The sequence below is a fragment of the Lethenteron reissneri genome, chromosome 22 (genome assembly GCF_015708825.2).
Source record: "Lethenteron reissneri isolate LAM-NWPU_2019-01 chromosome 22, ASM1570882v1, whole genome shotgun sequence".
Classification (NCBI taxonomy): domain Eukaryota; kingdom Metazoa; phylum Chordata; class Hyperoartia; order Petromyzontiformes; family Petromyzontidae; genus Lethenteron; species Lethenteron reissneri.
Window position 1 is genome coordinate 14,443,868 of NC_083800.1, and position 58,699 is coordinate 14,502,566.

Consider the following 58,699-nt stretch of genomic DNA (forward strand, 5'->3'; position numbering starts at 1 on the left):
TTGTATTCACTTTATTATTTTTCTATCTGCGTGACTTTACCGAAAGAACCAAAGAATACAGCCATGGGGATACCCAAAGAATTGTTCCCACACTTAAATGTACAATGGCAGGTGCTTAAATGCGACATGGCTGCCGACCAAAACCTCAATGTTATCGCGGCAATTTCATTTTGCAATATTGCCACAATTCATGTTTCCATGCAGTAGCTTTGAATTTACATCAGAAGACACAAGTCTGCTGCTCTTCTCGTGTGGAACGATGCCACCATATATTTGTTTAAAATCGTAAGGCATCAAACGAAAACCTACAACATGTTTTACTTACATAGCACCGACACTGGATAAATAGAAGCATCTTTACTCACTCACTAAAACACCCTCATCAGTTTGTTTTTATAATTGACTTGAATTGCGAGGCATGCGTGCACCCCATTGTGCAGGGGCGAGCAGCAGTGTGCAGGCTCTGCGTTCTGGAGGTGCCAAAGTGTAAGCAGCGATACGATCCGGTGGGCAGACAGCCTGGTGAATTCCAGCTCATGGTCCCAGTACATGTCAGGGTGACATGTCCTGCTGACTTGACATCCGTTTACCTAATTTAAAAAGCCCTACATTAGTTATTGTGATCACCACACATCCAGCGAGACGCCTCTCTCCTTTTGTAATTTAATATCGCAAGAAACCAAACTGTGCTGCCGGCATCTGGACACATCACAGACACCAAACAGCACCATCATGCACAGCAGAGCAAGCCTGGTACAACTCACGTCGTGTCGAGAGGTGCCCGGGCACAGTCGTTACTCAAAACCATACATGTCACCGCATCTTAATATCTGTCTCTTCGCATTATACTGAAAAACCAAATTGTATAATACATCATAATACACCTTTAATAAGCTACATAAAACAAAATTATACTGTTGTCTGTGCAAACATCATTATAAGCTGATGTCACAGAACTTGCACTGGATTAGCCTCTATAGTGATGGAATTCAGCCTCCCATCAGGTGCTCCCTCAACGCACGCACAGGGCGCTGGAGGGGAACGCGCCATGGTGTGCAGGCCGCCCTCCATCCTCACATAAAACCCCCAATGGTGGTGGCGCAGCACCAGCTGCAGTGCCCTTACACGCGGTGGTGGCAGCCTCGTGCTTAAAAGTTGCAACGCAAGAGATGAAATTCAAATTAAGGTTAGAAAGGTTCATGCAACCAGTATGCATTCCTAAAATCTATTAACAAAAAAATGAAGGTGCCCGTATGGGGTTTATAAATAACGACCCAAGGGGGGTGCTATACCCATACGAGGTAATGTGGTTAAGCTGAAGTGACGAACAGTTGGTGGAATTTAAAAAAACAATTGAATACTGAATATTATTCTACTCCAGTGGGGCTCTTCACTCCCAGCTCAGCATATCTGATGCAGCGTGTGGTGCAGCTAGTGGGCAGTGCCTTCAAGTCATACGCTCAGCTGTGCCCACTCCTGTGCAGAGCCGAGGGCAGAACCACAATCCCCTCCCTCGAGGTCTTGCAAGCCTTACTCCGGCTCTCCACTTGGCCCATTGTGGGGGGCTCCCATCTGGGCATGCACATTCCATTCTTCTGCTGTGAACCATATTACTCACTGAAATAATCATCATGGCCTGCAGGGTGGCACAATGATAGTGGCCAATGGCTGAACTTTCTTACGTGCATTGGTCTTCATGTGTGATGAAGACCAATGCCTCGGTGTGAGCATAGTTGGCGGCACAACTTGCTTATACTGCAATCCAGTATCGGTAGGAGCATCTGCCTCTCACGAGAGCCTGTCCGCCCCTCCAGCGCAGCGAGTGCTCCACAACTGGAGTGACCACAGTCGCGGCATAACGGCTCTCAGAAATCGGACAGGAGGCACAATGAACCTGCCTCGACTGCACCCTACAGAAATAGGGTTTCTTCCCAGAGTTCAGCTCAAGGTGAGCGTTTGTCTGGCGAGGGTCCACAGATACTCATGCGTCACCGCAGCTGCAATTCCATCGCGCTGGGAGAGGGAATGCACCCAGGATAACTGCTGTGACCCGCAGCTGTCTTTCCCACTTATGCACGGTGCTGAAAACCCGAGAACATGAAACAACGCAGTTTTACAGGAGCTCATCACTAACACTGATTGATGTGTCTGGAACGCTTTGAGGGATAGGAACTCAACGGCAGCCATTCTTGATTCGCCAAAAAACGCTGCCATGCCACCATCGCAGGGTACACGCACCCCAGGCACCCACGGGGAAAGCAGCAGCAGTGTTTGAAGGGAAACAGGCAAGCGTCGGGAGTGACAATGTACGTGAATACACGCCTGGCTGCTCTACACACGGACCACTCGTCCCCACAAAGCTGACCAAGAGTTTCTGCACGGTCGACTCCGAACAGGAAGCCAGGCCGTCCGGCTCTCCACACTCACCAGCTCAGGCAGTCTGTGCATGAGAGCCTGAGTGACATCAACAAAGTGCTTCACGTTGCATTCTGGAAGCGCTTTTAGTAAATGCGAAGTGGCTGGATCGAGAGGGAGTCGCAGGCCTGCTGTAGGAATAAGGCTCCGGAGAGCCAGGCTCCGTCGCACCTCGAAGAGACATCCGAGGTCATTTCTGTGTCTCGAGCAGCGACACGCGACGCAGGCGTCCCTCCATGTGCCGCACCTTGGGAAAAATCATCACTCGCAGGACACTCGCCAAACCCGCAACGATGGTGCCAAAACAATACAAGTGCCAGCCACTAGAAGTGGTTAAAGAGGTCCAACACCAGTCCGTGAAGTCGGTTACAATGCAAAATGACACCGGCTGGGTTCCAACACCATTTCCTCAATTTCTTTACGGTTGTAATCATCCCCCTCGCCCATTTTGTGTATTATCTTTACATGTAATACACATCTCTCACTGGCCCACACACAGCCACGAGCTCACAGCACACTCAACACCTTGCAGCTACAGCAACTTATGCTTAACTATAAAACACACTAGACCTCCATCGGAAGGCGTAAATATATATGTACGTTATAGACAGTACTTTTTTTATCGGCTACGTAAGTAATGGGGTGTGGTATATACAGCAGCATTGGGTTCACTTTGGTAAGGTCTTGGCGTGAACGTCTCGGATTAAGAGCTGCCCCTCATCGGTCCCGATCACCTGTTCGGGGATCCTGGAGCCAGGGTGGTCTCCGGGCTGGGTGCTCGGTGAGGGGAAGCCTGGGCGACCAGGGCACGCGAGCACAGGTCCCAACGTCAATACCCATCACCGCGCGAGTCCAAAACACAACCTGACGTTGGCAATCCCCGACGCCCACACGCAGCAGGTCCCTTCCGCACGCCCAGCACATCCCCCCCGACGCCCGTTCGGAACGAAGCGCGCACAGCGTGGACCCCACGAGCGTCCAGCGGCGACGTCGGCTGCCAAAGAGGCGTCCATAAGCCAGAATCCGTGAGCTCGCATGCACCTGCCCCTCCTGTTCAGGTAAGATGCACGCGGAGAGCTAGCGGTAATATGGCAGCGAGCTGGTGTGCGGCGCGTTGTGCTGGATGAGGCTGCTGAGGTGGGAGAAGCCGATGCCCGCGTACACCTCGCCCACCTGCTTGTCCACATGCTTGCGCTTGTGCTTCGAGAGGTGGCCCGACTGCGTGAATCCGCGGCCGCACACGTCGCACTTGAAGGGCTTTTCGCCCGTGTGCGTGCGGCGGTGGCGCGCCAGGTTGTAGGAGTGCGCGAACGTCTTGCCGCACTCCTCGCAGCCGTACGGCTTCTCGCCTGTGTGCGTTCTCTGGTGGATCAGCAGGTGCGACTTGTGTGCGAAGCCCTGGCCGCACTCCTGGCACTGCACAGGCCGGTACGGCTTCACCGAGGCCCCGGCCGCCGCCGCGCGCACCGACGCCAACAGGTGGGCACTGCCGCCCCCGCCGGGCGACGTGCCAAACTCCTTGTCGCAAGAGGATTGCGCGCCGGCCTGCGCACCGCCGGGCTGCCCGTACACGCCCCCCGACTCCACTCCGCCCTCCGCGGCTCCGTGGCCCTCACGTTTCTCCAGGTGCCGGTTCTCTGAGAAATGCGGCGCCACCCCCGGGGTCTCCGCCGAGAAGTGGTTCCCGTCCAGTGGAAGGGAATCGCGCCCAGACTCCTCCGTGCGAGCACCTACACACACACGATGGTGGTGGGGGGATACATACACGTGTATAAATGTATAACGCGGAACATTCACACGCAGGAATAAACGTGTACAATACATGAAAATCTGCTGAAAGAAGTAGTCCTCTCTACATCGTATTGGCCAAGAGACACATGGTAGCAGTAAACATTGACGACTGAACTGTACTGATACCAGGGTACAGCCGTGTCTGTTTCACTGCTGTCTGTTGAAATGGCCACCTTTTCTCAACTCTTTGAGTTGGTGGTCTCAATGAAAAAATGGCCATGCATTTAGTTCTTTCAGCTGGTGGTTCAAATATGGCTGAGGGCTTTTGTACATGCAATGCTGCACACCTTTGTGCTTTGTTAATTCTATAAACGTTTGTTTACCCAGGAAAGACTCACTGAGTCCCACAGAGTCTATTTTTCTCAGGAGAGTCCCTGCCAAGTGTGTAATCTCAAGACAGTCATTTGCAGGTTAGGATGCTTGTCCAATACCAGTTACACGATGTTTTTTTTAGCTATGGGAGGAAACTAGAGAACCTGGCACCAGTGCAGCACAGGGAGAGAGCATACCAACTCCGCACAGAAAGGTGCCCGAGTTAGGAACCGAGGTCCTTCCTGTTGTGAGGTGCAAGTGTTAGCACTGCACCATCCAGCCATCCTTTGTTTCCAGCCTGCAATAATATTTCTGTTGCCATAGGTGTTCTCGTCATATACAGATGTACACATTACAGGCAGTCTACTTGTAAAACATGAGGTCACAGGGCACATCACTGCCTACACACATCGCTACGGTCTCCAATTTGTTTGCTCCTTGTGTGAGCGAGATGCTCCACATGGACGCTCAAGTGGTAGAGCTGCACTGGATATTGCACGGGCACCGTGACGTGAGAAGCCAGCATTGTGTGAGTTGCTGGTGCTGTGCGAGATGTTACTTTGAGACGCTGGTGCTGTGTGGGCGAACGGTGTTGACGCTGTGCTCCCTGGCGCCGCGTTACCCGTGTCCGCGTGCTGATGCCGCTGACAGGGGCTGCTCTCTCCAGCGGGGCCGTCGGCCGAGGCTGCGGCAAGTGCGTTGGCATAGAGCGCGGGGTCGAGCGAGCAGAATCGCTGCGCCGACTGAAAGAGCTCCTGGCTGAGGCTGTTTAACACCACCACGATGGTCTCCAGGAGCGAGCGACTGGTGCCCTCGGCGCCGGCGTCGCCGCCCTTGGGGCGCTTGATGGAGACGCCCTCGATGACGCGGCGAAGCACGGCGTAGAACGCAAACGGGAGGCGCGCCTTGGCCACGGCGAACAGCTCAATGCGCACGTGGGGGTGCTCGGCGCAAGCCAGTAGCGTGTTGTAGTCGCTGATACCCAGCTCTTTGCTCATGGCGCGCGCAATTTTGGCGCTCATGCCGTGAGCTGTGAGCCACGCGCCAAAGTTCATGCGTGGGTCAATCGCCGATGCCGACGCCATCGTGACAACGCTGCCTCCTCGCTCAATCTGCAGTATGGAGAGAGGGGGGGGGGCATCGGTGAGAACAGCATAACAGAATCGCACCAACGCCACAGGCACGGGGCACAGTGCTGCCGAGCCGCGCAGCATTGTCGATACCAACCACACTCGCTCGGCTAAGTGAAATAATGCTTATTACTGATCACAGCAAATTCCACAAGGCAGTGCTGCCATTTTTAGAAGGCAAAATCAATGTGCACAAGCCTCTTGCTAACACACTCCATTTTTTTTACACAAAACCTGTCACAATGGGTGGCCCATTTGTAAGGCATACAATAGGTGATAGGATTTGTTTTACTCTACTTTTGCTCATACTACCTCCAGCCTCTTTTTATGCTCTGGTTCACTTTGGCCCGAACTTTACTGAATAGTTGGTTTGGTTAATGCAGAAAAATGTGATACGGTGCATCAATCACATGAAAACATGAACACGGAACGAGTACGTTTGTTTAAATAAACACTTATGTAGCCACCTGGGCTTGTGCTCCAACGCGCACGGCACAAAGCCTCTGGTGGCTCCTGAACGGCACCGAGCAGACACGAGCCTCGTCCGTGCCCAGGTCCCTGTATGCAAACTCCCAATGCAGGGATTCTCCCGTCCACTGCAGGCAGCACCGCCTCAACAACACAACCAGCGCAACCCCAGCCGCTGTTCCAACTTCACTGGACTGATGCGGAACAGTGCCAAACTACGTTTTGAAAACTCATGTCAGCACATTTTGCAAACCAAAATCTATACTACAAATGAAAAATTAGCCCATGTTAATTTTAAAAATAGCTATGCCTATTTCGTATAAACTTGCCATGAATATCTGTCAACAATGGCCAACGTTAGGACGGGATGAAGAATAAATGCTGAAAAAAATGAATTCGTGTTTATTTTACTGAATAACATAATTCAATTCAAGTGTAAACTCCCCTAGTCCCAGGCAGTGTTTAGGAGCCACATTGCGTTGACTCTCTGGGCAGGGTGGAAATGTCCCTCGTTCCACGCCGCCACAGACAATTGTACACTTACAGCGATCCGCTCATCTCAGTTCAGGTTCTCCGCGTGCGCGATCAGCCCCACCCTGCGACTAGGAAACCTCAGTTGTCAGCATGTCTGAAATAAAGATGCTAAAGTTTGGACTGCCTTGCCCCTGACTCTCCTGCGTACAGTGTGTGATGCCAGTATCAAGGTTTAGGACATTTTCTGACAATGCCACCTACGCACGGGTAGACCGCTGGACGTCTCCACAGCTCCCCTCATCACTCCACCAACGCAACAATCACACATCAACACAAAACTCAGAAAGCAACACTCACCAACACAACACTTTCCGGCATCCCAATGCAGGACCTTCCTAAAACGCCCTGGGATTCAGTAAAAAGTATTATTACTTCACACTCAAACCTGCCAGCAATCACATATGGCAACACTCCGCAGATTTATGCTGATCGCGGCAAATACCGGGTAGACTTAGCGATAAGCCACCGAGAGCAGCACCTCCCCCTGTACTGAGTGCAGCCACAGCCGCCCTGGTGGCACAGTGACCTGAGGTGGGATGGTTGTGCCACCGTGAAGGCCAAGAGGAGTTCGCGTCCAGCTCAAGTTCCTATAAGACAGGTCGGGAGACCGCAGCGGAACCTCCAGACACCATCCACCATCAGCTGCTGAAGAGCCACTTACTGTCACACCAGCCAAACCAGCCACAGGACTCAAACCAAACCTATTACTACACCAGCGATGCACAAACTAATGCAGACACTTCACGTACCCACGCCATCATACCTGCCAACAGCTCAGAAAGCCTGACGCCAAAGTATGTTAAACATGTAAAGACTCACAACACACCAGAGAGAATATTGGATTTGGGTGCGTTGCGTCAGTGAGGGGGGAATTAGCACGGGCAGCAGCATCACGAGAAGTGGTGTGAATGTACCGGGTGGTGGTAGCGAAGTGGTGGTTGTAGTGGGGGAGGGGGGGTGTATGTGGCGAGGTGATTGTAGAAGTGTGGCTGTAGCCGGGTGGTTGTAGAAGTGTGATTGTAGAAGTGTGATTGTAGAAGTGTGGTTGTAGAAGTGTGGTTGTAGAAGTGTGGCTGTAGAAGTGTGGCTGTAGAAGTGTGGTTGTAGAAGTGTGGCTGTAGAAGTGTGGCTGTAGAAGTGTGGCTGTAGAAGTGTGGCTGTAGAAGTGTGGCTGTAGAAGTGTGGCTGTAGAAGTGTGGCTGTAGAAGTGTGGCTGTAGAAGTGTGGCTGTAGAAGTGTGGCTGTAGAAGTGTGGCTGTAGAAGTGTGGCTGTAGAAGTGTGGCTGTAGAAGTGTGGCTGTAGAAGTGTGGCTGTAGAAGTGTGGCTGTAGAAGTGTGGCTGTAGAAGTGTGGCTGTAGAAGTGTGGCTGTAGAAGTGTGGCTGTAGAAGTGTGGCTGTAGAAGTGTGGCTGTAGAAGTGTGGCTGTAGAAGTGTGGCTGTAGAAGTGTGGCTGTAGAAGTGAAGTGTGGCTGTAGAAGTGTGGCTGTAGAAGTGTGGCTGTAGAAGTGTGGCTGTAGAAGTGTGGCTGTAGAAGTGTGGCTGTAGAAGTGTGGCTGTAGAAGTGTGGCTGTAGAAGTGTGGCTGTAGAAGTGTGGCTGTAGAAGTGTGGCTGTACAAGTGTGGCTGTACAAGTGTGGCTGTACAAGTGTGGCTGTACAAGTGTGGCTGTAGAAGTGTGGTTGTAGAAGTGTGGTTGTAGCCGGGTGGTTGTAGCCGGGTGGTTGTAGAAGTGTGGCTGTAGAAGTGTGGCTGTAGAAGTGTGGTTGTAGAAGTGTGGTTGTAGCTGGGTGGTGGTCGTGCGGTCGCGGGGTATTCGGATTGTGACTGTCATAGCGGGCTGGTTGTAGCGGTGGCGGTGGCGCGGATGTCGCGGGGTTGGCGGCAGTGGGGTGTCTGTCGCGATGTGCTCACAGCGGGATGATTGCCGTCGTGTGGCGCAGCAGTCGTCGGCTGCGTGTGGAGGAGGCGGCGTTGAGGCGTTGGGGTGGCCGGCCCGGAGCTGCGTGTGGAGGAGGCGGCGTTGAGGCGTTGGGGTGGCCGGCCCGGAGCTGCGAGTGGAGCTGGCGCCGCGTCGGGTCGCCGCGCAATGGCGCCTCTGCTGGAGACAAAGACCCGGGGCCCTGCGGCCTGCGGCGGCACCTGCGAGGCGCGTCCAGAGCCCGCGCGGTGCTCGAGGCGCGCGGCGCGACGCGAGCAGCGGACGGGCGACGCGGTGCGGGGAGACGTCGCGAGGAGGAGGAGGAGGAGGAGGCGGCGGGAGACGGGGCGAGCGACGGGAGACGGAGCGCGGAACGAGACGGGAGCGACCGCGTCCGGGTTAGCGTGACGTCACCACGCGGCTTCCGGGTCGCCGCGAGAGCCCCGCGGATGATGTCACGGCGCAACATCCGGGTTACTTGTGACGGCGACAGGGTCCGTGTTGTCGCCGACGTCTCTTGCCTGCTATGTAAATGACGTCATGTACCACCAAATGTAGGTGACGTGACGTCACGCTCTGCCAGGTGCAGAGCGGCACACGTTGACAAAACTAAATCTTCTTGGTTCTTTCGGTAAAGTCACCACGTAGAAGGGAAGTAATAAAATAATAAAATAAAACATAATAAAATAATTCTCGCGACGTTTCGGCTACAACGCAAGCAGCCGTCTTCACCTTGTAGCCGAAATGTCGTGAGAATAATTTTGTTTTATTATTTTATTATTTCCCTTCTACGTGACTTTACCGAAAGAACCAAGAAGATGAATCCCTGCAGTCACGAAAGCTTTAAATTCAAAAATAAAACTAAAAGCTATTTTATTTTACCAGCACGAGACCCACTGAACTATATATGTGTATATGACACGTAAAGAAATCTTTAAAAAGTGCAATCAAATGTATTTATGTTCTGAGATGCATATACAGTAAACTATGTTTTATTTAACCAGGTGAGGCAAACTGTTTGGCATTCCTCGACTTACGAACACAATTGATTCGTAGGTCGGAACAAAATTGTACTTATTTAAATGCTCATAGATCAGTGATATGAACTGTTACGGTTCAACAAAAAAGGGAACATTGATAAACTCATGAATAAGAAGAAATATTGGACGTGAGCATTTATAACTGTAAACAACTCAGGAGTTGTATAGTAAATAAAATATTAAATAAAGTAACAATAGAAAAACATTTTCACTGACCTTCAGCCCTGAATCCCCTGATGCTGGCTTGCTTGTCGGAAGGGGCGCAATGAGTCACGACAACAACAACCACCACCATTCACCACGGAGTGGCGGTGACGTCACCACGACGCTTGTGCCAGGCCACGTGCACATTGAGGCCACGTGAAGTGTCAACGCCCGCTTGCAGATCACGGCGCAGACCCAGGTGCTACGGGTCGACTGACCGAGATGAGTGGCTGATGCGCCACTTGTGCCCCCTACTGTGCCAACTTGCTGTGCTTTAGCCACCCGGCGCTCCGCTCGTTGTTGTGAGCGTCGGTCCTCCGCCCTCCGTTGTTGTTGGAGGGCGACTGCCTCCAACTGCCCAGTAGCCTCACGGTGCACCTAGCCTGGCACTGCCCAGCAGCAGCGTCCTTCACGAGCCTCCTCTACAGAGTCCGATCTTGACACCGCTGGACAGACCAGGTAGCGCTGGCGAGATGTTATCTCTCTCGCCTGGTATGCAGGAGGTTGTGGATTCTATCCCGACCCCGACCCCTGTATATTTGGAGTTTGCATGTTCTCACCGTGGTCGCGTGGGTTTTTCTACGGGTCCTCTGGTTTTTCCCTCCACATTTAGAAACATGCGTTTAGAATATTTGGCTGCTATAGATTTTCACAAGATAAGCCACTCCTGCATGTCAGACGAAAGTTAGCACCTCGTCACCGTTGCGCCTCCACGTGTGGGGCCGTGAGCGGTTGCGACCCAACATCAACTTGGGGACGGCGTTCTCTTAAGTATTGGAGTCGTTTCCCATTCCGGATTTTGGAATTGGGGGGGGGGGGGGATGAAAAAAAGCACAGAAAACTATTAAGAGGCGACGTGCGGAGGGATTTATTATTTAATTTGCACCAAAACTTAAGCCAAGCCCGTAAATTCCCCACATTTCATCTTTCCCAATGATTGATGTGGTATTCTCCAGAGATTGTTGTGAACAGATGCAGCACAGTTAAGTGTTTTGTTCCAGATGTCTCAGGGACTAAACGGAAATTAGTCTCTCACTAAAGTTCTATTTTCTTTCGAAAGGCAGCGGACTTTTGCCTCGGCTTACAGGGGCATCCTTGCGGGTTAGAGGCAATGAATTGAAATTAGCCAAATAAACAAATTATGCATTTCTATAAGGAAACCAGAACTTAATTTGAAATTAAGGGCCTGGTTTGTGTTGGTGCAAACAGTTCCCATACCTCTCATTGACAGCTGTTGTTATTTTATCATAAAAAAAATCATCAGGAAATTATCTTTCGCCAACAGATTAATACGTCTAAGGTGACGTGTTTTATATTTGAATTTAGTGTACCGTCTCCATGCCAACTCGACTCATCGGATGACAGCGATGCACGAGAACAAGAAGAATAACAAGGACACGTGTATACAACTTAATATCACAACGTACAGGATATTAAAACACAGAGTACAATGTTTTATTTGTCACTCTCAGTGTGGTCAGACTTCTCACAACGGGGGGCTAATGCAGGCTGAGCTAAACTGGGAACAAATGGCTGTAAACAAATGAACATTAACATTTGCAGCAAAGCCAGCGGACGGCACGGTGTACAGCAAGCGTTCACCCCTGCTTGTTGCAGACCCATGTAACGCTAAACAGAGGTGCTCTCACAATTCTCAAAATAAAGCAGAGATCTGGTAAACATTGATTCTTGATAAAGGTCGGTCACACGCAAACACTAAAGCACACGGCACCTATTCAAGCATGCATACAATTCACTGCTCATGAAGCATTGCGGCACAGTCATTCCAACACGTTTTTATCTGCAATGTAATTTTTTTCTTTTAACATTTTTTTTACAAACGGTACTACATCTCTCCTGTCACTACATGCAACAAGACTGGGATCTCCGAAACGGTACTGAGACTACAGTAGGTAGGTGGTAATGTGGCTTGGGTTGCTGCAGCTGACAGGACACCGTGCCCCGAGCCCTGGCAGACAGACGCTGCTGGAACAGCCACATGCTGCCACCACGTGGGTTAATGCTGTGGGGTTTTAACTGCAATCGCTGCAAAGCCGCCCCGCTAGGCATGAAGCAAAGCCCACCTGCCGTACTTCAAACACAATACTCAGAGGCTCAAGTATTTCCACTAATAACTACACTAAATGGATAAATTACACATACAGGATCACTACAGTATATGAAATGTTCACTAGTGACTAAAATACACAGCTTTGTCTTAATAAACACCAAAACGCACCCCCCCCTCTCCCAGATCTAGAGAAATTCCCATATTCTACAAGAAGTGGCCCAAGGAACAACACAATCTAAATACATTGAATGGGATTGTGTAGTTGTATTAATAGGCGCTACGGACGTAGACGATGAGCACTGAGGTAGGATATGGGAAAGGCCCCATCGCGATCTGGGAGGACTGAATACAATTACCATCATTCAAGCTAACGCCAGCTAGGAGGGCTCCATCATCCCAACAGGATACCTGAAGCTGCGTAAGTGAGAAGGCCTTGCGCCCATTCATGTCTGGCGGATCCGTATTGTCTCGCGCTTTCGTGAAAACGTCCATCCGCGCCATCATCACTCGTCGAGCCTCGTGGAATATGGCACGCCGACGAGTCCGACGCAGTCACAGCTTGTCAAGTAACGAGCAATCGGAGACACCGCAGCAAGACGCAGTGCTGGTTTTTTCAGATACTGGTACAAGCCGCGCCCACAGACCTCGAGATACAGTGAAACACAGGAGCACCGCTTGCCATGGTTCCTTTCATCCAGTAGTTGTGCGTTGACAAGAGGTCGTTGACGGGAGAGTTGTATGATTTCAAGGGGCTGCTGCCTCTTGTTGCTGCGGCACGTCGGGCCGTCAAGGCCCCCACAGCGACTGCGTCTTCATGTTGACGTCGGACAGGCAGACGTCCTGGTCGCTCAATATCTCGCTCATGCTGAAGTCCGAGAGGCACACGGGCTCCTGGGCCGCCAGGTCCCTGAGCCCCACGTCCTGCAGACAGCCGTGCGGGCCCGGCCCGGGTAGCTCCCCCATCGAGAAGTCGGGCAAGCAGCGGCGACCCATCATGGCCGCCGGGAAGAAGCCTCCGTCGGGCCCCAACAGGTCGCTCATGTCGACGCGTTCGGTGCGCGCGATTCCCGCGCTCGTGACGCACACGCGCTCCACGCTGGCAATCTCGCCCAGACCGGCGCTGCCCACCGCGCCCGGCACGCGCACGCGCTCGACTCCCGTCACCTCCCCCACGTGCACGCGTTCGACTGCCGTCACCTCCCCTGCCTCCCCCACGCACACGCGCTCGATGCTAGCGATCTCGCTCAGCCCGTCTGCCAGGCAGAGCTCTGTACCGCCCCCGCGGCGCGTGCCGTGCAGCAGATCGGGGTAGAACGGCCCGCGGCGCGCGCTCACGATCTGCTGCAGGTGGTGGTTGTGGTGCTGCTCCAGTGTGAGCGGCTCCGGCAGGCACGCGCCCTCCTCCTCCTCTTCCTCCACGCCGCTGCCGCAGAGGTCCTGCGCCGTGCAGCCCGCACGCTTGGCGCTCGTGATCTCCACAATGCGCATGCCCGTGAGGGAGAGCGGGCCCCCACGTGACAGGCAGCCCCGGCCCTCCCCCAGCATCGCGTCCCGCAGGCAGTCCGCTCGAGCCCCCACGTCGCCCACGTCCGACAGGCACTCCGCTTCCTCGTCCGCCGCCGCCATGTCCTGCAGACACACGTCGCTCGAGATGTCCATGTCGGAGAAGCCTGCGGGAATGGAGACGTCCGGAAAGCCCAGGTAGGGCTGTGCCTCCTCAACAGGGGAGGGTCGTTTGGCCGCACGTGCCGCCCTCATCTCGCCCTTGCCCCGTGCCGCCTTAACCCCGGGAGGAAGGCGAGAGCCCGGGGAGTATTGCTTCTGACCGACACAATCTTTTTCCGCTGCCGTCGTGGTCTCGGCCGAGACGGAGTTCCGGTGGCGCCGTTTCTCCGGCGCGGCGCTGCGTGGCTCCTCCGTAGGAGGAGGAGGAGCGGCGGGGGCCGCCGTGACCTTGTCGTGTTCATGCTCGGCAAAGCAGCGGTGTTGTCCGTCGGAGCTGGGCCTCAGGGCCCCCAAACTATGCTGCTTGCAGAATGAACTGGGGCAGATCTGGCAGAACGCCACCGCCGTCTTCCCACACACATCGCACACGTGCCACGGGCACTCCCACTTGCCTGTACACAGACATATACACACACACAACACAAACATACACGGAGCATGCAGACCCACAGAGTTCAAACACACAAGGCACACACACACAAACAGTAATTCGCTTAGGGTTCATGGACTCCTTGTCTGAAAGTCTTAGTTTGGAATCAGTCCATTTCGGTGTCTGATTTGCAGACATGCAGGATTAGCACTTCCTTCCAAAATTGTAGCGATGATCCTTACTGTCCTAACATTTTTTATCAGACTTGGAACTTGAAACAGAGACACTTCACCTCCAAGACTGGTGGACCTTGTGGCTCGAAGACAAGTTTAATCTTTCTTAGTGTAACACGTTCTTGTTGCTCAAACATGCATGGTGTGATACTCATCTCCACGTTACAGCCCTCAGCGATTGTTGACAATTCTCCATTCTTATGGCTAGGACAAGTCTATTCAAAGGTTAACCACTGCTGACTTTGCACAAGGTAGTACTACTAATTTTATCGACCCTGGAGTGATGAGGGATGAATCGATCCTCGCCCGGGATTTAAACTTGTCAGTCGTGCTGAACGTAATGCCCGCAAGTGCAGTGGACGTGCAGTTGGTGCTGGATGACGCCACCTGCTGACGGCGAGGGAGGTCGTGCGGGTATTTAGAACCCAGCCAGCACTGGTCAAAGGACCCTAGGTTGATTGACGTTAATATGATTTCACTTTCTTGGTGGCAAAACATAAACAGCCCGAGACACTGAATTCGCACAAATGGCGTGCAGTAATTCTGTGTAGTGTGGAACGGTCTGCAAAGCATTAGTGGAGAGTTCCTGCCTATAAAATATCACAAAACCCAGCAGCGATCGTTTAGAGATCACTCACTGGTTGATCACACTCAAAACCGATGCTCACTGAAACAAATTCTGTGAAAAAAACATTGGCACACAAGGCCAACAGGCTGATGGACCTGAATGATTTATTTTATTCTTGGGAGGATGAAGCAGACTCTCGTTTGGCTGGATTGTTTACTGCTGCACTACCACCACTACCACCAGGAAGGTACACCGCGAGACCGCCAAGTGGGAATGCGGCGTCTCCTTCACCCGAGCACCAGCATCGGGTGGCGTGCGGCAGTGGCAGCATCCTGGGGGCCCACTTACCCTCGGGCAGCGTGCCGAGGTTGAGGCACGCCAGGTGGAAGGTTTTGGTGCAGTTGCGGTGGTCGCACATGACGAGCTCGCCTCCGTCCTTGCAGCGGAAGCATTCGCTGTCGTGCACCTTGTCCGCTCGCACTTTGCGCTTGCGATACTTTCGCTTGGGCTTCTTGTCCACAACCGCCGACTGTGCCCGCACACGAACACACACTGTCGCGCTCGTGCACAGACGCCGGTGTGTGTGCACATGTCACTCGGAGCAGACGTCCGTCGCCCCCAGACCACGAGGCAAAAGCGCGATCCACAGGCGAGGCCGGCGCGCTGCGCACAGCGCCGCCATTACCTTAGGCCGCACACCCAGGAAGCCGCTGCAGTTGGGGGCGCCGCACATGCACACAGTCTTCTCGTTGCCCAGGCAGTCCAGGTTGTAGTTGAACGTCAGCTCCGTGCCTGTACGTGCCCGCCAGCAGGGTGTATCATTGCATTAACGGCGCAGCCTTTGCGCACAACACAACTCCAAAATCCACACTCACATGGGACGCAAGGTACGGCAAACGAAGCAACGTGGAGGCAAGACGACATGAGTCATACTGGGTCACACAGGGCTGCTCATGCTATAATTCCACAAAGTTTCAATATTGTATTCGAATTTTAAATTACATGGGTGATCATAAACGTTCCCTTGCCTCAGTAATTTACTCCAGACTGAGACGCCCACAAGTGCAGCACACACCGCACACTCGCCGTGTACAATTATCAAGGCTATAAAGGTGATGAGGACCCTGGATGGGGGCTGTACATACATGCTCCCACACGTGTTCTTGTGTGTGCGAGTGTATGCAGAAGTGAGAAACAATGATGTAGTGGTTAGCTCACGGTGATACGAACCTAGATGCAATTCCCGGACACAGCTAACGTCTGTGGCAATTGATATCTGGTTGACTCGGCCTTAAATGAGTATTTGGTGCTGTGTGTAAACATCGCCACTGTGTAGACAAAGGCAGTCGGGCATGGTGTTGGCCATCCAACCCCTGGTGTGCCGTGCCAGCCTTCAAAAGTTCCTTGCTAACAACACTTGCCCCAACAGTGTGTTAAGTCTATACAGGGGCTCTTTGTCACTCAATATGCACATGAAAAGTGAAGTTTCAGTTTTCTGGTATCACAATTTGTTACTTTAGGTATAAAAGTCACCGGATGAGCATGTCATTCTAATCTCTTCAAGGTTACATGCCAATCAGGATCCCCTCTTCTTCTCTGCATCTACGGTTATACTATGACGAGACACAGCAAATGTAATTCATTTTTCAACTCTGTTGACCAACCAGTAAATATTTAGGAATTATCTTTAAACTCACAGTGACTTCAGTTTAACAGCAAACAAATAAAACCAAAAGGCTTGACCTTGAAAATAACAAACTTGAATATTGAGTGGTACCCTCGTGAGCATGCAGGGGCCTTACCGCATGGGATATCACTGACGGCGAAGAGACCCACGCGGGTATCCCCATTCACTGTCCACTTCTGCGTCTCGCAGTTGGGCTGGCAGCTGTGGTTCATGAAGCGGGAGAAGTTCCCCTTGGGCCCCGCGTCGATGATTCGGTCCTGAGCTCATGGCGCAATCCGGGAGCAGCAGCGGCAGCAGCGGCAGCAGCGGCAACATCACCACCCACACGCCCAGCGCTCAGTGAGCAAACTGATTCAAATGTGCCCAGCACCTAGCACTCACTCATTTAGCCAGGCAATCGGATACTTGTTACAAATCTAGTGTAAAGTCAAACGCATTTGATAAAAAAAAAAGTTTTTGATTAAAAAAATCAAAACATGTTAACATCGTAATGTAAAAATTTCAGTTTGTATTTCATTAACAGGTGTTGCTATTGAAATCAGACTAAGTTTTGGCTGGGTCTTAAATCGGGCCAAACAGGCCGGTTACTGATATTTGACCGATGGCCACCCAAAACCCCAGAAACCAAGGGATGCCCAGCGGCTCCCTCCTCGTGAGTTGGTGGCACCATACCGGTGCTACGGTGCCAGAAGACCCACACATGCTCTGCCCTCATCGACTGCTCCTACTTGACATCCGCAGCCTCATGACGCACATTTACTTTTGATGCACAAACTAATTGTGCATTCACGCACGTGGCCTGCGAGCATGGGGGCAGCTGCTCGCCGCTCACCTTGTCAATGGTGAGCATGTAGAAGTTGGTGAGGTGGTGTTCGTGCGCATGCTTGATGCGAGCGCGGCACTCCTCCTCGTCAATCAGCTCCCCCACGTACTCGTTCACAAACTCCCCCTGCCGTCGGCATCACGCAGAGCACAGCAGGGGCACGCCGGTTAGCCGGAGCCATGCCACATCAATACGGCTGCACTCACCTCCTCACGACCCCGCCCACCTCGCTCACTATCCTGTCCACTTCCTCGTGGCCTCCATCATTACCTTACTCACCTACCTCCTCTCAGCCACACACACTTCCTCACCCACGGACACGCTCATTTCATCCCGCGCTTCCTCACCCACGGCCACGTGAACTTCGCATTGACACCCGTCCTTCCCCCTCTGCGATCTCTGCCCGGCCCCCATGCCCACACGCACGCTGCGTGGCTCCACATGCCTTTTTGATGTTGGCCTTGGCGCGCAGGCCCCAGCCCTTATTTTCGCTGCGGAAGATCTCAGCGTCGGGGTAGATGCGCTTGTTGAAGCACTGGTTGTGGCAGCGGTGGCCCGCGGGGCACACCGTCGGGTGGCACTCGTACAGAAGCATGCGGTTGAGGCACTCCGAGTCGAGGCCGCAGGGTGACTCGTCCGCGGGCTTGCAGTTGCAGCGCGGGATCTCGGACAGGTCGGCTGTATAGATCTGGACGCGGCCTACCGGTTTGTTCACCTATGGCACACGGAGCAGCACACGCTAGCATACATGGGGTACACGCTCCCTACACACGTGCACATCACGCTTGTATACGCAATTTTCTAGGGTGTATTTGTGTGGTAGGGTGTGTGCATGTGCGGTACATGTTGTTTGCGGTGTGTATATGGGTGAGTGTAGGGTACGGTGTGGATATGCGTGTGTGTGTAGGGTGTACTGTGTATATCCGTGTGTATGTAGGGTGTGGTCTGTATGTGTAGGGTGTAGTGTGTATATGCGTGTATGTGTAGGGTGCAATGTGTGTTTGTAGGGTGCGGTCTGTATATGGGTGTGTGTGTGGAGGTGGCAGTTTGTATATGGGTGTGTGTAGGGTGTGGTGTGCGAGTGGTGTTCGTGGGGTGGTATGTGTGTAGGGTGCGGTGTGTGGCATCTGCGCACCTTAACATGCTTGTAGGGTGGAGGCTTGCGCTGGCTGCGCTCATTCTCCTGTGCCTCCTTTTGCGCCTTCACCATCTTCAAGTCCTGGAAGCGGCTGGCTGCCTCCTGAAGGGCTGCACACCACGGCATCACCAACATCACCATCGCCACCACCAAACCACAACACACCAACATCAGCACCAGACAACATCGTCACAATATAACACTACACGAGACCACATGACCTATTATCATACCATCACCGCTCCACACTGCTGCCATAAGGGCACAGCAATGGGGTCATCAAAGCAGCCATATAAATCCTGCAGTTGCTGCCAAGTCAATCCCCAACTCCAAGTTCTGCTCCGAGTCTCCAGCTGTCTGGCTTTCGGGCCCCCCAATTGGTCACCGACCTCTGGGTGCCATGCCAATGGCCATCCCTGTATCCCACCCTCCTCCACGCTGCACTCGTGCTCAACCCATCACGACCCCCTCTTCCCGCCCACATATTTGCTCTCCTGCGACATTATATTCCAACACTCTAAGTTATTTTACTTATTCTTGGTTGAAGCCCCAAGGCATCTTAGATCACGCTACCGTGAGCACCGCGGTAGATGTTAACTACCTTGCCTGGTAAACGGGAGGTTGTGGGTTCGATCCCGACCTTGACGCCTGTGTATTTGGAGTTTGCATGCTCTCTCTGTGGTCAAGTACATTTTTCTCCAGGTCCTCCAGTTTTTCCTTCCACATTTATAAATCAACATGCGTTTAGAGAATTTGGCCGTCATAAATTTCCCCGTGATAAGCCACTTCGTTGACGTATCATTTGAGGCCAGGTCACTTCTGAAAAAGAGTTGCATAGCTCGGTGGGCCTTGCCGAGTGAAATCAAAAGTTAGTTAAATATTCAACTGCATTAATAGGCCAAAAGCTTATTTTCTAGTCCGTGTCATGGTATTGTGGAGCCAGACTTACCAAAAAGACGGTTAAGTGTCAGAGACGGCAAACATCCTTACTCCACCTCCATGAAAGAAATACGCAGAGGCACTCCCAGGGAGCCAAAGCACACAAGTAATGACCTGATCTCCCCAGCGCAGGCACTCGGCCCTCACAGGCACCCGTGTCAGGCGAGCTTGGGCCTAGGGTGGCCCACACCGAGCTAGGAAAGTGGTGCCCAAGAACAGCAGCAGAGCCCAACCCGTCCCACAGATCACATCTCCACGAACCCTGCTTGAAGATTCGGTTGATGCCCTTGGTCCTGTTGGCCGTGCTGCCCTTGTCTCCCTCCAGGTAGGGGAAAACGCGCGCCTGGTACGTCCAGAAGAAGTCATGCGAGCCGAAGAAGCGCACGGGGAACTCGCCCAGGGAGTGCCGCAGGGTCAGAATGTTGGTGGGCAGAGAGCGCGGGTTGCACACCTCCGCTGGCCACCACCTGCATTACACAGTGGCATTGATCCTTTCTTAGTTTGGCACAAGACCGCCACCAACGGCAAGGTGCGATTGGCATTACGCGCCCGGCACGACGCAACCGGCGCAGCGCGGCACAGCACGGCACAATAAGCATAACACACAATAAGCATAACACACAATACGCATAACACACAATAAGCAATGTACAAAAGCCTCAAGAGCACAACGAGCACAGCACCTGAAGAGAAATGCAATTATATGTGGTGTAAGGTAATGTATATGATAGCACACGACAACACGGCTTATAGCACACTTACTGGCCTCTATGGTAGAGTTTATAAACAACATAATTGGGACGAGAGTAGAATCTAAAATCTGAATAATCGAAGCCTCTGTCCCTAGCAACCTCAAAAATGCCTCTCACAATCGGCGACTAAGAAAGAGCACGAGACGGCCATCCCCTCCCACAGTCCGCATGCCGAGGGCAGCGAGGCCACGCACAGAGCCAGGGCACCACAGGGCACACGCATGCACTCGTAAAGCAGTTTAAAGGATCTTGACATTGCTTCACAGCATATTCTGGAGCCTCATTCTCATGTTGTGGTTGTACATGTGGAGACAGGAAAGTGACGCAGGAATGTGACCACAACCACACATCACTTTTTAGCCCTCGTGTGAGCAGGCCTGGTGTCTCTCTTCCAGCTACCAACACCATTCTCATCTCCAATTTACATAAACCTCCACAATACCACACACACACACCTCTTCACATGTCACAAAAAGTCCCCTGAATACATCCACAAAAACAAAAATTATTTAAAACTATAAACTTATTTTACCGGATAAAGCCCACTGAGCTATATAGCTCTATTTCAGAAGCAACCTTGCCACAAATGATAGCTAAACAAAGTGGCTTATAATGTGGACATTTATAGCAGCTAAATACTCTACATGCATGTTTCTAAATTATGGAGGAAAAAACCAGCGTTCCGGGTGAAAAATCCACGTGACCACGGGGAAAACACGCAAATTCCAAATAGACAGGTGTCGGAATTGAACCCGCGACCTCCTGTATACCAGGCGAGGTCGTTAACATCTCGCCACCAGAGACCCTCACGCTGAACACGTGGCACTAAACCACACATCTCCTCACACGCTCACAGACCTGTAGCTGCCCACTTTGACCCAGACGACATCGCGGTAGTGAGGCCGTCGCCCGGCCTTGCAGTCGTTGCAGTACCAGCTGCCCTCCGGCATGTCCATGCAGAGGCACTCGGGGTGGAAGGCGGCAGGACACGCCTCACAGCACAGCAGCTTCCCTCCTGCGGCAGCGCACGGGAGCATCAGACACGGTACATCCTCCTATGCACCCGGCCTCATCACCAACAATCACTCCCAGGGTTCGTGCTGACACTACTTCTCAATCAAGGCCTGTCAAACCTTTATCAGTACCTCCGTTTACTACAGCTAAAACACATACTCTTTGGTTATTTTGGTAAAGTCACGTAGGTGAATTTTTTTTTTAATCACGACGTTTCGATTGCAACACAAGCAATCATCATCATGTGTGACAACCACAGCAGGAACATTTTTACTGAAGTGGGAGAGATGCCCTCTCTGACTTCCATAAACTCCTTAACTCCGGTATCTCTCCCACTTCAGTAAAAATTTTCCTGCTGTGGTTGTCACACATGATGATTGCTTGTGTTGCAATCGAAACGTCGTGATTACATTTTAATTTTTTCACCTACGTGACTTTACCGAAAGAACCAGAGTATGGATCCTTGCAGTCACGAAAACTTCAAATCTAGAATAAAACACATACGTTGAGCATCTTTATCAATAAACATCAGTTTCATTTTCTTGGTTCTTTCGGTAAAGTCACGTAGAAAGGAAGTAATAAAATAATAAAAATAAAACATAATAAAACAATTCTCACGACGTTTCGGCCACAACGCAAGCAGCCGTCCTCAGGTGAAAACCAGGTCCGTCGAGGCGACAGAGTCTGAATGAAACAGCACACGAGCTTGGAGCATATATATAAGCTGGGCGCATTGACACAGGAATTTGCATATCAAAAGGAATTTAGCATATTTATGGGAAATGCAGGAATGTGATTAGTACTGCATATGCATGTGCATTATGCAGGATTAACAGCATCAAAGGGAGCTGCAGTTACTGCTGCTGCAGCAGTTGCTGCTGCTGCTGCAGTTTCTGCTGCTGCTGCAGTTGCTGCTGCTGCTGCACTTGCTGCTGCTGCTGCAGTTGCTGCTGCTGCTGCACTTGCTGCTGCTGCTGCAGTTGCTGCCTTATCCATTTTAATATAACACTATGTATTATTCTACCCACCCTAATGTGTATCATACTGCTATATGTTTACTGTACAATTACGACACCATACATTACTCTGCACACTGCACCATGCCAGTGAGTGGAACGTGGTCTGAAAGTCACCGTAAACGTGAACACAATCAGTTAAGATCCGAAATGGTTTATTACGTCCTTCCAATGATTGCTAAGCCAGAATCCATCTTCTCGGTTGAAATTGAGAAGATGGATTCTGGCTTAGCAATCATTGGAAGGACGTAATAAACCATTTCGGATCTTAACTGATTGTGTTCACGTTTACGGTGACTTTCAGACCACGTTCCACTCACTGGCATGGTGCAGTGTGCAGAGTAATGTATGGTGTCGTAATTGTACAGTAAACATATAGCAGTATGATACACATTAGGGTGGGTAGAATAATACATAGTGTTATATTAAAATGGATAAGGCAGCAACTGCAGCAGCAGCAGCAAGTGCAGCAGCAGCAGCAAGTGCAGCAGCAGCAGCAAGTGCAGCAGCAGCAGCAACTGCAGCAGCAGCAGAAACTGCAGCAGCAGCAACTGCTGCAGCAGCAGTAACTGCAGCTCCCTTTGATGCTGTTAATCCTGCATAATGCACATGCATATGCAGTACTAATCACATTCCTGCATTTCCCATAAATATGCTAAATTCCTTTTGATATGCAAATTCCTTTGTCAATGCACCCAGCTTATATATATGCTCCAAGCTCGTGTGCTGTTTCATTCAGACTCTGTCGCCTCGACGGACCTGGTTTTCACCTGAGGACGGCTGCTTGCGTTGTGGCCGAAACGTCGTGAGAATTGTTTTATTATGTTTTATTTTTATTATTTTATTACTTCCCTTCTACGTGACTTTACCGAAAGAACCAAGAAGATGAATCCCTGCAGTCACGAAAGCTTTAAATCGAAATCAGTTTCATTGTTTATTTTAAAAGTGGAACTTGCACACCGTGTCATTTTCTAATCTCGTTCCGTCTCACACCATGCATTTTTATCCAGGTCTCCCCGGGCATAAAAAACTGCATCAAAATGGGCCCACACGATCATACAAAATAGATTCCTCCACTTAATTTTGAAATATGACGAGTAAATCCAGAATCCACTCCCGCTGCATTCAATTGCCCATCACTCCCTGCCTACATGTGTAAATCGGCCGCAAGACAACTTGTTGACTGCCCACTGTCACCGTGCTTCCAAGACAGTTTTTTTTATTATTTGAAAAGCATCATTATGCCAAGTTATTTGGAAAATATACAGGAAGGCTAAAAATGTACATGTCCTTATTATTACTTAAATTCAGAAGTACCCCAGCGAGCTGTTTTCCACATTTAACCTGCCCGATGCCGGATAAACAATACAATAAGTCGGCAGCGCCTCCTGCGCCGACTGAAGCCCACGACGTGCACTGTGCATCACGTCACGTCATGGCGAGTGGCTTCCCGCGGGGTTGTCTCGCTCGACCGCCCCGTCTCTCGCTTCATCTCCTTTCTTTTAGTCTCATTCACTCTGGTTTTGTCCTCCTTGCGTTATTTTCCTCCGTTTGTGTGTCCTTGGTTTTGCTGCTCGGAGGGCATCGACCCTCAATAGTGAGCAGTGCGGCAAACATGGCGTTTACAGCAGTAATTTTTTTTGTATTATACACGTATTTAATAGTCTTTGGGAAAATGTTATTGTATCATATTCTCGTTGCATTTGCAGCCAGCCGAACTTTTTGGCGTGCCGGAGCGGGGTTCCCTTCTATTAGTGCCGCTGCCGGGGTTTTGCTGTGAATGCATAAATTCATTAGCTTGCAGTGATTTAATCCAAAAGCAGCCGTAAAGAAAAACAATTCCGTATTAGGAAACGGGGAGTGATTCTGATTATATGAATGCACTCGACTTGAATAAGCCTCGTAATTTCTCCTCGTTCTTTTTGGAAATTCAGTGTTTAAAATCAGAAAAATAAATCCAACTTTAATTAAATCGCAGAGTTTTATAATAACAATTAGGGATGCTACCCTGCCATTGACAGAAAAGCAAACACTCTGGCTCCAAGACGAGTCGCCCAGACTGAATCTGGCTGGGTGGCGCAGCGGCTAGAGGACTTGACAAGCCGCACAAGGAAGTCAAGTCCGCTCATCTCTCTCGGGTCCCTCAGATATATAAGTACCAATTTTTGAGAAGACATCAGTGCTCAATGAATGGAATAATCTCCAACAAGGATGTGGAGTTGCCATCTCTGACTCCAGGGTGGTAATGATTAAGATCGCCTATCCATATGACCCTTTATGCTCATATCAAGTTGATGAAAAAATAGTCGGCTTTACCCTTCCCGGTAAGAATAGGTGTTAAGATGTTCAAACGCCAAATAGACACCCATCACAAGGCAACAAAAGTCTGCATTACCACACATGCTAGTGGTAAAATATGCAAACAAACATGCTTTGATAATTATATGTAATGTCTTTAGAAATCGATTGGCCTACACCAGACAGCCTCCCTTGTGGCCTCGTCTCACCAGTGTTAGACCAAAGAATGCCGAAAGGAGAACAGCATCTTCATGATCATCGTCTCATTGCCCCGTTTGACGAGCAGCAGGACACTTTGACATTGAGCAGACTACTAAACCGCCAAGTTCCCCACCTCTTGAGCAGACGAAGCACCAGCTGACGTTAACATGCGAGTGGTGGTTGCAGCCCTTCTGGGCTGCAAAGTGTTTTGGGCACACAATGCTGTTGGAGGCCAGGATGGTGCTGCCTGCTGCGATGCAGTTGTCCCCAGTGTGGTACGCTACGGGGCACCGTACGCAGCGCATGAGGCGGCCACCTACGCAAGGAGCATAAGCAACACGCACACGCGCACACACATTCGTTGCAGGTTACACACACACGTGTGTATGTTTAACTTCTTTCGCATCGTATATAGCCAACCGTGTTAATCGGAGGTGTGGGGTAAGACAACAAACTAAACACAAAAATCTGTTCTAAAGAAATTAGTTTTAAATCTATATAATTTAAAAGTCCATCACTTCAGTGGCTTCCAAATATCGGAAGAACATTCCAGAAGGCCGCAGAAGTGCATCTGAAAGCGCGCAATGTACACACACACGTTCACAACACGTTGTCGTTGCAGTATTGGGCCTACGTTTGAGAAAGAGTATTATAAAATGGTTTAGACTCTTGGGAACCATGAATAAGAATGCACAACTGGATGTAAGTTCGCAACGTGGTTTAAATTTTACATCTGTTGTGATGGACATGTTTATGCTATACCATAGCATGCGGTGTGTAATGGTGTGGTATGTGTGTGTACAATGTGTATGTGCATTGTGTGATGATATGGTGTGAGGGGGCAGTGTGTGGGTGTGTGAGATGGGATGGTGTTTGCATATGTGATGGTATTGTGTAGAGAGCGGCTAGCACATTGCGCTACGACACCGGTGATCCGAGTACATTTTCTAATCACGGCCAAAATCCATGACAAATATTTGACCTGGTCCTGGGCCTCGTCTAGGTTGAATAACCCTTAAATTATGAGTACCTGGTTCCGTATGAACATCAGCACTGGAAACACAAAGGCGGACAGGCGTGGTGCTGGCCACCCACTACCTCTTGTGCTCACTAACAGCTCTTGCCCCAGCAGCATGTTAAGGCTGCACAGGGGACCCGTGTCTTTGTTTAGTGAGCGATGGCGCAGTGTGGGAAGGCGCGCACCCCTGAATGCGCGCGGGTTGTCGGGCTGTGAAATGTGACAGGCCAGGCACACGTGCAGCGAGCAGCGGAAGCCCTTGCCCTCCAGCACAGTCCCGCTCAGGCGCCGCACGCACTCCACGTGGTAGAACTTCCCGCAGAGCGGCGCGAGGCAGCGCTTCAAGTCGGCGCCCGGCTCCTTGCAGTCGAAGCACGTGTGCACACCTGCACCGCCGCCGTGCAACATGCGCAGGGCACGCCGCTCACCGATACCGCCCGACTCCAATACATTGCGAGCACAGGAACACATTGTGTAAAAAAAGAAAAAAGTGTATTTGTAACTTAAATTCTCCAAAATGATGCCGAATGATTATTTTGTGCTTTACATTCATTATATAGTTTTGTGTCCATGTAGGACATATCTAACAGAACGGGTCCTTGGCTATAAACATGTGGCAGTTCACCAGCATTGGTTCAAGCAAGCCTGGCTCTGCTGATGAGACACCATATCGAAAGCACCCAGAATCTGGTTGTGTTATACCAACACTGCTGCAAACATGCACTCTGAAAAGGCTACGTGGCTGATGGGATGTGTGAAAATACTTAAGATTGTTTATGTTGAGAGGCAAATATAGAAAGGAGGTATGGCTTTTTGTGCGAGCGCAAGTCTATACATAATGTTTAAAAACATGCAGTATAGAAAAAAAATAAGAGATCCATTTCAGTTCAAAGCCGACGAATGTCATCACCACTGTGGTATGTTGCAGCATACGTGCATCCCGGTGAAAATTTGAAGACCAATCACCTGCGGAGGATCGAGTCCCAAAAAGCAAGGTGAGCCACGAGCTTTAACTACCAAACTTGTCCTACGCGTATCCATGCGTGACATCAGTAACACAGAAGTCAATATTTGGCTACGAGCAGCTGCTCTATGGGATGAATGTCAGTGCTGGGACACACGATTCAGAGGAACAGGATAGAAGATAACATGCAAACGAGCACACCGAAGAAGTGGACAAACAAACAAGAGACTACAGAAGAGGTCGAACCGCCGGTACATAGGGGAGATGAGCAAGTCAGCAGACGAGTTCTTGTACTGAAATGCTGGAGGAGCAACATGAAGGAACAGAGGCTGTGCGGGAGAGAGAGCAGAGGCCGCGGGACTGGAGGACGGCAACCCCCACAACCAGAGTAGAGAGCGTGGCAGCTTTATTTACAGGGACCAGTTTAGGGATCATTTCAGGTATGGTGGTTACCATAACCGTGGTAGCGAGATGCTAACTGCCTCGCCTGGTATACAGGAGGTTGTGAGTTCGATCCCAACTCTGATGCATGGATATATGGAGTTTGCATGTTCTCCCCGTGGCCGCATAGATTTTCTCCGGGTCCTCCGGTTTTTCCTTCCACATTTAGAAACATGCGTGTGGAGTATTTGGCTGCTGCGAAACATTTCCACATGACAAGCCACTTCTCGTTGGGCTATCTTTGTGGCCAGGTCACTTCTCAAACAGAGCTACATAGTTCAGCGGGCCTTACCTGGTAAAATAGAAATAATTAATAGTTTTTAGTTTATAACCGGTCCCTCGATAAAGTATAATCAGAAACATAAGTCTAAAGCAGGGAGAGGTAACTCATGGAGAAGAGCTAGGAGTGATGGCCACAGGGAAGAGAAGGCCTCACCTGACTTGCATTCGCTGCACATGAACTTGCCGGAGGGCATTGTGTCAAGTTCCAAGCAGGATAGGTGGAAGGCACTGCAGCATTGGCCCTCGCAGAGTATCAGCTCCCCCGTCTTCTCACAGATCTGGAGACACGATGACATGAGAGAACATTTGCAGCAGCAGAGGGGAAATCTGAACGACCCACGGTGGATATGCCGCTGGTACAGATACAGAATACTGTGATATATTTGGAGACAAACGATGGCACGGTGGGTTAGTGAACCTTGCTACAAGCCTCTATGATACCCATCCATGTCTAGAGTGATATCTGAACTGGTACTTCACCAACCCTCAATGATGAGGGGGGGGGGGTAAAGTATGGTTAAGAGACCCACACCAGTGAACTGACAAGGTTCTGCATTTAAAATATATACCAATTATTGTGCGCCCCCCTCCCCAAAATACAAAAGTCTATTTTTATACTTTTTGCATTGTGTACAGTCTGGAAGCTGCCCACATGCCAAATTTCAAGTTTGTTGCATGTTGGGAAGTATGCTCAACATTTCGAACAGACACACATATTCACAAATTTCCCTTTTATATATATACCCAATGGTGCCATGTAGATGCTAAAAAGTGATGGGTCAAACACAGATCCCTGCAGAACACCACAGAGAACCGGTCTAATTGGTGACTTGCAGCCATCCTTCGTGACAAAGTACCTACGTTTCTTTAAGTAAGAGTGGAACCAGAACAAAGCTATGGCAGAGATCCCCATTGAAACTTCCAGTCACTCAAGGAGAACCCTGTGATCAATGGAGTCAAATGCCTAGCTTAGATCTAGCAGAATGAGGAGACTGACAAAGCCTTTTCATGCTAACAAAAGATTATCATTGATCTCCCTTACCTGAGCAGTCTCGGTGCTATGCTCTGAACACCGATTGAAAGCGGTCAATTAGATCATTTGAAGCCAGGTGCTGATGTAAACGAATGACCACAGCTCGCTCCAGAAATTCAGACAAATACGAAAGGTTAGATAGAGTGAAACATTTTCGGTAGTTCAGGATCAAGACCCAGCTTTTTTAAAGTGAGGCGACTGCAGCCATCTTAAAATTTTCAGGAACTGTGCCGGTTTTGAGGGACCAGTCTTCTGACCGAGGGTGAATGGCCTCAGTATAACTGAATGGTACCGTAACAGCCGCTGACATCTAAATCATGAGAAATGTAACCTCTAGAGCATTGGTTCCCAATCCGTGGTCCGCAAGGAAATGGGAAGTGGCCATGGAACCATTGGAGATACAACCATTTAGAATTGTTAACTTTATCAAATGTTATTGGATCACAGTGGTCCACTAAAAATGACGAAGGTTGCTAGTGACAGTCCGCGGTTCAGATACGTTGGGAACCGCTGCTGTGGAGAAGTCACACAAATATAAAATATCACCAGTAAGTGGCCCAATAGCAGCCTCCATCACAGATCAAGCACTACCTGCATAACCCGCCGTGATGATGCAGGCAGCCCAGACATCCACTAAGAGCATCATGCTGAAGTCCGAGCCCCCTGTCACTTGGCTCCTGACCCGGCCGGCTCACCTGGCACACGCTCTCCTTCTTGGTGGAGCCCCCGGCCCCGCGCTCGGAGCGCTTGTGAGAAGACACCGTGGCCAGGGACAGATCGGCGCTCTCCTCGTCCTCCGCAGGTCCCTCCACCTGGCCCTCCTCTGACACCTGACCAACCACGACCATTGTAGTTAAACACTCACACATGTACGTACCCACCTGTGTGCATGTGTGCGAGCGTGGGTATGTGTGTCCACGAGCGTTAGTGTAGTGTTTACTGCACTTCGCTAGGGACCCAGTCCACTTATGGCCAACATCAGTGACAACTATCTGAACAGGTCCTGCGTGAGCTTGTGTACGTATGTACATGTGGGCGAGCGAGCGACGCACACACACGCTTCTGTGTGCTCGAAACTTCACCTCCGACTCCTGAGCAGAGCCAGTATCACCAGACGCCGCCTTCTCTTTCAGCGGCACAGGGCATGATGAGGCCTCGGGCGCCGACGCGCGGTTACGTTTCTTCAGAGGCTTGCACGCATCAGCCAGCTGGCTCACCTCTGAGGGGACACAGAGGGTCCAAGCATCAACACAGCACACATGGAGACACAAACTCAACACTGCACACACATACACAAGACACAAGCACATGTGAGAGAGCTCAGTGACTCACAACACAACGAAAAGGACAAGTACACAAAGCACGTGACACTGCACATTACACACTGCATACATTATACACAGCAACGCGTGCAACATTCTAGAGGGTTATCACAATAGAGGAGAGTCTGCATTTCAATGCATGTTGGGTCGAGGAGGGCAGTGCGACGGGATAGCATGGCGCACGAGTGTGGAGCAGCTCTCCAGCAGATCGAGCCCTGTGGCCTCAGCCTGGCCGGCAGAACCGGCTAGGCCCTGCTCCCGGCGCCAGATTCAGCAATGATAAAATAACTTCACCCCACTCTGCCGGGGGACGTACGTATGCATGTTGAATTTCTTTCACACCATACATAGCCAACCACGCTAATCAGGACATGGGACCATATTGTTGCATGAAGCTTTGTGATTTCATGTTTTGGTCTCCAATGCCAATCTTGGATCAGGCAATGACAATGCACTGAACTGCCCCGAAGAATGGAAGAGCACCATGTGCTGCCTGTGTACGAGGCGGTAGTTGGGGATCATCCCATGGGCTGGATTCTGCTGTGATCCCAGTGGAATTACAAACCTGCTTCTCAATTCCAGAAGAAAGTTTCTGGTGAAAACAGTGAGAAAACCCAAGCACAAAGGAGGCTCACATGGACATGTGGAAAACAGATGGTTCAGAAGAGCAAAAATAAATGGCCAATGCCCTTCTTCACTGCAGAGTGCCAGATGTAATATTTAGCCTTGTGAGATAGAGGGATATTGTCCAGCATGAAAGGGGGGGGGTTATTGGCAGGCTACAGATGTGAACACATCCCACCTTTTATGCGTAGTATCAAAGTTCAGCCGTGAATTTGGATCAGAGTGGGCGAGGGGCACAGTGGTTCACTGGGCAGCCAGGCAAGCTGGGTGGGTGGTGTTAGCTGGGCTAAGGGGCCAGGTGCGGCTGGCTGGCTGGCTGGCTGGCTAGGGGGTTGGTGGGGTGAGGTTTGTCGTGCTGGCCGCTCCTCCCCGTGCTGTAGTCACCTGAGGGCCCGGTTGGCGGTGCCGGCGTGGAGTAGCTCTCGGGGGACGTGGTGTCTTCCGTGCCGGCCGACCTGCTCTTGTCAATGTGTGATGAGGGGTGGTACACGTCCTGACACGCACACATACAGCAACAGTCGCTCGTGTGCATTTAAAGCTGATTTTGCTTCACATTAGACATGTACTCTTCTATTGAAATGCAGAGAAAAGTTGCAGAGTACTATAATAATGATGAATTATCATTGCTCAGTCCCTCCAGAAAAACGCGATTATGCGATCGCAAGATTCCACGCAAAATCAGCCAAAGTCCGCATATTTATGCGGGGGGCGCGTTTTTTCAAATACGCCGCACTTTCGCCGCATAAATTGCAGATTTCCGCGCGCAAAATATGCGGGCTTGCATGATTTCATAATCCCCGCATTTTCGTTGCAAAAAGTCACATATATCTTAGCAGAAAGTTGAAAAATATTGCGTTTACTTCACACAAGCGCAGCCATTTCCCCTGTTGCCATGGGAACGTTATGAAGTGTTAGAGGCTACGTAGTTAGTTTTATTCAGGAGTTTATGCAACTTTACAGTTGAAAGATTGCACTTTTTTGTTAGTAGTATGTAAATTTACATTACTGTAAGACTGTACTGTTACTGTATTGCTTACGTTACTGTGCACTGAAAACACTTATTTTAACAGAAGATATCTGTTTTGTATAGCTACCTCTGTAAAACAGGAAGCACACATTTTATTTTTTAATATTTTATTTATTCATTTTTACAGAAGTTGTAGCATATTCATTTTGTAAAGCTACAGAACTTGTTCGACTCAATGTTTTGTAAGTTTGAGCCATCTGTTTGTTAAGGTCTGAAATAAAACAAGATGAGAACTTAAATATTCCCAGCACTTTCTGTGATGTAGTATGCTTGCTTATCATATGAAGTAATAAGAAATGACTCTTTACATTAAAGTAGTAGCCTAGTGAATAGGGTGTTGGGGGAATCACTTTTTTTTCTCTTTTTCATCAAACCGCAGTTTTTGCAAGTTCCCGCAATTTTTGCAAGTTCCCGCAATTTAATCGCATAAAATTGCATAAATATCCCGCATATTCCATCACATTTTTTAAGAAAACGTGCCACATAATCAACGATTTTTGCCCGCAACAATCACCAAAAAACTCCGCGTTTTTCTGGAGGGACTGATTGCTATATTAAAATGCACAGTGCATTGTTACTAGTGGAAATGAACACAAGTCACTTAAAATGTCACTGCAATAACTGTAATGTTGTGCAATCTTTACAAATTGTCATGAATGTTGCACAATTTCATTAGTTCTAATTACTGCAGTTGTGCAATTATTTGATGTAAATTAACATGCGGAGATCCGTCACCATCATCAGCCATGATTCATCGGTTCCGCAGCATGGATGGATATATGTACACTAAAACTTCGCCCATTGTCGATTTGACCATTTGCACCAAATTTATTGAGGTACAGTTCGTGGATCGCGCCCTTGTGGCTCGACAATTTGCGGTTAATGGCGAGATTCCCGCATGCATCGTAAATGAGTACTGCACTCTACCCAAACTACTCGCGATGATGCTGCCATACACAGGCCATCACCATCATCATCATTCATAGTAAGTAAAAGTATTTTTAGTTTGTTCTTTTTCAAACTGCATATTAACTGCACTGTCATTAACCTTGCCTTCATTTTCAAGTTTACTTTCACATGTAGTGTGAGTATTTGTTTTTTTATTCTATACATTTACTGTACAAGTTATAATTAACACTATAGGAAATATTAATAATATTTTACATTAAATATACTTCCTGTTTCAGGTTTGGGTATATGTAAGGGAACATAAAACAAAAGGAGAGGATGTTATATTACGAACCGTGAACCAAACCCGATGTTTTCCACGTGATTGAGTTTGTGGATTTGCTGATTGCGGCTATTTTTAAGAACATAACCCCAGCAACAATCAAGGTTTTGGTGTCTTCATTATAACAAAATACCCACGCACAGGGGAGTTATTTCATTCTTTTTGAACCCTGAAAATGTGTTTGGCTGTGTGATGTGGTGGAGGGTTTTTAACGGCTCAGATTTGGTCAGATCAAAATTCAACTGCCAACGATAAACAGGCAGTAAAGCGGTATAGAGCTGCCGACGGTTGCGGATGTTTCCATGAGGCTGGTGTCAGCGTGTGGTCACGGGAAACAGCAGCACAGGGTGGCACCACGGCCAGCCAATGGGTTTCTCGGCACGAGTTTAAATCAGCCGACTCCACTGCACCTTGAGGTCCTTCTTAGACTTCTTCCTGGGAGACTCCTCAGCAAAATCTCCAGTCGACTCAAGTAACTTCTTGGTGGGTCGCCTTTGACGCTTCGCGCTGTCGCCCGAGTCTGTGGCACAAGGTAAATGTTCTAAACGAGCCCTGCGGGAAATTGCTAAGGTTGTCAATGCAAACATTCTCCAATGGGTGGCGACACCGACGGTCAAAAAGACACGGACACAAAGGTTCCTTTTGTAAGGGGTATTAGGAAGGGGTAGACCTGCACTGGGATCATGTGGCACTGCAAGGGATGCCCTCAATACATGGGGCACAACTCGATTCAACCTCACGTAATTTGCTAAGAAAAGCACAGAGATGAATTAACAGTTTTACAAGGGAAACCTGGAAACCACATGGATTACAGATGCTCACCTGTAAAGCGGCATTTTGAAAGAAGAGCTAGTGGAACACAGATCACCATCGCACTTTCCAACCCACTGGGCTGAGAATCTGGCCACGAGGTGCATGGTGGCCTTTGACACGTGACCTGCCATCGGTGATCACGAGAGCGTCATCCCTCATTTTGGTGCATTTCCTATTGGTACTCCCACTCTATTACAAGTGCTAAATAAACATTACAAGGGAACTCACCAAACAATCCAGTGCAAGACCCTCATTACAAAGAGTATTCTGATGCAATGGAATATTGGGCATAAATTACAATCTTTAAATGTCTTTATTTACACAGGGGCATCTCTCATCATTTAATCGCAGATAAGGTTTAAACTCGGGATTGTAACTGGTCAACAAACCCTCCATCACAGCGGGGAGGTCATCGTAGAGATGAGCACGCCAGCTGCAGGACGCAAGCCGTCAAGCCCAAGCCATGGAGCCGCCGCTCGGCAATCGAGACGCCAATTCCAATGCTCCCAGCGACATGAACCCCAGGATCCCATAAAACACTGGAGGTAAAGGATTTCAGCTTCTGGTTAAATCAGCCATCAATGAGAGGAAATTAAGTCTGTCATCAAGGTAGGACCTGCTGTGCATTGGTTCTGGGAGTGAAATGAAGCTGCTCTCTCACTTCCAACTGCATCGGGGCATTGCGAGTAGCACTGGACACAAAGGCCCCCTGCTGTTCTGCTGTCGGGGCTGGATGGGGCATGATCGGAGGGGGGGTACCTTCGTCCCCAATGGTGGTGGGCTTTGTGGGCGGCCGGTAGCGGTACTTCTGGCGCTCGCTCAGCGTGTCCCACTGCGCACGCAGGATCAGCTCCACTTCCTCTTCACTCGCGTCCGCGTGGTCACGCATAATCTACACCCACGGCAAGCACGACAGAGTGACCCTCGCTGTGTCAACACCATCGTTAATGCTGCCACACAAAATTAACACAACTGATGGGGCATTTAGTTATCGCGTCTCCACCATCCTTTGACAAGCTGCACGCTCGCACTTGTGTGCGGTGTTACACAAATCATGTAAGATTCAGGTCCGAGAGGAAATGAAAGATGATCACAGTTGGTGGATTTTACTTCTGTTCGCAGTTCCTCAGCACAGCTGAAATAATCTCTCCAGACCACCTTGCCGCTGTCACCAGTGATACCTCAATGCCTTCTCTTCCTGAGAAAGTAACTGGTCATGCATGTAACTGGTTTCGCGCAAACCATTTTGGACCCACGTGCTTAACTTTCAACAATTAAACTTCAACCCCAATGTTTGGAAAGCCAAACGGAGTTCACAAGTCACACACATACACCTCACGCAAAAGATCCTTCTTCGATCTTCTGTAATGATTATGGGCCAATAATCCTAAACCGCAACCACCGCACAAACCAGGGCAAATGCGGTTACTTGATGCACAAATAGAAAGTTAAAACCTCTCCTGTGTACAACTGTGGCCACCCAAAACAGACCATGGAACACATAAGGACCTAATGCCCAATTCACAAATATCAAGGGGGCATCAAAGTAACACTCTGAAATTCCTTCCACAATTATCTGTCTCAATCACCTTAATGGAAAATGTGTTGTTGCTAGACTTTATTAGCCATACAAAGGAGACTGATCATGCTGGGATATCCACTCAAGCATTCACACACAAATTAGAATAAAATTAGAAATTATCAATGTCACAGTGGAATACTGCTCTTAAGTCTAAGTGGCAAATTAACTCTGAAATACAAAACAAAAGCAGCATCATCATCCATCAGTGATTTCATTCAACTTAACCTGGCAATGATATCTCAATTGCTTTGTAATCGTATAAAAATGCGGGGAATGGGGCGCATTGCCTCTGTCAAAAGCAGATGGACCAGACCAGAGTTTAAAGAAGAATGTTTAAGTTTCTCCTTAAACAGAATCTGTGGTGCAGAGCCAGCGTTCTCAGCCAAACAAGAATCTGAGTGGCACAGGTCTGCCTCCTACCTCATCCCATTGCCACACAACTGACCAATAACACTGACCACATCTCATTTACGATTATGACCCATATTAGTTTTCAAATACCATAATTGACACAATTCTGAATATGATTAAATAGAGAAAATTAGGACAACACAAACACGTTGTGCCTATAAAAAGCAGTCTTTTTAGAGTCAGTGGCACCTGCACTGATGATCTTAAGGAGTTACAACGTAGTTCCCTGCACACACGTAGCCTCTGCTCTGTGGAGAAGATGACACGGAAATGTTCATGTCTCCAGCAACAGAAGTGCCCTCGGGGTCACGTGACCTTTGCTCGATGCTCCCCAATTGAATTACAGCTGAAATCAAGGAAACTTATTTCGTTGTGAGAAAAAAACATTGAGGAAAAAGAACAAAAGAGAAAAGCAATCAACCTACACAATGTAATATCCACACCAGTCAGGTTATAGACAAGAGACAGCCAAGCAAATATATAATGTGTTTTTGGCACACCAAGATTGCTCAGTTTGTTTTTATACAGGACCCCACTTTCCACAATGTGAGATAATATGCAAGTCAACACGTTGTTGATATGCAGAAAATGTGCAAATTAAACAATTCCTTACAAAGCCTTCACGTCCGCTTCGTGGTAAGAAAATGTATGGCATTGCCAATATTTAATGAGGTCCTACAATGGGAATTAATCAAGGAGTGCGGGCATGGTGAAGCGACCTACAGCTGTCCACACACCCCGTGTGAAAAGCGCTGACCATAGAAGACAAAGCTCACCATCTGACACAGTACACCAACCCCCGTGATCCTGCGACCCCCGTGACCTGTGCCTTGCCCGATGCAAGCGCCGGGTGCGGTTCCGTCTGTGCTCTCACCTGTGGTCGGTGCTTCTGGCAGAAGTAGTTGTAGCGCGCCAGGGCCATCTCACTCCGCTTGCTGCCCTGGGGGGGAGGGTTGCTTTTCTTCTTCTTGCTCACGGCCGGGTCAGGGGCAGGAGCAGCTGATGAAGCCTCCCCCGTGACCACGCACGCAGCGGAGGCTCCGGTGGCGTCCATGCGTGCGGCTGCCTGCGCCCCATCTCCCTGCTTGGAGCCCTCAGGATGTGCGGCCAACCGCCCTGCGCTCGTCTTTCTGTCCCTCTTGCGAAGCGCCCTTTTGGGCACAGAAGCGCCAGCAGCGCTCTTAACCGAAGCGGGGGCTCTCACGCGCCTCTGTCTCTTCTTGCCGTTACTCATGGCTGCTCCGCCGGCTGCGCTCGACACAATGCCCTCAGTGGCAGCTTCTGTACCTGTACAGCCAGAGCTTACAGGGGCACTACTGGTACCGGGCTGCTTACAGGAACTACCCGCAGCCGACTGACGATTTCTAGATGTCGAGGTGCTTTTGCTGGCCGTCCCTGCAGAAGGACGTGACCTTTGGCGACCAGTAGTCGGCTGTACGACCAACTGCTTGCTGCCTTGGGCTATGATGGTGTCCACAGCAGCAGGTGGCGGCACTTTGGCTGCATCTATTTGGAGCTGTTGCTGCTGCTGACGGAGAGAGGCAGTGGGGCGTGAGGCATCACTGGCTCCCTGGCGCTTCCTGATGCGGGGTCGCGATGCTCCTCCACGTTTGCTCCCTGACTCCGAGTGGTTGTTGGCGGTGTTCGGGAAAAGCTGCTGACTGTTGACCAGCTGCTGAATGTTGGAGATGGACGAGGGGAACATGTGGCTGCTGAAGAAGTTTGGTAACGTTGGTCCAGTGCCGGACCCGGGCGAGTCGCTTGAGCGCGGCGACTGCCGGCCATTTCTCTCTGCTGCGTGGCCACTCTGCCCTCCCTTTTGCTCGGTATTTGCGCGTGCCTGGAGGTCCGGCTTGCCGCAGTTGGCGGGCGGAGTTGGGCTGCTGGTGGGCGCAGTGGCACGTGGGGAGCCCGAGGCCCCGGCACCATCACACGTTGGGCGGCTGTAGGCATCGTGCCGCTCATCGCATGACAGTGGTTGGGCCTTCGCCACCTCCGCCATCCCCTCCTCCCACTGCGCACGCACCTTGGCCGAGAAGTGCTTCGAGAGCTGCGGAAAGGCAAGGGAGCATCACGTGGGGCTTGGCAGTCATGAATAGCACCAGCGGAGCATACGTTAAAGTGGCATCTGTTATGACTGCATCACGTTAGCACATAGACACATGGCTCAGGACCCCCAACAAACACCACAATCAAAGTAAGTGCATTCCTTGCACGTTAATCTGACCATCGGCATGCAATACTGGTAAAAATCAGTATTGGTCACGTAATATTACCTTGGCCATTAATATACTCACTATGGTGTTCTGTGCAATGTTTGTATGATTAGCTACGTTCGTTGAGCTACCATTTTTGGCCAGGTCGCTTCTGAAAAATAAACTACTAGCTCAGTGGACTTTACCTGGTAAGATAAAACAATTGCTTAGTTTGATTTGTATATATAAAGTTTTTGTTCTACCTTCTCTATATTTTGCACTCCTTTTGTGTTTTTGTATTGTCTGTTGTTGCAACGTTCTGATCTGCCCCTACTGGACATCTGTGAAAAAGAGGTTTATAGGCCATCGTATTCCGCCAGTATACATATCCTGATTCTTGATTCTGTATCTGCTCTTGGTGGCCATCCTAGACAGTATGCAAATAGAAGACCTGTGCTGGGCATGATGGCACACACCAAGAACCCAACACTGGAGGCAAGCTGGTGAATACCATAGAGAATGTCATGAAAAACTTTTGAGTGTTATCGCCTTTTTGTATTGGTTTTCACTGCGTTTCCTCCGAGATAAATTATTCTATTAAAATACACAAAAAAGCATAAATTTGCATTGATTTTATCATATGTGCAGGTGCTAGGTGGATTGTTTGAACCATGAGAGATGGCACAGGCTTAGGAAGACCTTTGTCCAACAGCGAATGAATCACGGCTGTAAACGATTAATAACATACCCTTCCGCGCCTCACAATGCGATGACCTGAAATGGCGCATGACGTGTCATGAGATGTCATGCATAATGACATCTAGGCATGTGACATCATCACCGTGGCCGAAAAGGCTTACATATATTTAATCGGCTAGTTTTTGGGATCCCTTTCATTACGATGGCATGCTATCAGGTAAATTGCTTATAGCAAGACAACTCTACACTAATATTTAATTTATATTTTATCATCTGTACAAAAGTTATTGTGACCCCTCACTACAGGTCTGAGCTTATGCATCAATGCTGTTGACCTTTGCTGAAAAGTGTAAAAATTCTATTTAATGTTACTCATTTTACTATGCTTGATATTAGAATGCTAACCCGTACATACTCACATATTAATGGAAGTTATGGATTTAGTTTGTTTAGTTTATCAACATCCTTAATAATGAAGACTAAACAGACAAAAACAAGGAAATGTAGCTTAAATTATATTCAAAACAGCCATGACTGCAATGTTTTCAAAGTCTGCAAATATTACCTTCAGGTTCAGTTAATCTACTCTTATGCTAAGTATTTTCCAGCAATTCCATCTCATAGACGTGTTTTATAACCTGCTATGGAATTGGCATTAGGCCAAACCGTTAGACATCTACGTTTGGATGTCGTGTGTGCATGCCCACACAATGTTATGACTGCATTAGGTTTGCACACACATGCCAGATATAGTTGTAGCTTATATTGCTTTGTACATGCGCAGCCCTTGGGCTCTCCGTGCAGGAATGCAGGTAACAACGCCCACCCGTGCAGACCTAATAAGCACATCCGTAAATAAATGATCAGAAGTAGTTATTGGAGAACACCGCCACCTCAGAACTTACAGAATAACTTACAACCAAGACAACATTATACTTCACACTCATCACAACTGCACACACACCTGCAACTCACCTCTCCCACTAATTGTGTTAACCCGTCCCTGTTAACACAATTACTGCCAATTCAGGATTATAATATTGAATGCGAAAACCTGTGTCAAGGTAACAATTACTGCTGTATTAGCAAACTCTGATTATCAATTTTCTCCAGGAAAGTAAATAAATATTTCCTCTAAATCAGGGCTGTTCAAACTCTTCCAACCAGAGACCCCTTTAATGTGACCGAAAGATTTGCAACCCAAAGAATAAAATACAATTTGGGGTTTCTAGACCCTCTAAATGCACCTGCATTTAGAGAGTCCAGAGTCCATCTCATTACAATTGGACCCCTGAGGATGGTGACCCACATCTTGAGAAATGCTGCACAACACAACGAGGCCAGTTAGAAAAAATAAACCATGATATCGTCTCTTCTCAACACCATCCCGGCATATTTCTCACTTCACCCACCAATCACGATGCAAGCAGTGCTTTCGAGCATTAGTAGTTGTGTATGTAGGTAGAACTTCTTTTGCACCACGCGTAGTCAACCGTGCCAATCGAAGGTGCAGGGAAGGACAACAAATTTAAACACTAAACAAATGAGTTTTCAATCTAAATTTGTGGGTGGCACCCACCAACCACTTGGGGGATTGTGGGAAGAACACCAGGCCCCTTTGCGGTGCTCACCTTGGGGCCACTTGCTTCATTGACAGCAGAGCCGCCCCACGGCGCGTCACCCTGCAGCTGCTCGAACTGGTGTTGCCCCTCAAACGGCACGGTGCTCTTGTCGGCCACCCAGGTGCGCTGCACCACACCGCCGCCCAGCAGCACGATGTGGTAGTGGCGCACCGTCGATTTGGCGTATTCTGCAGCAACAGGACGCACCGAGGACAGATGGGCAAGAAGCACCTCCGTGGCGCCCTCCGAGTGGCTCCTATCATCACGAGCAGAGGCTCCCCCCTACTTCTGTGGCTTCCTTCCAACTCTGAAGATCACACCGAGTTTGGTTGCACAGTTCGAGGGCGACACATGCCACAGCCGCAATGACACTTGCAGAGACGCACACAGCCAACGCAGCTCCACTGCAGGCTTGATCAAGTTCTTCATGCGTAAATACTCAACATCTCACCAAGACAAGACCCCTCTTTGAGGTATAGCAGAGATAAAATAAAATCTCCAATTAATTTATTGTAGTTTAATAATAATTTTATTCTTAAATAATAAGTTGCTATCTTGATTTGAAGCTTTCGTGACTGCAGGAATCCATACTCTTTGGTTCTTTCAGTAAAGTCACGTAGGTATAACATCATGCTTTCCCACCTGATGACGGACGCTTGTGTTGCGCCCGAAACGTCGTTATCTATTTCATTTTATACCTATGTGACTTTACCGAAAGAACCAAAGAGTATAATCAGTTGCTGTTTGTGGTGTTGTTTTTACTATTTTTTTTAGTTGACATCTTTTGTCTTTGCAAACATTTCAGGCCGTATTTTTACTTCCCTTCTTGTGCTCACCCAGGACTCTCTTGAAAGTATCTCAATGTCTCAGATCACAGGGTTGTATTTTGAAATACATGGTAGATATTCGGAGTAACATAAAAAACACAAGCAAACTTAGGTTCCATGCAGCAAGAGGGAAAAGGTCCATAAAGCCATCTAAAGCGCAGAATGCCAGGCCACAACAAACATCTCCATCTGCTCACTTTCACGCACACACACTCACTCCCAGCGCAACGCGACTCGACTCATTACATTTCGCTCCGCTGAATAAAATAGTTCCGGCGATTCAGTTTGCAAGTGCGAGTTCACTTTTTAAGTCGATGTAAAAAATATATTATGGAAGCTGGTTCGTGAGGATGTTCGTAAGTCAGGTGTTGTATGTCGAGGACTGCCTGTACACAGTTCACCACCAAACACAGCCACCACATCTCTGTAGTGGTGTCGGTTCTCACCTAGTTACTCACCGATGCACTCTAGTCACTCTCTGACCAGCAGTCCATCACCTCCTTATCACTCTCATACTGCTACTGCTGCGATGGTTACGGTTCCTGAGAACTTCCTCCACACGTTGAAGACTTGGTCGACAAAACTGACTTTTGTCGAATCCATACAGAGTTCAATAGCCACACTGCAGGTCACCTTACTTCTATTTCTGCTTATTCACTCGCACTGCTTGACTTTTAAAATTCCGTCCCAGTTTTTTTCCCCCAAGCTCTTGTAACAACCTTTCTCAATCAAAAAAACACGTTGCACTCCTATGACAACTTCAATAGTGATCGTTGTTGGTGGCAATTTGACATTTTGAACCTTTGGGCCTAGGCTCAGCAATTGTGTAAAATAAAATACTCATGTACTGAGGTTCACATAGACTGAGGCAAGGCCTCAGGCGAGTAGCCACAGGCATGCCCCGAGAGCCACGGCCGGGCCGAGCTGCAGAGTACACTGCAGGGAGAGAGAGATAGGGGTACCTTTCACGCGAGTGTGGCTGCCGACGTTTGGGTCAGAGGTCACCACGCAGGGCCACCAGGGGTGACCCGCCACCTTGCTCCACACGAGATCCCCTGGAATGTGGCGCATGGGGGCCCGGCACTGTTTGCCACGGCCTACCACACCCTGCACACAGCAGCGCAGGCAGTCACAGACACACGCTCCAATCATCCATCAGCAGTATAGAGCACTGTACAAGGGAAGACTCTCATAACACAACGAACATTAAACGGCATTCAATATATACAGAAACTCTACTTCAGGATACATTTAACCCAGCAGTGTCTGTTTAAATGTCACATCGTACATTTTGCCCTTTCTCAGAATACGTGGTTACCCAGTGGCATGATTTAGAGAGGTTGCACACTCCTGCAGGATGCACAGTTTGCATTGTTTAAAGAAATGCTCATTGATCCAGATGACCACCATTTGGATTCAATTAATGTATTCACATTAGTGATGAAGCAAAGTGTGTTATTTATGTTTTAATTACCCTCAGTTCACCAGAGCAGCACAATTTCAGCGTTTCACAAGTTCATTTCCCAGTCTCCTCTGATAACACAGCTGCTACATGACTCTGCAAGTCGATGGGCAAGAGAATGGGAGACATCTTGGCAGAGTAAAGCCTTCACCCAAGCATGCGCACTGTGGGTGGAGTAAGGATTAGCGATGCTGTAACGCCCACTAGAGGTTGCAGAACAACAGAAGCCTGACAAACGGCACGCTGTGCAGGCATACAAGTCTACACCCTTACAAAAGCGCAGACTCATTGGGGTTCAAATGGCTTACTCACAGCACTGTTAATCAAGCAAGAAACGCATGTATAATCAACTTGGGTGGCAAACTACACACCTTTGGGCAAATGACTGGGAAGTTTGGAATAGAACGTGGCATTACAGGCAATCATGAGGAGGTTGCAATGGGTGGGACAGTGGGACACGTGTACAGGATGAAAGAGTGCAGGTTACAGAGACCGGCAGTTGAATGGAACCCAGGCGTTAGTGACCAAGGCCCAAGGACAGTCACAATGAGACTTTAAGAGCAGACATTGAGGGTCGGGTCTCAACTGTGCAACTGCTATGAATCTAGCAGAGTTGACAGCAAAGGCAAGAGCCGTCACATCCTAAACCTGAATTGATATTTGTAATCAATGTCAATGTCCTGCAGGGGACACCACATCGCAATAGCCACGATTAAATGATAAGACTCTGCAGGAATGGCTCACATGGATTTTTAGAGGGTGGCATGAGGTACATGCTCATACAAATTACATTACGCGTTCGCTTCTGGTCTTTGATAGGCGGTGACACACCACGCACGCCTCGCATAACACGTGCGGTGCTGCACACACCAGGGGATGTGGCTGTCCTCTGCTGCTGGGGATCGTGAAGCACAGGAACCGTTCATCATTTGACTTATTTTCACATTTTCCTGGGCGAGTTAAGGTGACCTAGCCAAGATTTTAGACTCGCGTAAAAGCAGTTTTTTCACAGACAGTGATGGCAACTGCATTGGTCCCATCAATTACCAAAGCATAAATCCCCCATGAGACCAGTTGCACTGCCAGAAGAGGCCACAAAAACAGAGACGTCTCTACTGGAAGAGGTAGCATAGTCACATGGTTACCCAGATGCCTCATTTAATGAATAACCAAGGTGAAACATAACGACATCTGTCACGGCGCACAGTCGGGGACTCCAACATCCAGACTGACAGCACATGGGGCTCATGGGGGATGCAAGGAGTGAACAGGCGAGAAGGACAGGAGGGGGGGCCCAGCAGGGAGAGGAGATGGGGCAAGGGAGAGAGCACAAACAGGAGATCAGGGTGAACAATTGGTCAACCCAGAACCCATACAGGTCAAGGTCTGTGACCTCCACACAGGTGCGTAGCAGTCAGGGGACAAGGGATTCTGTAACCCAGTCGAAGCCCTGGGAGGAGTGCAACAGCAGCATGCAGGCCTGCAACAGAGTGAGGCTTCGGACAGCGGGCATGCAGCATGCGCCCTTGACACTCACGTTGGAGGTGCAAGCATCACGGCAACACCATTGACTCGCTACAGGTAAACGTCACGTACATGTATTCATGTATTGGTTCAAAATCATGAGGGTGGCGGTGGGGCTGGGCAACACATAGAGAATCCCACAAGATTTAAGACGACCAATCCTGTGCGCTTGTCACCAAGTTTGCAAAGTGGTGCAGCAGAAAGGAGAACATTGAAACTAGATTCCACAGGTCCATGAGGGTCGTGCAGTCAGATGGCCAGAACACAGTACGATATAGACAAGCTTTCAAGAGACTGAGTTACTCATCCAAGGACCTCCAGAAGTATGAGGGGCTAAGGGTGCCATGGAAGATGTTAAGCGTTGGCTGGATGTAGGATATGGATAGAAATGTATAACAGAACCAACAGACAAAGCCACAAGGGTATGAAATTAGGCTTGCTTAGTTGACTGGATGGGTGCATTAATAGCCCAGTCAAGGGAGTGCATCTCCTCAATTTTTGACATGGTTCGTGATATTTTAAATGCACACAATGCAGTCATTTTGGGCACTTCCAGTGAGGTATGGCAACCCTGCTACTCGGTGTATTTTGATTTCTAAACTTGTAGAGCTCAGTCATTGCCACCTCTCCAGGTGACAATGGGAGGAACTTCATGTCCTGTAATTTTCCTTTTCGTATTTTCTGCCAAGTAGATATTTTAGCGGAAAATGGTTAATGACCAGACCAAAAGCACTTCAGTCAATCTTAATTATATACTTGGGCTGAGCACTTTAAACATTATTATACAGTGCCAAATAGCAGTTACATTTCCACACAGACACCCAACTACAAATAGCGTTACGCTTTTAAATCATTACAGAAGGCTGATAAGAAACACTCAGCGGTGTCAGTGAAAGGTTGAATGTATCTCTCATGGGAAGAGATCAACCTTGGTGGAGACAACATTAAAGGTGTCCTGTTTATGCAGCCCCGAGCAACGGCAAGGATAATGAAAGTTGTCCTGACAAAGCCAGCATGCACGAGATGAGAAACGCACTGTCACTATTGGACTCTTCGGGGTCAGCAACAAAGCCTGAGGCTCACAGAGTCATGCTCAAGTCCCTAATTGGCGCACACTTAAATCACAACTGCAAGGCGCAGCGCTGCACACAGGGTACCGGAAGAAGCCTGGAGTTGAGCAGCGCACGCGTGCAGGCGGGGCTTCCACGGACACAGCACCGCCCCCCAACGCTGCCAACAGTGCAGCTGCTGCTTATGCCCTCGGCCCACTCTATCCCAGAGCACTAATCCCCACATCCATCACGGCGCGCACACAGCACTGTGCCGAGTGGGCCCAGGCCAGAGGAAGACTCATAAAGTTGAATTGGCCACAACAGCATCACCAGCCTCGTGCACGCACGGGGGAGGCCCGAGAGCCATAGAGCCACACACGCAGCCTGCTTTAAGACAAACATGGTCCCGGCAGGCGACAGCGAGCAAGGCGGGTGCGGTGTCCTCGCCTCGTGAGACGCGTTCCCTGTCCGTGCGGTGGTACTCATCACGTGGGCACAGCACCGTCACCAGCCACACAGCAACCATTGCACTCAAACCTGACCGGCTCGTGCTCTCACAGACCAGGACTACACACACCAACGGTGAAGGATAAACAAAACGTTAAATGGGTGTCTGGATGAAGTGCCGTTATCGTTTGGGTATGAGGTATGGCAAGTGTGAGGATGCAGTCGACTAGATTGAGCGGTAGGAAGATGGTTGATCAGCTCCAACCCCTAGTCGTCTCCCCCTCACCCCATTGCCTCGCGCCCCCTTTTTAATGTTTGCTTGCTACACTGTACACTTCTGATGTCAGTGCCACCCACCTCCACGTGTACCCTTGTGCCCTGAAGCTGACAACACTGGAGTTTTCAAACAGAAGTTAAACTGCTCCATTTGCACATTGATTTATTTATTTCAGAATTTAGGAAGTAAATGTTTGTCCTGGTCTTGAGTGCATATTTGAATAAAACAGAATGTCGTTTTTGTCACATGTTATGGTTCACCTGCTCAGAGTAAACAGCGCTGCATCAACTTAAACTCCAGATGTTAACCCAGTGACTCTGGCTCCACAGCTGCTGGTCGCTGTGCTCACCTTGCGCTTGGGCCCGGGACGTGCTCTGGACCTGGGCCGCAGCGAGGACTCTGGCTGGGGCGAGGACTCGACCTGCAAAGAAGGCCCAGGAGTAGTTGAGGGCCCGGACTGCAACGTAGGAGGCGAATGCAGCGAAGACGCAGGCTCCAGCGAGGGCTCCGATTGGATCCCCGGTTCAGACTGCAGTGAGGCTCCGGGATGATTCGAGGTGTCAGAATTAATCACGGGCATGGGTTGAAGCGTAGAAACGCACTGTCTTGTGGGTCCAGAATGGAGTGAGGGCACAAGATGGGATGTGGGAGCGGCTCGTAACGAAGACCCGGATTGGATCGTGGGCTCAGGCTGATGCGAGGGCCCGGTGTGGAGCGAGGGCCCTGGGTGGTGAATGGACCCTGCGTGGTGGACAGGCCCTGCGTGGTGGACAGGCCCCGGGTGGAGCGTAGGCTCGGGATGGCCAATGCGAGGGAGTGGGAGCATGGATTCGGTTTGGAAGAAGGGCATCGGTGGAGATGTGGAAGCAGACTGGAGTGAAGGCCCGGGCGGAAGTGTGGATCCAGCCTGGAGCGTGAACAAGGACTGTAGTGAGGATCTGGGTTGACTGAAGGGTGCATGCTGGAAGAAGGGCGTGTGGTGGAGTGAGGGGCCGGGTTGGAGTAAGTGTCCAGGCTGGCCATGGGGCGTGGGCTGGACCAGGCCTCTGTGCTGGAGTGGATTCCCAGATTGGCCCGAGGGCCCGTGCCTCGGCTCGACCGCCCACGGGTCGAGGCTAAAGAGGCCACAGCGCGCCGCGTCGGGCTCCGCGGAGCCGCAGTGGCCCCACACGCGCTCCGCCAGGCTGGTGAGGGCGGCGGACGCGCGGCCCTCGGGGCCCAGCGACCCCGGCGCCGCGAAGGCGCGAGGGGGTTCACGGGGCTCGTGGCGCTCGGCCACGCGGGCAAGGAGGCTGCGCTCGGCCGGCTCGGACGCAGTCTCCTCTGCCCGATGCAGGAGGCTGAGCTCCCGCAGGGCGCGTTGCGCCTGACGCGGATCCAGCTCGGGCAGCAGATCTCCCGCCGCGTCCTCCTCCTCCTCGTCCCCCTCGGCCCCCTGCTGCCCCGCGTTGCACAGCGCCGCCTCAAACTGCGCCTTGCCGTTCAGGTAGGTCTTGGTGATGCGGAGGCGGATCTCAGGGGACGTGGACTTCTGGGGCACGGGCGGGCAGGCTTCGCCATCCTCCTCCTCCTCCCGCACATCCCCATCCTCCGCGTGCTGCTGCCGATGCTGCTGTAGCTCCCGCGCCTCGTCCAGGCCGGTGCAGAATCCGGGCGGGAGGAACGCCGAGTCGTGAGCGGGGCCCGCGTAGTCGCTGTGCCCGTTCCTGGGCGCGGGGCCCCCCCAGCCCTGGTCCCCCCCGCAGAGCGCAGGAGCCGCGGGGAGCAGGGAGCGAACGAGCAGCGGCGGCAGCGCGCGGTTCAGCGAGGAGCCCTCCATGCAGTGGCGGCGGCCTCCGGCTCCTGCTGCTGCTGCGGCTCGGCGCTCACATCTGTGGGGCCGACACGAGGAGGGGGGAGAGACGGCGAAGGGAGACGCGGGGTGAGACGCGGGCCCGCGCAGCCTTTGTTCGTCACTGGCGGCGCGGAGCACAATGGCCGGGCCCCGGGCTCGGGGTGGAAGCCGCGCGGGGCAAGGGCGGCCATCGCCTCACTCACCCTCACGACTGCCACTCACCACCGCCACCGCCACGACAGTCACCGCTCACCGCCCTCACTCACCATCACCGCTCACCATCGTCACTCAACGGTAGCGCCGTCAAACACCACCACCCCCAGCACTCACCATCACCCAGCGGGGCCGGGACCCACTTGGGGGGGGGGGGGGGCACAGCCCGCTCCTCACACTCGTTCAGTCCCCCCGCCCCTCAACCCCGCCCCCTTCTAGCCCCGCCCCCCATCTAGCCCCGCCCCGAAAAAAGCCCCGCCCCCTCCCCCAGAGGCGCCTCGCAACATGGCGGCGGGGGCCGGGGCCGAGGGGCGGGGCCGAGGGGCGGGGCTCTCGCTCCCCGCTCCCACTAACGGACGCGGCGGGGCCCCTCCCCTCGCACCCCGCCACCATCGCTGCAATGTGCAGTGAGGCGCGGTACCGAGCACAGAGGGGCGCGGGAGTGCTGCTGATGCCGCCGCCGCCGCTGCTGCCGCCAGCTCCTTCGGCCGCTGCCGCCACCGCCGCTCGCCTCGGAGCGAGGAGGAGCAGGAGGAGGAGGAGGCGCGGGAGCGCGGCCCAGGCTCCCCCGCGCGGCGTGCCAGGCCCCGCCCCCTCGCCGTGACGTCACGCCTGCCCTCCTCGCCGCTCGCGAGCCAGCGCCCCGGGGCGGCCCGGGACCCCGCGCAGGGGCTGCGGGGACGGCGGGGGGCAGGGTCAGGGTCGGGGTCGCGGGAGGTCGCGGCCACGGACCCGAGAAATGCGTTTCCCGCGCTCCCAGCGAAGCTCCTCCCGCTCGCTCGGTCAGAGGTCAGAGGTCGGGGGCTGCGGGGAACTCGCGGCCAATGGGAGAGAGCCCGCGAGAGCGCGGGACCAGGGGAATCGATTACCGCGTCTCTGTGGAGGAATCGCGCGCGAGAATCGATCAACTGACCATTCAGAGTGCATGCGAAGTTTTGTGCACTCGCGCTGTGAGCGGTGGTGCACAAGCAGATACTACAAAGGACGTGTTCCTCAAGCGCACTGCCACAACATGCACGCGGTCGGCGACGTGAGCGCTGTCACCTTTTCCACTGAAGACATTTCTCAGCCTTGCTCAATCAAAACTGCATGAGCGTGAAGCCACCCTTCCTGACACCCCCACGCACCCCGAGACTTCCACAACCTCCACCACGACTCAAACTCACCACGTGCCTGGGGGGTGAGCCGTGGCCTCAGCAGAAAGAGGCGGGGCCTCAACAGAAAGGGGAGGGGCCTCAACAGAAAGGGGCGGGGCCTCAGCAGAAAGGGGCGGGGCCTCAGCAGAAAGAGGCGGGACCTCACCAGAAAGGGGCGGGGCTTCAACAGAAAGAGGCGGGGCCTCAACAGAAAGGGGAGGGCCTACGGAAGGGGCGGGGCTGAAAGGGAAAGGCGCAGAGTCGAAAGGGGGCAGGGCCCCCAATCAGGAAGTGTTGGGGCCCCAGAACGCAGTTTGCCTTTAATGTGAATAAAGGCCAACTAGGATTGCATTCAAGTTCAACACAATGCCACCAGATATCGGGACAAATAAATTTCTGCCAACCCGAACATGTGCCAATTCCCAGGAGGCATAGCCCTAGACGAGCCCGTCATCATAGCGGACATGCAAAGTTTTACATTATATGTACATGTTCTTCCATAAGTTTAGACAAAGCGAGAAAACCCACAAATGAGATGAGAAAAAATACTATTATTCATAAGAAATTAATCTAATCGCTGGGGATGGTTCATTGAGCTGAGGTTGGCTTGCAAGTTCCCAAGCAACATTCAAATAAACATGACTTAATTCTAGACTTGTCCAATTAAACGTGTGAATTGCAACCGTGGTCAACTGAGCAACACTGGAAGCAAAGGTACTGCATTGGGGTCTGCATTGCTGGGCTATTCAAGGAGCTTTCAAATGCATTCTTGTTGCTTGTGACACAGGTACCCTGATTAGGTGGATGAGGTCACTTGTCATGGCAAGGGTAAATTCAAGAAGCCTGAAATTGTAAACGAATAACAGCTCTCCGTTTAATAACAACACTGTGTGATACTAAAGTAAAGATAAGTAACGCACATCGCCTTTACATGTCACAATTTAATTTATGTCAGGTGGTGAGGGGTTTAACGAAATAAATTTGCACAGATCATTACGTGACCTCACCCAAAAGTCTACTGTGAATTATATTGGCTGCGGAAACATTACGTGTTAACTCATCTTGGTTGTTTTCCATCTGAATGACATTCTTGAAATGTCTCGGTATTTTTTTCCCCAAAGGTCCAGAGCAGGCACCCAGCCTCGTCGTTCTTATACAGACATACGCCATGATCAGGTTCAATATCTCAGCTCCATGCAACTGTTTGGCAAAACAAGCAACACAAACTAGATTCGAAGCTTTCGTGACTGCAGGAATTACTCTTTGGTTCTTTCGGTAAAGTCACGTAGAAAGAAATTAAATAATAGAATACGACGTTTTGATTGCAACACAAGCAACCATCATCAGGTACAAATGAATGAGAAAACAAACATAGTAAACTTGGAAATATAATGCAATACAACACAGAGCGTCGGCCAACAAAACAGTCAACACCCCACCTGGTTGATTATAGCAACACAGCTCCTTGTGTTTAACATAATTTGAAGACTGCAACAATTGTGAGTTCTAAATACCTATCATTAAATCCAGAAACAGTTTCATGAAAAAAGTAAACGTGCGTATTGATATTGTTGTAAAATGATCCAAACACATCATCCAAGAGATGTGCCCCGCTTGGCGAAGACACCAGCACTTTCAATCAAAAACTGGTCAAAAAGAATAATCCACCAATACATAGGCCCAGGGTCTCCACATGTGTGTGTTGGTCCTGATCATCATAACTATCGTGTATATAGGGTTTTGTGTGGATCTCATCTTTCATAAGCTGTTATATTGAGTCTTGTGAACATATCACACTGTCGTCACACATGAATAAAGCTCAGAATTGAGTAGACGCACAGTCGACTTGGGGACCCCTGATGGTGCACAATTCTAAACATGTAAACACCCTTGGATGGATGAGAAACACCAAAACTAGCAGTACTTCGTTCACACGCCCACCACTTGGCCCACAAACAATTAAACCACAACTGGAAAAGAACGAGGCTTCATTTGCGGGAGATGGGGTTTGGCTGTGGAAGAGATTGCGCTGGTGCTGGGCGTGAGCAGTGGACACCACTTCCTAAAATACTCGGCAGTGTTCCCAATGCCGCAGCCACACGCATTGAGGAACACGCGGACAGGAGAGATTCAGCCCCGACTTGTTGCGCTGTAAATCCCTACGTGGGGGCAGGTGTCGCCGTGTCATATCGCGCAACTCACAATTGATTAACACTTTGCAGGATGTCAACAGTGGGCAGTCTAAAGAGAGACTGTCTCCTGCCATAGTAACGTGGACTGAACCCCTTGATCAGGGCTGCCAACATGGATATGATCTGCCGAGTGCTCATTTAAGCAGAGAGCGACCATGGAAGCATTGCAGATGCCTGTTGTTGGCCAAGGAACGCTCGCAGCGTCTCGCACTTCCACAGCATCTCCCATTGTTCCACAGCGTATCCCATTATCCCACTGCATCTCCCATTGTTCCACAGCATCTCCCATTGTCCCACAACATCTCCCATTGTTCCACTGCATCTCCCATTGTTCCACAGCATCTCCCATTGTCCCACAGCATCTCCCACTGTCCCACATCATCTCCCATTGTCCCACAGCATCTTCCATTGTTCCACCGCATCTCCCATTGTTCCACTGCATCTCCCATTGTTCCACAGTATCTCCCATTGTTCCACAGCATCTCCCATTGTTCCACTGCATCTCCCATTGTTCCACAGCATCTCCCATTGTTCCACTGCATCTCCCATTGTTCCACAGCATCTCCCACTGTCCCACTGCATCTCCCATTGTTCCACAGCATCTCCCATTGTTCCACAGCATCTCCCACTGTCCCACTGCATCTCCCATTGTTCCACAGCATCTCTCATTATCCCACTGCATCTCCCATTGTCCCACTGCATCTCCCATTGTTCCACAGCATCTCCCACTGTCCCACTGCATCTCCCATTGTTCCACAGCATCTCCCATTATCCCACTGCATCTCCCACTGTCCCACTGCATCTCCCATTGTTCCACTGCATCTCCCATTGTTCCACAGCATCTCCCACTGTCCCACTGCATCTCCCATTGTCCCACTGCATCTCCCATTGTTCCACAGCATCTCCCACTGTCCCACTGCATCTCCCATTGTTCCACAGCATCTCCCATTATCCCACTGCATCTCCCACTGTCCCACTGCATCTCCCATTGTTCCACTGCATCTCCCATTGTTCCACAGCATCTCCCACTGTCCCACTGCATCTCCTATTGTTCCACTGCATCTCCCATTGTCCCACAGCGTCTCTCTCGCACTGGCCTGGCCTGTGCACACTGCGTGTTGTTCGGCAGGACTGTGTTTTGAGCCACACGGACATGATGGCGAACAGCACAACCGCGAAAACCTCCACAGTAGCCATGAATGCGAACCTTGTTAACGACTGGCAGTCATCACCATACGTTGTCATATACTTTCTCGCATGCCCCTTTTAACAAAGCACCACCGGCTTGTTGTGCATGTTCACCTCGTCTTACCGCAGTGCAGATCTGCACCGCAGGTGCTCACGGACGGGCACAGTGCAATGGGTGCGACAGGGGAAGAAGAAGAAGGGGTGATGGTGGTGGTGGTGAGAATTCGCCATGTCCCTTCGCGTTCTGCCTCTCTGCTGACTCCAACATCTCTCTCTCTCTCTCTGGCCATGCACAAAGACTAAGATCCGCTGCAGGGGCAAGTGCTATTAGCGAGCACCTCTTAAGGGCGGCATATCACACGAGGCGGTGGGTGGTCGTACCACGCCCGGCCGCCTTTGTCTCCCCGGTGCTGTTGTTTGCACATCGCACGAGGTAATCGTTTGGGACTCAGCTGCCCGAACGGAGGCACGGGACGCGATTCAGATTTGCATCACTGATGTTGGCCGTGAGCGGGAATCGAACTGATACACACGAATACACTGACACATACACACTGACACACACACTAACACATACACACTAATACACTGACACATACACACTGTCACATACACACTGACACATACACACTGTCACATACACACTGACACATACACACAGACACACACACTAACACATACACACGAATACACTGACACATACACACTGTCACATACACACTAACACATACACACTAATGCACTGACACGCACACTAACACACACACACTAATACATACACACTAACTCACACTGACACACACACTGACACATACACACTAATGCATTGACACATACACACTGTCACATACACACTGACACATACACACTGTCACATACACACTGACACATACACACGGACACACACACTGACACATACACACTAATACATACACACTAACTCACACTGACACACATACTAACACATACACACTAATACATACACACTAATGCATTGACACGCACACTAACACATACACACTAATACATACACACTAACTCACACTGACACACACACTGACACATACACACTAATACATACACACTAACTCACACTGACACACACTGACACACACACTAACACATACACACTAATACATACACACTAACTCACACTGACACACACACTGACACATACACACTAATACATACACACTAACTCACACTGACACACACTGACACACACACTAACACATACACACTAATACATACACACTAACTCACACTGACACACGCACTAACACACTGACAAAGATCCCCCGTGTAGCCTTAACAGACTGTAGGGGCAAGTGCTGTTAGCGAGGACCTATGAAGGCCGGAACACTGACATACACACTAACGCACACTAACACACTGACACACACATTAACACACTGACTAACACACACACACACTGACACACACACTGACACACACACACACTGACACACATTGACACACACGCGGCAACACAGAGAGGGCTCCCTCCATTTGCTGCTGCGACTGCCCGTGTTGGGCTGTTTGCGAGCTCGTCTAAGGCAGAATCGGCACACGAAGGGGGTTCTGAGGCCAACACAATCTTGTGGCCGCCTTTGTCTCCCCAGGGCCGAATCCTGACACACCGTCGCGGGTACGCGTTTGAGGCCGAGTGGACCTAGTGGAGTCCCAGGCCAGGTTCAGACTCCATTTGCCAAACGGGGCTGCAGCTGCACGGTGGCCAATGGACGGCGGCGACCCTGGCGCAGAGCGAAGCCCCCAACACCAACACCAGCGCACACTCACACACACACAGACACACACTGTGACACTCACTCACACACAGACTCACTGTGACACTCACTCACACACTGTGACACACTGACACACACACACACTGTGACACTGGCGCAGAGCGAAGCCCCCAACACCAACACCAGCGCACACTCACACACAGACACACACTGTGACACTCACACACAGACACACACTGTGACACTCACTGTGACACACACACCGTGACACTCACAGTGTGTGACACTCTCACACTGTGACCCTGGCGCAGAGCGAAGCCCCCAACACCAACACCAGCGCACACTGTGACACTCACTGTGACACACTGTGACACTGTGACACTCACTCACACACTGTGACACACTGACACACACACACACACTGTGACACTGGCGCAGAGCGAAGCCCCCAACACCAACACCAGCGCACACACACACACTGTGACACACACTGTGACACTCACTCACAGACTCACTGTGACACTCACTCACACACTGTGACACACTGACACACACACACACACCGTGACACTGGCGCAGAGCGAAGCCCCCAACACCAACACCAGCGCACACTGTGACACTCACTCACAGACTCACTGTGACACTCACTGTGACACACACACAGACTCACTGTGACACTCACACTGTGACACACACACACTGTGACACTGGCGCAGAGCCAACCCCCCAACACCAACACCAGCGCACACTGTGACACTCACTCACAGACTCACTGTGACACTCACTGTGACACTCACACACAGACTCACTGTGACACTCACACTGTGACACACACACACACTGTGACACTGGCGCAGAGCGAACCCCCCAACACCAACACCAGCGCACACTGTGACACTCACTCACAGACTCACTGTGACACTCACTGTGACACTCACACACAGACTCACTGTGACACTCACACACTGTGACACACTGACACACACATACTGTGACACTGGCGCAGAGCGAAGCCCCCAACACCAACACCAGCGCACACTCACACAGACACAAATACACACTGTGACACGCTCACATAGACACTCACACACACCGTGACACTCACACAGACACACACTGTGACACACACACACTGTGACACTCACAGTGACACTGTGATACTGTGACACACAGACACACATACTGTGACACTCACTGACACTCACTCACACACCGTGACACTCACAGCGTGTGACACTCTCACACTGTGACACTGGCGCAGAGCGACCCCCCCCCCCCAACACCAGCGCGCACTGACACAGACACACTGTGACACTCACTCACACACAGACACACTGTGACACTCACACAGACACACTGTGACACTGACACACACAGACACACCGTGAGACTGGCACACTGTGACACTCACACAGACACACACAGACACACTGTGACACTCACACAGACACACTGTGACACAGACACACTGTGACACTCACTCACACACAGACACACTGTGACACTCACACAGACACACTGTGACACTGACACACACTGTGACACTCAGACACACTGTGACACTGACACACACACTTTGACACTCACTCACACAGACACACCGTGAGACTGGCACACTGTGACACTCACACAGACACACACAGACACACTGTGACACTGACACAGACACACTGTGACACTCACTCACACACAGACACACTGTGACACTCACACAGACACACTGTGACACTTACTCACACACAGACACACTGTGACACTCACACAGACACACTGTGACACTGACACACACACTGTGACACTCAGACACACAGACACACCGTGAGACTGACACATTGTGACACTCACACAGACACACTCACACAGACACACTGTGACACAGACACACTGTGACACACACAGACACACTGTGACACTCAGTGACACAGACACAGATTCGATGTAAAGCCATCGCAGACTTTTCGGGCAAGTGCCGTGAGAGACGAGCACCAGGCCAGTCCGCCTTTGTTAATATTGGTGATGTTTACACTCTCACACTGACACACTCGCATTGACACACACACACAGTGACACACTCACACTGACACACTCGCATTGACACACACACACACAGTGACACACTCACACTGACACACACACAGTGACATACTCACACTGACACACTCGCATTGACACACACACACAGTGACACACTCACACTGACAAAAAAGACAAATATCCCCCGTATAGCCTTAACAGACTGTAGGGGCAAGTTGCTGTTAGCGAGCACCTATGAAGGCCGGAACGGCACACGAGGGGGTGGGTGGCCAGCACCACGCCCGGCCGCCTTTGTCTCCCCAGTGGCGATGTTTACACACCGCACCAGGTACTCATTTAAGGCTGAGTCGACCTAGGGGAGGCCCGGTTCAGATAATCGTCACTGGTGTTTTGCCGTGAGCGGGAATCAAACCCGGGTCGCCGGGTTCATAGCGCAGCGCGCTAACCGCTACACCACCGCTCCCCACACTCGCATTGACACACACAGTGACACACTCACACTGACACACTCACATTGACACACACACACAGTGACACACTCACACTGACAAAAAAGACAAATATCCCCCGTATAGCCTTAACAGACTGTAGGGGCAAGTTGCTGTTAGCGAGCACCTATGAAGGCCGGAACGGCACACGAGGGGGTGGGTGGCCAGCACCACGCCCGGCCGCCTTTGTCTCCCCAGTGGCGATGTTTACACACCGCACCAGGTACTCATTTAAGGCTGAGTCGACCTAGGGGAGGCCCGGTTCAGATAATCGTCACTGGTGTTTTGCCGTGAGCGGGAATCAAACCCGGGTCGCCGGGTTCATAGCGCAGCGCGCTAACCGCTACACCACCGCTCCCCACACTCGCATTGACACACACAGTGACACACTCACACTGACACACTCACATTGACACACACAGTGACACACTCACACTGACACTCACACTGACACACACAGTGACACACTCACACTGACACACTAACACACACACTGACACACTCGCATTGACACGCTCACACTGACACACACAGTGACACTTTAACACTGATACACTCACATTGACACACACAGTGACACACTCACACTGACACACTCATACACTCACATTGACACTCACACTGACACAACAACAACCGCCATTCGCCACTAAGTGGCGGCGACGTCACCACGACGCTTGTGCCAGGCCATGTGCACCTTGAGGCCACGTGAAGTGTCGACACTGACACACTCACATTGACACTCACACTGACACACTCGCACTGACACACACAGTGACACACTCACACTGACACACTCACATTGACACACACACACTGACACACGAATACGCACAACTCAATACACGAACACGACAGCCCCACTACAATCATACACGTACTGTACACTCCAACACACTTGCACGGACTAAACACACAAACAATAATACAACTCGTACTCTACACAACGGCCGTCATTCGCCACTAGATGGCGATCACGTCACCACGGCGCTTGTGCCAGGCTGGGTGCACTTCGAGGTCAAGTAAAATGTGTAAGGCTCGCTCCTGGCACGGGGTCACGGGACAGACCCTGGTGCAATGGATTGACTCAGATGACCTGCAGATGCACCACCTGTGCTCACTACTGACACCTCGCTCCGTTTTATCCGCCAGGCGTTCCGCTCGTTGTTGTGAGCGTCGCTCCTCTGCCCTCTGTTATGATTGGAGGGCGACTGCCTCCAACTGACCAGAAGCGTCCTTCACGAGCCTCTTCCACAGAGGCCAATCTTGACAATGCTGGTACCAGTCATCGGCAAGTCTAATCAGCTCGACATCCTCACGCACCCACGTCAGCCCTTTTCTTCTCGAGCCCGTGCCACGTCTGTGTAGCCCCCTCGATCCGGCCAAACAGAAGCTGCTCGGCATGCAGTGGCTGGGCATGCGGGCTACATGACCCAGCCAACGCAGCCTCGGCTGCCAGAGGGACTGTGTCCAGATCTCTCAAGGTTCTGTGAGCTGCACTAGCTGCACAACGGTAAAAACCTACTACTATATTCTGTGAGCTGTTCACATAATCCATTCTGGTTAAGCCAAACCTGAATGTTTCGATTCGGCGCAAATGTGCATGCAAAGGGGCCATGTTTCAAGAGCATACACAGAGAGCATAACTTTGGCGGAGAAGACCCGGTGCTTCGTATGGATAGGGATGATAGCTTCCATAGAGTGTAACGCAGCCGATGGAAATATATCACTCGACCGATTCGAAATGATACTTCTGCTGCCAAGATAGAACTCGCCATGAGTGCACTGCCCAAGTTTGAGATCTCCTCCACTCAACAACTGCCTTATGCTCATGAAAAGTTGAGGTCGACTGTTCTCTGACACAAACTTCCCAGGATGTTTTGTTTTGGTGGGGCTGATGGTATACTGTTATGTATCAGCCTAAATTAACATGGTTGATCAGCAAGGAGTCATCTCTTAATTGCATCAATGAGCATCCGATTGTATGTGTACCAGATGCAAATTCCTCTGGTACAGCCATGGAAAGTCTCTCTAACTACATGAAAAATGAGAACGCCCAAAGATAAACAGCAAATCGTTGTGACTGTTGGCCATGCAGCTTTACACAGGCGTCCCATCATCATGGTCATTAATGATTACGAACCAAGATTCGGGGAGATGCCGAAGGCATAAATTTCGAACCAAAGCCACAGCCTCCTGATAGTGTCATATAGGTATTCACTTGGTCAGTAAAGCAGAGATCTAGGTCCTTTTGAAATTCCCTACACCTCTACTTTAGCAGACCGACAGAGAATACAGTGTATGCAGAGGACTGCCCTGGCCTAAAACCACACTGGGGCTCAGACTTCTCAGCATGCCAAGACTG

General features: G+C 50.6%; 2 protein-coding genes across 5 annotated transcripts; both read right to left on the bottom strand.

Moving 5' to 3' along the window:
* Nucleotides 1-407: 407 nt before the first annotated feature.
* Nucleotides 408-8,973, bottom strand: LOC133345671 (zinc finger and SCAN domain-containing protein 2-like). The gene is made up of 3 exons (XM_061556632.1): nt 8,563-8,973; nt 5,078-5,630; nt 408-4,145 (listed from the first exon to the last, which is right to left on the bottom strand). Exons 2-3 carry the CDS (start codon nt 5,601-5,603, stop codon nt 3,493-3,495), a joined length of 1,179 nt encoding a protein of 392 aa, XP_061412616.1. The 5' UTR covers nt 5,604-5,630; nt 8,563-8,973; the 3' UTR covers nt 408-3,492.
* A 2,273-nt stretch (nt 8,974-11,246) lies between these two features.
* Nucleotides 11,247-48,751, bottom strand: LOC133345673 (histone-lysine N-methyltransferase NSD2-like). Of its 4 annotated transcripts, none has more exons than XM_061556636.1 (22): nt 47,970-48,751; nt 45,851-47,372; nt 41,702-41,846; nt 39,922-40,100; nt 36,271-37,446; nt 34,163-34,295; nt 33,001-33,110; nt 30,717-30,825; nt 29,469-29,605; nt 29,082-29,216; nt 27,538-27,631; nt 25,852-26,052; nt 24,782-24,964; nt 20,978-21,134; nt 19,629-19,834; nt 18,426-18,538; nt 17,736-18,005; nt 17,300-17,416; nt 16,583-16,724; nt 15,466-15,572; nt 15,129-15,309; nt 11,247-14,001 (listed from the first exon to the last, which is right to left on the bottom strand). In XM_061556636.1, the coding sequence occupies exons 2-22, from the start codon at nt 47,318-47,320 to the stop codon at nt 12,671-12,673; spliced, it is 6,696 nt and encodes a 2,231-aa protein (XP_061412620.1). In that variant the 5' UTR covers nt 47,321-47,372; nt 47,970-48,751; the 3' UTR covers nt 11,247-12,670. The 4 variants fall into 4 exon arrangements, with proteins under 4 accessions (XP_061412620.1, XP_061412617.1, XP_061412618.1 ...); XM_061556633.1 differs by having other exon boundaries at nt 27,508-27,631; nt 47,970-48,750; XM_061556634.1 differs by lacking the exon at nt 47,970-48,751 and adding an exon at nt 47,666-47,738 and having other exon boundaries at nt 27,508-27,631.
* Nucleotides 48,752-58,699: the final 9,948 nt, after the last annotated feature.

Excerpts from the sequence above, each read along its gene's own strand:
- LOC133345673 (XM_061556633.1), bottom strand. The coding sequence starts at position 47,320 with ATGGAGGGCTCCTCGCTGAACCGCGCGCTGCCGCCGCTGCTCGTTCGC. Across the intron at positions 34,296-36,270 it reads GCCAGAAGCACCGACCACAG|ATTATGCGTGACCACGCGGA; the intron begins GTGAGAGCACAG and ends CCGTGGGTGTAG. Across the intron at positions 17,417-17,735 it reads CCAAGGCCAACATCAAAAAG|GGGGAGTTTGTGAACGAGTA; the intron begins GCATGTGGAGCC and ends TGCCGACGGCAG.
- LOC133345671 (XM_061556632.1), bottom strand. The coding sequence starts at position 5,603 with ATGGCGTCGGCATCGGCGATTGACCCACGCATGAACTTTGGCGCGTGG. Across the intron at positions 4,146-5,077 it reads CACAGCACCAGCGTCTCAAA|GTGCTCGCACGGAGGAGTCT; the intron begins GTAACATCTCGC and ends GTGTGTGTGTAG.